Source organism: Typha latifolia, chromosome 11 (assembly GCF_019914945.1).
Source record: "Typha latifolia isolate L0001 chromosome 11, TyphaL0001v2, whole genome shotgun sequence".
Taxonomy (NCBI): Eukaryota; Viridiplantae; Streptophyta; class Magnoliopsida; order Poales; family Typhaceae; genus Typha; species Typha latifolia.
Window position 1 is genome coordinate 1,227,462 of NC_133096.1, and position 72,089 is coordinate 1,299,550.

The window sequence follows — 72,089 nt, forward strand, 5'->3', positions numbered from 1 at the left end:
GGTCGCCGGTCAGCGAATTTCCCCGGTGAAAGCGGACGAAAATAAAATCCTAATTACGCATGATTACTAGGCTATTTTAAATTGAACTAAAGAGCGGATGAAGGCTAACTTGAGGATCGAGGTGAGGGGGTTTTGGTTGATTGCCGGTGCTCCGATGACTTGTTGCCCGCGACGAGGACTTCGGCGGTTCAGGAGAGAAAAGAGAGAAGAGAAGAGCGAAGAAGAGGAAGTTGCGAAAAGAAAAGAAACTCGAGGGGAAGGAGTGGGGATTAAATAGAGAAAAGGTGGAGAGGGCAACGGAGTGGAGTTAACTCCACTCCAGCGCACTCCTCTCCCACCTCTCGCAACTGACTGCGAGAGGTGGGGGGAGGGGGAAGAAGGAGTCAGCGCACGCGCCAAGCACGTGCTCTGCGGTTAGGGTGCACGCGCATGGCGCGTGCGCTAACTTTTTTTTTTTTTTTTGTTAACGGGTGTTACAGACAAAGATTATTATTATTATCTTGATGTGCACATCAGTTTGGACGATTGATAAAGTGTGTAGGGTAATATCATGGAATTACTATAATAATATAAGAAAGTGGAATAGTTAATACATTATACTAATTTCTGCATGCGTGTCATAAATATAAACTACAGATTATATATTATATGTTGGGTTTGGCATTCTAAGCCTTTGATCGGTAACCGATCTCCATAGTTTGAACCTTCCGAACTCCTTCAATAGCAATCCTGCTCCTCTGCTTTATTTCTTCTTAATCCTGGCATTGAGTCTAGTCCACTTGAGAACCATAAATACATATATTCTGTCACAGATGCCGTCAACGAAGAGAAAATATGTTATTCTCCATGCCCTCTTAAACAACAAGGTACCAAAAACCATCCAAAACCCCATTGCAAATCCTAGACCCATGCTGAGATAAAAAGATGACATATCATATCCATCTTCATGTTCTGGAAGATCACTCATAGTAGTTTGATTTCCTGAGCAATTCTTGGAAGTAGGAGGCCCACAAAGATTGTTGTTGCCAATGTAGATAGTTGGATCATCAAATGTTTCAAGTTGACCATCTACTGGAATTCTTCCTGAGAGATTATTATAGGACAAGTTCAAGTGACTCAAAAAAGTTAAAGTTGAGAGAGTTGAAGGAATTTCACCATAGAGCTCGTTATTCGATAGGTCAAGAGATTCCAATGACTGTAGACCATCTATCATCTCTGGAATATTTCCCGTCAATAGATTTGCTGACAAGTTCAAGTTTTTTAATCCAGCAAGGACACCTATCATTTCAGGGATCTCTCCAGTTAATCTATTTCCTGATAAATCAAGGCTCAACATGAAAAAGATATTGTCTTTTTGATATTGCAAATTTTGCCCCTTTGTGATCACAAATAAGCTAAAGGGATCATTGTAATCATCAAGATTGCTGATTATATCTGCTGCAATTGTATTGAGATCACTTGTATATGGGGAGATAAGAGTCATTGCTTTAAAGTTCACGAGGGACGGATCTATTGTTCCCGATAGATTGTTGTGAGCAAGGTCCAAAACTTGAAGATGGTCAAGTTTTGAAAGCTTAATAGGAATATGGCCAGAAAACATGTTAGACTTCAATAGCAGGAAGGCTAAATTTGGTAGTCTTGTTCCTATCCATGCTGGTAAGTTTCCAGTGAAGTTATTATAAGAGAGATCAAGAAATGAAAGCTGTTGGCAACTTCGAAAAAATAAAGGGAATTTACCAGAGAGACTGTTGTTGTAGAAATTTACCATGATGAGATTCGGACCTACATCTCTCCAATCACTTTTGGCTCTAAAAGAGTTACCACTAGTCCAGCATTCAGGAAGCTGTCCTGAGAGGTGGTTGTTTGATAGATCTAGAACTTCTAAGGACTGCAATTGGTTGCACAAAGATGATGAGATGGTTTCACTGATAAGGTTGTTTGAAAGAAACAAGTAATTCAACTCTACAGTTCCAAGGTTTAGTGGAAGTGGACCTGATATATAATTTTTTGAGATATCTAAGTACCAAAGACCCATCGGTAACTTTGGTAACCGACCTTTGAGCTGGTTTGAATGCATGAATATATATATTGCTGTCGATAGGAATTCGAGAGTCATTGGTAACACTCCGCTGATCTGGTTAAGGGAGAGGTCAAGATATTGGATTTGAGAAATTACATTCCAAAACCAATTTGGCAACCTATCAGTGATTCTTGCACTAGACATACCTAGAAAAGTAATGTTAGTCTGTGATTGAATCCATGCAGGAAAATGGGGTCCCAGCTTGCAATAGCTCAAGTCGACTTGCTTCAATCTGAATGGAGGGATCCAATTTGGGCCTACTACCATGGTCAGGGAGTTGTTGTTAAGGTATAGCTCCAATAATCTCGTCAGGCTTGTAAAATGGTCTTCTAATATCATGCCGACCAACTGGTTGGAACCCAAGTTCAAGGAACTGAGATTAGTGAGCTTTCCTATCTCGGAAGGTATGGAACCGGTGAGACTGTTGTAACCGAGATCAAGAGTGCTTAGACTGGTCATATTCTCGATCCAATTTGGCAAGCTTCCATTCAAATTATTTTCCCACAAAGATAATGATTGTATCTTGTCCGGTAGCCTCTCCATCAATTCTGCTATGTCTCCACTGATATGATTCTGGCTGAGATCGAGCACTTTCAATTTGTGTAGATTCTTCATAGTCTTTGGTATCATGCCGACGAGATCATTGCTTTCGAGCCAAAGTACTTCGAGGGAGGTCATATTTCCCAGCAACCAATCAGGAATAGGACCATGAAAGTAGTTACCATATAGATGAAGTGTCACAAGTGATGTGAGATTAGAAGAGTAAAGAGGGAGAGAAGCAAGTGTGGCGTTGAGATTACAATTGGATAGATCAAGGATTCTTAGAGAAGCTGGAAGCATGCTTAAGTCCTGCACCCAATCCATAGCAGCACTGAGGTTCACCTCACTCATATCGAGGTGGTTCAAAGAGGAGAGACGTGGTAACCAAGCTGCCAGATCAATCGGTTGCAAATTGTAATTACCAGCAAGATTGAGATGGCGCAGCATAGTGAGATTACCAAGCTGAGGAGGTACGCTACCACCGAAGTTTGCATTAGAGAGGTCGAGATACTTCAAGTTCTTGAAGGAGCCCATGAATTTCGGTATCTGCCGACCTCCGAAGTCGTTGAAGCTTAGGTCGAGGTAGTTGAGATGCTCTAGAGCGAGAATAGAAGGGCTAATGTCGCTGCTCATCAAAAACGGTAGAAACAAGTCGAGGTCAACTCGGAGATCGAGCTTGACAACGTGCCCCGTCTTGTTGCTGCATAGGACACCCCTCCATCTGCAGCAATCTTGGCCTTCCCAAGAAGATAATAACCTCCTATGTAGATCATTGATGCCTTCCTTGAAGGCAAGAAGTGCATCTCTCTCACTCGCAACGCAACTTCCTCGTAGTTTGGTGGTCTCTAGAGATAGAGCGGGAGAGAAGATGTGGAGGAGTAGAAGGCAGAGACGTAGAAGTAAAACTCCATGGGTGGTGGAGGACGTAAGCTTAGCCATGGTTTTATTATTCCCACTCCACACCAACATATATATTGGACGAAGTATGTTATACAATCACTCAAAGATATTAAGAGATTGCATTGTTATTATGATGTTCTTGTTTGTTCAGCTACTACGTGACAAGATATGAAGTCCACTAAGTCAAGCAATAGTGACAAATTGAATTTCCAAGCAAAAAAAAGATAGAATAGTAGTTGAAGTCGCGCTAAGAAACAATTAATCAGTTCCATGGTGTGATATGACATTGGAAGATAAACTATAAATCATGCATGCATTTTTCCTCACTAAATAATCCAAAGTCATGGGACTCAAGATTCGTGTAATGCATGGCTCTCAGAGTCGAGCATTTCCACCATGATCGACTTAGTCCAAGTCAAAGTCTACCCCCATCAACGTAGTAAACTATTCTACGAGAGAATAAAAAATTGCATATATTAGTAAACGTTATTTCCATTATTTTCAACAAAAGAAAAAGAAAATAGTAAAATTCTCAAGTAACTACGGTTTGTCTGTCAAACAAAACAATTATTTTTTAAATGCTAAAGTTTGAAAATTTTATTGATGGTTATAAAATTCCAATATCACTTCATCCGAGATAAAAATGAAGACTTGCAATCTAACCTGACATTAAAATTGATTGACTATGAGAATTTTGATGAATGTAAAATTTGAAAGAAGGAAACAAGAGGAGTATACAATTTAGAATAGTATTAAGATGCTAAAAATTTTAGGATTTAATTACTTTAGGAATAAGATCAATTCTAGAATATGTATTTTTCTTTATTATTTTTAAAATAAAATTTTATTTTAGAAATAGGTATTCTTTATTCACTTGTATTTTGGAATAATAGTATAATAATTATCTTCAATTTGATATTAAATAAAACAAAAGATAAAAAAAATAGATTTTAAGGGTAAATTAGTAAGTAGATTAGTTTATGGTATAAAATCTAATTTTAATAAATAGTGTTTGTATTTTGGACTGTCGTTATTATGATGTTTAGTTGTTATTTTAGAATTAAGAGTTATATTCTGAAAAAAAAAAGAATTACTTTTGAAGTGAAAACAACGTTTGAGTGACAATTAATTACCATTTTTCTATCAAACAAAGAAATTGTTTTCTTTAAACTAGAATTCGAAAATTCTAGCATTGGCCGTGGAATTCCAACATCAGTTTGTCCTAGGTAAAGATGAAGACTTGCAATATTATGATGTGACATTAAAATTGACGTGACTATGAAAATTTTCATGGATGTAGAATCCAAATGAACAAGAAAAGAAGAATTTGCAATCTATAACGTTGGTAACACGTTAAAATTTTTATAGAATTTTATTAGTAAGCATGTATAAACACTAGATTAGATATTTATATAAAAAATAAACAAGTCTTTTGTATCAATATTTTAATGATAATCTAGATTAAATGATATACCTATTATGACTTGAATATTATTTTTCTACATGTATCTGTATGTGTATAGACTATACAGATACATAAAAAAAATTTGGATATCAAGACGGATAAACATTTTCAACTCATATTCGACAACACTTTGATACCGAGTTAGATCGCGGCCAACTCCCGCACTCTTAGCAAATTAGGTTTCATGAGTAGAGAAAATCTTAGGTACTGAAATTCCGCGACGATTTATAGAATTTCCGTATTCTAATTTCTAACTTCTTGTTTTATGAACTGATTGCTCCCTAATTTCACCAAATCTCTGTCCTGCCAGATTGTAGATTGATTGCTATCCTTTAATAACTCCAAATCTACGTTACACCATATTGCAAAGTGATTGCTTTTATTTAATATGACCGGTATATTTGATACATATTACTTTTATTTGTAGTAATGTGTAGATCAAACGTTGGATGTTGATATCATAATTTAGCAACAGGCATTGACGAATCTGTAAGAATTTTTAGTTGGCAATGGAATGAATACCGAGTAAAGAGCATGATATGGAGATTTAATATTGAAAGATAAAATATTACAAGTGGGCATTCGAATGACAGATAAGGCATTCGAACGAACGAGGCATAGAAGCTTCGAGTAAAAACAATAAGTCTAAGCCTCTTGTTAAAAACGAAAGGTCTAGTTCTCCTATTTAAACTATAAACTTAAAAGCAAAAAGGCAATAAAGCTAGCGTGATATATGATTATCGGGCGAGCCGAAGCTCTTCAGGTCAACTGAACTTAAATATTTGTTCACGGTCTGACTCACCAATCATTCGGGTTAAAATATTCTAACCCGTTATCATCCACTAACCCATTAAATATTGGGCTTGGATTGGGTATAATTAGTCTAACATAATGGGTTAAATATAAAAAATATTATATCTTATTGGGCTGAGTTTAATGGGCTTATATCAAGATACTTTAGTTATCTTTCATGATAACATACTTATATATTGATATATAATTTAAATATCTAATGTGAAACTAAAAAAAATTAAAGGAATATGTATGCATTATGGGTTGGGCCATAGATGAGAGTAGTGGATCAGACTTTAGGCCAGGTCGACCGGGCAAAGGCTTAGCCCATGCCACCCACTTCCATCTTGGGCTCGAGTCGGGCCAGGCCTAAATCGGGCTCAGGCCGAGCTTAGCCCGATTAAATCGAGTGAGTTTGGGCCGAATTTGTGTGAGTCGAGCCTAATAATCATGTCTAGGGATATCCAATGCTTGAATGTCAAGGTTCCAATCATATTGCACAAGAATATCTAATGTTTTTTAAAAGAAAATGAAAAGCAATGAAAGTCACTTGGGATGATTCAGATGAGTCGAATTACAGTGATTTTAAATTGAAACAAAAAAGTTCATAGTAGTTACTACATCTATTTTATCATCTAACAATTCTTATGGAAATTTGAACAAAAATGAGTAGGAAGACAATGACGAAGAGATGATCAAAGCATACGATGAACTATACTAGGAGTCATTTAAATTGAAGAACTTTATCAAACTTTAATGAAATTAAAGCTCTCAGAATTAAAAATAAAAAAAATAAAAGAATAAAAAGATAAATTACATATTCAATTAAATGAAGCCATAGAAGAATTGAAAAGGTTTCAATGGTTATAAGAAGGCGGTTAAAGATCTTTTTAAGAAGTCTAAATTAGAATCAGAAAGACTTCTTAAAAAAATTACTTTGTTAAAAGAAAAGAATAAATTGGATGAGATTTTAAATGCGCAAATCATTAGAAAAGACATGTGTGATCTCGATTATGTAGGAAATATGTGTAATACTAAAACAATTTTTATTTATGTAGGCACTTAGGAGTGTACAGCTAAAAATTATATACATAATAAAAAACTAAACCTACATCTCAACTAAACAAGAATAAGATATATTCAAGTTTTAGAAACAACACTCAAGCTTTTTAAAAAAAAAACAACACTAAAGTGAGAAAATCAAAATTTATACATATTTGTCACTATTGTGGTATTTTAGGCCATATAAGACCAAATTGTTATGCTTTAAAGAATATAAAAATTGATAAATTGGTTTGAAAACAGGACGGGTGTGGATAAGAAAAAAATGATCTTAAGTGTTATGTTATGCATATTGTCATTAATTTGAATTCTAACATGTAATACTTAGCTAACGGACATATGTCTAGTGATAAAAATTTATTTTAGGATGATAGTGTGACCTTTGGTGATGTAGCACCACTAGAGTTGTAGGAAGAAGTGTTGTGATCACTCTTAGCTTATCGAGATTAGAAAATGTTTCTATATGTTAAGGGTTTAAAGGCAAATATGAGTATTAGTCAAAATGTGTGACGATCATCATGAAGTACGTTTTTCATAAAATCAGTGTGATTGTAGATCAGAAAAGCAATATTGTGGTACATGGTGTTTAAACTATGGATAATTGTTACGGTATTTACTTGAATGTTGTCTTAAAATATAATTCTACATCCTTGAATGATTTTAAATTATGACATCAAAAGTTAGGCGATGTGAACTTTAATGATTTATCATAGCTATCAAATATTGAATCATTCAAAGGTATACCAAATTTGAATATAAAAAATGTGTACGTGGGTCTTGTCAAATAGAAAAACATATTAAGTGGTATAGTTGAGAAAAAAAATGCAAGAGATTGCTTTGGTTATGCATGCAAAGAATGTTCCTCAAAGATTATGGACTGAGGCTGTGTATACTATTGTGCATGTGATTAATTGAGTTTATTTTAGATCTGGAAGAAAATAAATAGCTTATGAAATCTAGAATTGAAAGAAGCCTAATATGAAATGTTTTATAGTCTTTAGCAACAAGTGTTATATTTTGTGAGATCTTGAGCACTTAACCAAATTTGATTCTAGAAGCAGTGAGGAAATATTTTTAGGTCACTTAAAAAATAGTAGAGTTTATAGGATATTCGATTTAGATACATCTACTGATATGGAGTCCTCAAATGTTACTATAGATTATTCAAATTTGGACTTGTCTAATTCTTCTTCTGATTTTGCATGTACTGATTCTATTGTAGAGGATCTAAGAGAAGTGCATGCACCTGCAAAGGATAATAGGAAAAAAAAAAGTTCGAGACCCCTAATGTCTAAGTGACTCAAGACCAAATATGATTCGAGCCCGCCTGCTCGAGTAAAACTCAATCATCCACTTACGCAAGTAATTAGGGTAAGGAGATGTAAGATGTTCATGTTAGTCTTTAAAAAGAGGAAGACTAAATTAGGTAGTCTTGTTCCTATCCATGCCAGTAAGTTTCCAGAGAAGTTATTATAAGAGAGATCAAGAAATTAAAGTTGTTGGCAACTTCAGAAAAATAAAGGGAATTTACCAGAGAGACTATTATAGAAATTTACCATCACGATATTCGAATCTACATCTCTCAATTCACTTTTGGCTCTAAAAGAGTTACCAATTGTCCAGCATTGAGGAATTTGTCTTAAGAGTTTGATCAATGCAGGACATGTAAGGACCCAAGTTGGTTACACATAGATGATGCGATGGTTCCACTGATATGGTTGTTTGAAAGAAGCAAGTAACTCAACTCTACAGCTCCAAAGTTTAATGGCAGTGGCTCCAATATATAATTTCTTGAAAGATCTAAGAACTGATGACCTCTTGGTAATTTGTGGTACTTGGCCTTGGAACTGATTTGAACTCAGGATTATAGTTTCTGTTGCAGATAGGAGCTTCAGAGTCATTGATAACACTCCGCTGATCTAGTTAATGGAGAGATCAAGAAATTCGACACGAGAAACTACATTCCAAAACCAATCTGGCAACCTGTTGGCAATTCCTGCACTAGACATTCCTAAAACAGTAATATCAGTCCGTGATAGCATCTATGCAGAAAAATGGGTTCCTTGCTTGCAGAAGCTCATGTCTGACTTCTTTCAATTTGAATAGAGGGATCCAATTTGGATGTGCTGCCATGGTCAGGGAGTTATTGTATAGGTATAATGTCTCCAATCTCGTTAGGCTTGTAAAATGATCTTCTAATATCATGCCAACTAAATAGTTGAAACTCAAGTCCAAGTAGCTCAGATTAGTGAGCTTTCTTGTCCCGGAAGGTATGAGACCGGTGAGATTGTTGTCACTGAGATCAGGAGTACTTAGACCAGTCATGTGCTTAATCCAATTTGGCAGACTTCCATTCAAATTATTTCCCTCCAAATACAATGATTGTATCTTGTGCGGCCACCTCTCAATCAATTCTACTATACTCCCATTGATCAGATTTGAGCTGAGATCGAGCACTTTCAATTTGTGTAGATTCTTCATAATCTCTAGTATCATACCGATGAGATCATTGATTCTAAGATAAAGTTCTTAGAGGGAGGTCATGTTCTTCGGTAGCACAATATAAATAGGACCATGAAAGTCGTCATCCTCAAAATCAAGGGTCACAAGTGCTATGAGATTAGAAGAGTAAAAAGGGAGAGCAGTGTGGCATTGAGATTACAATCTGATCAACCCCGTGAATTTTGGAATATACCAACCTCCGAAGTCGTTGAAGCTTAGGTCGAGTTTGTTAAGATGCTCTAGAGTGAGAAGAGAAGGGCTAATGTTGTTGCTCATGGAAACCCATGGTAACTCCTCGGGGTTGCCTCGGAGGTCAAGCTTGACAACATGCCCCGTCTTGTTGCTGCACATGACACCCCATCTGCAACAATTTTGGCCTTCCCAAGAAGATAATATCCTCCCAGGTAGATCATTGATGCCCTCCTTGAAGGTGAGAAGTGCATCTCTCTCACTCGCAAGACAACTTCCTCTTAGTTTGGGCTCTAGAGATTGAATGGGAAAGATGAAGTGGAGGAGTAGAAGGCAGAGGTGTAGAAGTAGAACTTGATGGGTGGAGAAGTACGTAAGCTTAGCTATAGTTTTATTATTCCCACTCCAAAGTCCAGTCCAATATATATATTGTGGACGAAGTACATTATCTAAACGCTGAAAAATGAGAGATATCATGTTGCATTATATGTTCTTCATCACCTACTACGAGACAAGATATGAAGTCAACAAAGTCATGCAAATTAGATTAACAATCAATTCCATGTGTGATATGACATTAGAAGATATATAACTATACATCATGCATGTTAATTTCCTCACTTAATAATCAAAAGTGGGAATCAAGATTCATGTAATGCATGCCGATCAGAGTCGATTATGTTCTTTTAATTTCACTACACGTCAAATTCTACCAACAAACATAGTAAACTATATTTCATAAGAGAATATTGCATATTTTAAGAAGGTGAAGTGCTCTTTTCCGAGAGGAAATGTACAAAATGTTGTTTTGAAAAAGTTTTTTTCTGTAATTTATAAAAGTGTCTTTGCTTTATTTTTGGGTGGAGAGAAATAGACTTGTTTTCCCTTAACTGATAGTTTTTTTTATAACAAAAACCAATACATTTTTCTCAGAACTGAGGAATAGAAGCCTCGTGGAGCTATCTTCTAGTTCTTCCAGATCTGCTTCATTTTGATGTTTTACCTGCTATAAACAGGTGAAATGCTTTCTAGCTTAATATTCGTGAGTGATGTAATTATAGAAGACTCAATCAATTTCCTAATGCGTTAATAATACCGATCGGAGTTCTTAAGCGCTAAACAAATATCTACTTTTTTTATAATTATTATCTTTTAATGGATATGTAGTCCCTAATAAAATCTAATTTGGAGATATTTATAGAAGATAAAATTTAAGAGGATTGAATATTCTATCCGATGCATCTAAAATAATATTAATCAAATTCATACAATAAAAATAGAACCAAGACATTCGGACATATATACATTTTTAAATATAGTAAGCCACTATTATGAAAAATATATGTATGTTTAATAATATACTTAAGTAAATATTTGAGTACCAAGTTAAATTATAATGTAACCTTATATGTATGATCTATTTTTTTTTTCAAAATATTTGAGTCTCTATGTGATGTAACATCAATTTCCAAATTGATTACTTACTTTATTCGAATAACCATAATATTAACATAATGTGGGAGGGATGCCCACACCATTTTGTTAGGCCATTGGATCTGTCAGTAGACTCAGTAATTAATTTGGGCTAGTTTGTTCTCTCATCTTATTTGAACAATCATAATATTTTGTTTTCTCATCTTATTCCATATAATTTTTAAAAACTAATTTATTAATAACTTAAAATTACTATTTTATCCTTTTAAGATGACAATATTATTCACTCTCTCCCCTCTCCCTATTCTACGACCTTCAATTTTGTACTGTCCAGCAAATCGATTGGCACTGACGGGTACAACCTCAACGCCACCGTGATTGCTACGTGGGGGTAGGAGGCCACCGACCGGCTCGCCTCCGTTTTCAACGATGACTCCTTGCATTCTATTAAGGGCAAGATGCGCCACCAGCTTTGCCTCAACCTTAGCGATCTGCTCATAGGGTATGCCACAAAGGTCGCTACCCTCAAGATTCGTGTAATGCATGCCGGTCTGAGTCGAGCATTTGCGTATGTTATTTTCCACTGGGATCGACCAAGTCCAAATCAAGGTCTACCGATCAACGTAGTAAACAAGTTAGTAAACATTGTTGCCATTATTTCCAATAAAAAAGGTTGTTTGAAGCTACAACGACAAGCAACTACCATTAACTTTTAACTGCTAGAGTATAGAAATTATATGAATGATTATATGAAACTTTTTACATTAAGATTCTCTCTAAATGTCACGGTATGAATTATCAAGTTGGTCCTATTTAGGAATGATGACTTGTGATGTTGAAACTGATATGGACTATGAAAATTTTGGTGGATGTGAAAATGCAAGGAAGAAAATAAGCTGAGTATACAATTCAGAAAGATTGTAAGCCATTGAAAATTTGTACTATTTGTCGAATTTTATTGATAAGTATATACGAAAACTAGAATAGACATTTATATAAAGAAAAATCTTTTATATCACTATTTTTATAATATTTCAAATTAAATGATAGATAATGATTCGAATAATAATTTATATATTATTTTCTACCATTCAAGTTTCAACTCAAGATGGATTCAAGCTTGGTTTTAATTTTTTTTTTGGTTGAGAAAAGACGGCAAACAAGATATTATGGTTTCATTCAGAGTTCGAGTTACATGAAGATCCAACGGTGGATCAGTCCATTTGTTAAACATACAATCTTGGAGAGCAAAACTAGCCAGATTATGAGTTGAGGTGACTCTACTTGTGAAGGAAAACCTAATATTATAGAACACAACCATCCATCTAACACATCCTGGAACTACGGATGAGTGTTTGAGCAGAATTATTAACTACTTTTATCACCAGAGCGGTCACTAAACAACAAGCATGGTTCAAACTTGATTTGAACATCTTTGCTTTACTCTTTGATATTTATTCCGTAAATTTACATAAGTAAAGAGTTGAAATCATTGCCTAGAGTTTAAATATATACGCATGTCTAGATTTTTTCACATATAAGACCAAATTGTTATGTTTTGAAGAATATAAAAATTGATGGTGAGAGGGTGAGAATGAAATGGTCAGAGTGTGAGACATGAGATGGGGTAGGGTAGGTTAGAAATTTTATCTATATATATTAATGGGTTGCGAGTTGGCGGGTTGACCCGACCCAACCCATCCCGTTACTTAAACATGTCAAATGGGTTAAAACAGGTCACTGGTATAATCTGAACACAACTCGATTATTAATCAGGTTAGGCGGGTTGACTCGTTTACAACCCGAACTCGATTAGACTAAACCCAAACCTGATTAAGAGCCGGGTTATCGGGTCAGGTCAATATTTGCCACCCCTACTCATGTTAGAATCATTACATGACCTGTTTAATTTTAACTCTTATCGTCCTAATCTTGATTGGATTTTATGCCTTATTGTATAATTTTAGCTTATTCTTTTAAAGTTTGCAAGTGAGCATAATTTAAAGGAGACGAGGCTTTATTAATTAATAGAATTCCCCAAAATGATTCTTCTCTATAATTATAGGACTTCAAAATGATCCTACTCTATGTTAGGAACATGTCCGTGATCTTTCATTAAGTTTGGGCTTGCATAATAAATATTATCAGTCTCTCAAACTTGCTACTTTAGTAATTCTACTACATCTTTATTATCAAATATAGGAAAAGATCCTAATATACACGTCTACCTTAGGCCTCGACAATTTATCAAATTTCTATGAAATGATTTTTCTTGATGCGAACTGACTCAAGTCGGATCGCATTATGAGAATATTGGGCTCGAGGGATTGAGTATATTTATCTTCTAATTAATTTATATTTATCTCTTATGTAAACTTTTAAGACAAGTCTAATTAAATCATGTGAACCTCTAAGACAAGTCTATTAAGTCATTAAGTCTCTAAGGTAACTCCAATTAAACCTAAAAGGCAAGTTCTAATTCGAGTCGTGTTAGCCTTCAGGGTTAATCCTAATAGGACTCATTGTATATATAGAGGAGTTGGACTATTTTGTTTAAGCATCAAAGCATTGTTGAATTATTTTAGCTTTGTGTTTATCTTAGGAGTAAAAGTAAGATAATCTAGAAGTAGAAATAAATTAATCACAATTATTTAATTTTATAGGAGTGGATCTAATTGAGAGCTGTAATTTTGCCTCCAAACCCTAGCCATGATTACCACTACAAGCTACCCTACTATATGGCCGTCCACTATCATCCTTGACCATTCGCCACTCTTTGACTGATACCGCAACGTTAGATATTTTCACTTTTATTCTCTGTTTTATTTTTAATTGTTCATCGTAACCTCTAACTTAGGTGAAATAAAAGCCATTCGATCTGTTACTTCCGAGGCTTCCTCTCATAAAAGTATCATAATTTTTTTACGTCCAAATCTGATTCGTACCACTTCTCTGTATAAAAACCGATGTCTGTCAAATTTCATTAAGATTGGACTTGTAGATTAAAACTTACGTCTCTTCTTGAGCAATTCTGACAAAGATTATTATTATTATCTTGATGTGGGCATCAGTTTGGACGATTGATCATTTATGAGATTTTTCGGACCTTTCTATGTCATGAACACAAAGATGAAACCTCATTAAATTTGGACTAATAGGTTTAGGAGTCAGAGAAATTTGTTCCCAAAAAAAATCTCACATCTAAGTGAAGCTTTGACGAGAATTCGTTATTTTATTTCCTACATTACCAGATCAGACATGTTTTTTTCCAATGATCTGCACATTCAAAATCTCGCCCAATTTGCTCTTTTCTTTCAAGAAAGTAATTTCCTTAAAAAGTCTTTCTGATTTCAATTTAGACTTCTTAAAAAGATCTTTAACCGCCTTCTTATAATCATTGAACCTTTTCAATTCTTCTATTGCTTCATTAAATTGAATATGTAATTTGTCCTTTTGTTTTTCTAGTTTTTATTTTATTTTAATTATGAGAGCTTTAACTTGCTGGAAGTTTGATAAAGTTCTTCAATTTAAATGACTCCCGGTATAGTTCATCATATGCTTTCATCATCTCTTAGTCATTGTCTTCCTACTCATTTGTGCTCAAATTTCCACAATAATTGTTAGATGATAAAATAGATGCAGTAACTGCTACGAACTTTTTTGTTTCAATTTAAAATCATTGCAATTCGACTCATCTGAATCATCCCAAGTGACTTTCATTGCTTTTCATTTTCTTTTCAAAAACTTTAGATATTCTTGTGCAATATGATTGGGACCTTGATATTCAAGCATTGGATACCCCTAGACATGACCATTAGGCCCGACTTGCCCAAACTCGGCCCATACTTCCCCGGTATTAATCGGGCTAAGCCCGATTCAAGCTTGATTTAGGCTCGGCCTGACTCGAGCCCGAGATGGTAGTGGGATCTGGCCTAAAGCCTGATCTACTACTCTCATCTATGTCCCAACCTATAATGCATGCATATTCTTATAATTTTTTTAGTTCTACATTGGATATTTAGTAAACTATATATTAATATATAAGTATGTTACCATAAAAGATAACTAAAATATCTTAATATAAGCCCATTAAACTCGACCCAATAAGATATAATATTTTTTTATATTTAACCCATTATGTTAGACTAATTATACTTAATCCAAGCCCAATATTTAATTGGTTAGTGGATGATAACAGGTTAGAATATTTTAACCCGAATGATCGATGAGTCCGATTGATCCGAGCTCCGGCTCGCATCTAGATAACCACGTTAGCTTTATTGCCTTTTTGCTTTAAGTTCATAGTTTAAATTGGAGAACTAGACCTTTCGTTTTTAACAAGAGGCTTATTGTTTTTACTCGAAGCTTCTATGCCTCGTTCGTTCCAATGCCTTATCTGTCATTCGAATGCCCACTTTAATATTCTATCTTTCAATATTAAATCTCCATATCATGCTCTTTACTCGGTATTCACTCCATTGCCAACTAAATATTCTTACACATTCGTCAATGCCTGTTGCTAAATTATGATATCAACATCCAACGTTTGATCTATAAATCGTCTACAGATAAAAGTAGTATGTATCAAATATACTGGTCATATTAAAGAAAAGCAATCACTTTGCAATATGGTGTAACGTAGACTTGGAGTTATTAAAGGATAGCAATCAATCTACAATCTGGCAGGACAGAGATTTGGAGAAATTAGCGAGCAATCAGTTTATAAAACAAAGTGTTGTCGAATATGAGTTGAAAATTTTTATCCGTCTTGATATCCAAATCTTTTTATGTATCTGTATAGTCTATACACATACGGATACATGTACAAGAATAATATTCAAATCATTAATAGGTATATCATTTAATTTAGACTATCATGAAAATACTGGTCTAATCTAATCTAGTGTTCATATATGCTTACTAATAAAATTCTATAAAAATTTTAGCGTGTTAGAACCGTTCTAAATTCTTCTTTTCTTCCTCATTTGGATTCTACATCCATCAAAATTTTCATAGTCACCTCAATTTGAATGTCACATCATATTGCAAGTCTTCGTCTTTACCTAGGACAAACTGATGTTGGAATTCCATGAACATTGCTAGAATTTTCAAATTCTAGTTTAAAGAAAAACAATTTCTTTGTTTGATAGAAAAATGGCAATTAATTGTCATTCAAATCGTTGTTTTCACTTAAAAAATAATTATTTTTTCCAGAATATAACTCTTAATTTTAAAAGAACAACTAAACATCATAATAATGACGGTCTAAAATACAAACACTATTTATCAAAATTAGATTTCATACCATAAACTAATCTACTTACTAATTTACCCTTAAAATCTATTTTTTCCATGTTTTATTTTATTAATATCACATCGAAGATAATTATTATACTATTGTTACAAAATACAAGTGAATAAAGAATACCTATTTCTAAAATAAAAACTTTATTTTAAAAATAATAAAGAAAAATACATATTCTAGAATTGATCTAAAGTAATTAAATTCTAAAATTTTTAGCATCTTAATACTATTCTAAATTGTATACTCCTCTTGTTTCCTTCTTTTAGATTCTACATTCATCAAAATTCTCATAGTCAATCAATTTTAATGTCAGGTCATATTGCAAGTCTTCATTTTTATCTCGGACTAAGTGATGTTAGAATTTTATAACCATCAATAAAATTTTCAAACTTTAGCATTTAAAAAATAATTGTTTTATTTGACAGACAAACCGTAGTTACTTGAGAATTTTACTATTTTCTTTTTCTTTTGTTGAAAATAATGGAAATAACGTTTACTAATATATGCAATATTTTATTCTCTCTTAGAATAGTTTACTACGTTGATGGGGTAGACTTTGACTTGGACTAAGTCGATCCTGGTGGAAATGCTCGACTCTCAGAGCCATGCATTACACGAATCTTGAGTCCCATGACTTTGGATTATTTAGTGAGGAAAAATGCATGCATGATTTATAGTTTATCTTCCAATGTCATATCACACCATGGAACTGATTAATTGTTTCTTACGTCGCTTCAACTACTATTCTATCGGTTTTTTTTTTCTTGGAAATTAAATTTGTCACTATTATTGCTTGACTTAGTGGACTTCATATCTTGTCACGTAGTAGCTATAGAAAGAAGAACATCATAATAACAATGCAATGTGATATCTCTCAACACCTCTTAGTGATTGTATAACGTACTTCGGCCACTATATATGTTTGTGTGGAGTGGGAATAATAAAACAATGGCTAAGCTTACGTCCTCCACCACCCATGGAGTTTTACTTCTACATCTCTGCCTTCTACTCCTCCACATCTTCTCTCCCGCTCTATCTCTAGAGACCACCAAACTACGAGGAAGTTGCCTTGCGAGTGAGAGAGATGCACTTCTCTCCTTCAAAGAGGGCATAAATTATCCAGCTGGAAGGTTGTTATCTTCTTGGGAAGGCCAAGATTGCTGCAGATGGAGGGGTGTCATGTGCAGCAACAGGACGGGGCACGTTGTCAAGCTCGACCTCCGGGTCTACCCTGAGGAGTTTCAATGGACTTCCATGAGCAGCGACATTAGCCCTTCTATTCTTGCTCTAGAGCGTCTTAACTACCTCGACCTAAGCTTCAACGACTTCGGAGGTCAGCAAATACCAAAATTCATGGGCTCCTTCAAGAACTTGAAGTATCTCAACCTCTCTAATGCAAACTTCGGTGGTAGCGTACCTCCTCAGCTTGGTAATCTAACTAAGCTGCTCCATCTCGATGTTGGTGGTAATTACTATTTGCAATCGATTGATCTTGTAGCTTGGTTACCACATCTCTCCTCTTTGAAGCACCTCGATATGAGCTATGTGAACCTCAGTGCTGCTGTGGATTGGGTGCAAGCCTTGAGCATGCTTCCAGCTTCTCTAAGAGTCCTTCATCTATCCAATTGTAATCTCAACGCCACACTCTCTGCTCTCCCTGTTTACTCTTCTAATCTCACATCACTTGTGACCCTTGATCTTGCGAATAACGACTTTCATGGTCCTATTCCTGATGGGCTGTTGGGAAACATGACCTCCCTCGAAGAACTTTGGCTCGGAAGCAATGATCTTGTCGGCATGATACCAGAGACTATGAAGAATCTACACAAAGTGAAAGTGCTCGATCTCAGCCAGAATCAAATCAGTGGAGACATAGCAAAATTGATGGAGAGGCTGCCGCACAAGATACAATCATTATCTTTGTGGGCAAATAATTTGAATGGAAGCCTGCCAAATTGGATCGAGAATATGACCAGTCTAAGCACTCTGGATCTCGGTTACAATAGTCTCATCGGTCCCATACCTTCGGGGATGGGAAAGCTCACTAATCTCAGTTACTTGGACTTGAGGTCCAACCACTTGGTCGGCAAGATATTAGAAGACCAATTTACAAGCCTGACGAGATTAGAGATGCTAGACTTGTCAAATAACTCCCTAACCATGGAAGTACATCCAAATTGGATCCCTCCATTCAGATTGAAGGTAGTCTACTTGAGCTATTGCAAGCTGGGACCCCATTTTCCTGCATGGATTCAATCACAGACTAACATTACTATTCTAAGTATGTCTAGTGCAAGAATCACGGACAAGTTGCCAAATTGGTTTTGGAATGTAATTTCTCAAATCCGATATCTTGACCTCTCCCTTAACGAGATCAGCGGAGTGTTACCAATGACTCTAGAATTCCTATCAACAGCAGAATCTATAATCCTGCATTCAAACCAGCTCAAAGGTCGATTACCAAAGTTACCGATGGGTCTTTTGTACTTAGATCTCTCAAGAAATTATATATCAGGGCCACTTCCACTAAACCTTGGAACTGTAGAGTTGAGTTACTTGCTTCTTTCAAACAACCTTATCAATGGAACCATCCCATCATCTTTGTGCAACCAATTGCAATCCTTAGAAATACTAGATCTATCAAACAACCACCTCTCAGGACAGCTTCCTCAATGCTGGACAAGTGGTAACTCTTTTAGAGCCAAAAGTGATCGGAGAGATGTAGGTTGTTATCTCGTCATAGCACATTTCTACAACAACAGTCTCTCCGGTAAATTCCCTTTATTTTTTCGAGGTTGCCAACAGCTTTCATTTCTTGCTCTCTCCTACAATAATTTCTTTGGAAACTTACCAGCATGGATAGGAACAAGACTACCAAATTTAGTCTTCCTCCTATTGAAGTATAACATGTTTTTTGGCTATATTCCTATTAAGCTTTCAAAACTTGACCACCTTCAAGTTTTGGACCTTGCTCACAACAATCTATCAGGAACCATAGATCCGTCCCTCGTGAACTTCAAGGCAATGACACTTACCTCCCTATATACAAGTGATCTCCATACATATGCAGCAGGTATAGTTGAGAATATTGATGGTTACAGCGATCCCTTTAGCTTATTTGTGATCACAAAAGGGCAAATTTTAGAATACCAAAGTGACAAGATATTTTTCATATTAAGCCTTGATTTATCAGGAAATAGTTTAACTGGAGAGATTCCTGAACAGATAGGTGCCCTTACTGGATTAAAAAACTTGAACTTGTCAGCAAATCGATTGACGGGAAATATTCCAGAAACGATCAATGGTCTATTGTCATTGGAATCGCTTGACCTGTCAAATAACGAGCTCTTTGGTGAAATTCCTCCAACTTTGTCAGTTTTAACCTTTTTGAGCCACTTGAACCTGTCCTACAATAATCTTTCAGGAAGAATTCCATCAGAAGGTCAGCTTGAAACATTCCTCGATCCAACTATCTACATCGGCAACAGCAATCTTTGTGGGCCTCCTACTTCCAAAAATTGCTCAGGAGATCAAACTACTATGAGTGATCTTCCAGAACATGAAGATGGATATGATATGTCATCTTTTTATCTCAGCATGGGTCTAGGATTTGCAATGGGGTTTTGGATGGTTTTTGGTACCTTGTCGTTTAAGAGGACATGGAGAATAACATATTTTCTCTTCGTTGACGACATCTGTGATAGAATATATGTATTTATGGTTCTCAAGTGGGCTAGACTCAATGCCAGGATTAAGAAGAAATAAGGAGGGGAGCAGGGTTGCTATTGAAGGAGTTTGGAAGGTTCAAACTATGGAGATCGGTCACTAATCAAAGGCTTAGAATGCCAAACCCAACATATAATATATAATCTTCTGTTTATATTTATAACACACATGCAGAAATTAGTATAATGTATTTACTATTCCACTTCCTTATATTATTATAGTCTTTTCTGTAATTCCATGATATTACCCTACACACTTTACCTAATTTAGATGCTTGTTTTTTAAATTTTCGTTGCCTTTGCTACAAATTTAATGTGCTTGCCACCATGATTTGAGATGAATTATGCCAACAAAGAAATCATGTCGATATATATGTTTAGCTGGAGATGCTTCATAAATAGATGCCATTGACCATGCGAGATAAATGGATTGGTATTTACTTGTCATCATAGTTTCAAATAGTGGTAAAATAATCGACCTGGATGTAGATTTTACTGCAGCTCCAGTTGCATAAATTATTGTGGGAATTTTTCAAATAACACTCTACATTTATTATTTTTGAATTAACACTCTGACTATAAAGATTTTGTAATATAAATTATTTTCTTTCTTTATAATTTTCATATCGCCCTTTGAGTCAATTAAATTAATTGTTCTCAAAATAAAAAGGTAATAAATAAAAAATACTAAAGATAATTCCTAAAATACCTAAATCTTTCTCTTGTTGAATAAGATTAGATGGGGATATAACTTCAAGAAGGGTTGGTCAATATTAGACATTTTTCACGAGTATTTATTAATTTTTATATAAATCATATACTAAGATTAATGATATAGGGAGGTAAGTGTCATTGCCTTGAAGTTCACGAGGGACGGATCTATGGTTCCTGATAGATTGTTGTGAGCAAGGTCCAACACTTGAAGTTGGTCAAGTTTTGAAAGCTTAATAGGAATATAGCCGGAAAACATGTTAGACTTCAATAGGAGGAAGGCTAAATTTGGTAGTCTTGTTCCTATCCATGCTGGCAAGTTTCCAAAGAAATTATTATAGGAGAGATCAAGAAATGAAAGATATTGGCAACCTCGGAAAAATAAAGGAAATTTACCAGAAAGACGGTTGTTCCGGAAACTTATAATGGCAAGATTCGAACCTACATCTCTCCAATCACTTTTGGCTCTAAAAGAGTTACCACTAGTCCAGCATTCAGGAAGCTGTCCTGAGAGGTGGTTGTTTGATAGATCTAGAGCTTCTAAGGACTGCAATTGGTCGCACAAAGATGATGGGATGGTTTCACTGATAAGGTTGTTTGAAAGAAGCAAGTAATACAACTCTACAGCTCCAAGGTTTAGTGAAAGTGGACCTGATATATAATTTCTTGAGAGATCTAAGTACCAAAGACCCATCGGTAACTTTGGCAACCGACCTTTGAACTGGTTTGAATGCAGGATTATATATTCTGCTGTTGATAGGAACTCTAGAGTCATTGGTAACACTCCGCTGATCTGGTTAAGGGAGAGGTCAAGATATTGGATTTGAGAAATTACATTCCAAAACCAATTTGGCAACCTGTCCGTGATTCCTGCACTAGACATATATAGAAAAGTAATGTTAGTCTGTGATTGAATCCATGCAGGAAAATGGGGTCCCAGCTTGCAATAGCTCAAGTCGACTTCCTTCAATCTGAATGGAGGGATCCAATTTGGATGTACTCCCATGGTCAGGGAGTTATTTGACAAGTCTAGCATCTCTAATCTTGTCAGGTTTGTAAAATGGTCTTCTAATATCATGCCGACCAATTGGTTATAACTCAAATCCAAGTAGCTTAGATTATTGAGCTTTCCCATCCCTGAAGGTATGGAGCCGGTGAGACTGTTGTAATCGAGATCAAGAGTGCTTAGACTGGTCATGTTCTCGATCCAATTTGGCAGGCTTCCATTCAAAAAATTTCCCCCCAAAAACAATGACTGTATCTTGTGCGGCAGCCTCTCCATCAATTCTGCTATGTCCCCACTGATCAGATTCCATCTTAGATCGAGCACTTTCAATTTGTGTAGATTCTTCATAGTTTTCGGTATCATTCCGACGAGATCATTGGTTTTGACCAAAAGTTCTTCGAGGGAGGTCATGTTTTCCAACAACCCATCAGGAATAGGACCATGAAAGTAGTTATCCTCAAGATCAAGGGTCACAAGTGCTGTGAGATTAGAAGAGTAAAGAGGGAGAGAAGCGAGTGTGGCGTTGAGACTACAACCAGATAGATGAAGGACTCTTAAAGAAGTTGGAAGCATGCTCAAGGCTTGCACCCAATCCACAGCAGCACTGAGGTTCACATAGCTCATATCGAGGTGCTTCAAAGAGGAGAGACGTGGTAACCAAGCTACAAGATCAACCGATTGCAAATAGTAATTACCACCAACATCAAGATGGAGCAGCTTAGTTAGATTACCAAGCTGAGGAGGTACGCTACCACCGAAGTTTGCATTAGAGAGGTTGAGATACTTCAAGTTCTTGAAGGAGCCCATGAATTTTGGTATTTGATGACCTCCGAAGTTGTTGAAGCTTAGGTCGAGATAGTTAAGACGCTCTAGAGCGAGAAGAGAAGGGCTAATGTCGCTGCTCATGGAAGCCCATGAAAACTCGTCGGGGTCGACTTGGAGGTCGAGCTTGACAACGTGCCCCGTCTTGTTGCTGCACATGACACCCCTCCATCTGCAGCAATCTTGGCCTTCCCAAGAAGATAACAACCTCCCAGGTAGAGTATTGATGCCCTCCTTGAAGGTGAGAAGTGCATCTCTCTCACTCGCAACGCAACTTCCTCGTAGTTTGGTGGTCTCTAGAGATAGAGCCGGAGAGAAGATGTGGAGGAGTAGCAGGCAAAGATGTAGGAGTGGAACTCCATGGGTGGTGGTGGATGTAAGCTTAGCCATGGTTTTATTATTCCCACTCCACACCAACATATATAGTGGACCAAGTACGTTATACAATCACTCAGAGGTATTGAGAGATATCACATTGCATTGTTATTATGATGTTCTTCTTTCTTCAGCTATTACATGACAAGATATGAAGTCCACTAAGTCAAGCAATAATAGTGACAAATTGAATTTTCATAAAAGAAAAACAAAATAGAATAGTAGTTGAAGCGGCATAAGAAATAATTAATCAATTCCATGGTGTGATATGACATTGGAAGATAAACTACAAATCATGCATGCATTTTTCCTCACTAAATAATCCAAAGTCATGAGACTTAAGATTCTTGTAATGCATGGCTCTCTCAGAGTCGAGCATTTCCACTAGGATCGACTTAGTCCAAGTCAAAGTCTACCCCCATCAACGTAGTAAACTATTCTACGAGAGAATAAAATATTGCATATATTAGTAAACGTTGTTTTCATTATTTTCAACAAAAGAAAAAAAAATATAGTAAAATTAACAAAACAATTATTTTTTGAATGCTAAAGTTTGAAAATTTTATTGATGGTTATAAAATTCTAACATCACTTCAAAATGAAGACTTGCAATATGACCTGACATTAAAATTGATTGAGTATGAGAATTTTGATGAATGTAAAATCTAAAAGAACACAAAAGTAGTATACAATTTAGAATAGTATTAAGATGCTAAAAATTTTAGGTTTTAATTACTTTAGGAATAAGTTAAATTCAAGAATATATATTTTTCTTTATTATTTTTAAAATAAAGTTTTTATTTTAGAAATAGGTATTTTTTATTCACTTGTATAATTTTTGAACAATAGTATAATAATTATCTTCGATGTGATATTAAATAAAATAAAAGATGGAAAAAATAGATTTTAAGGGTAAATTAGTAAGTAGATTAGTTTATGGTATGAAATCTAATTTTGATAAATAATGTTTGTATTTTAGACTATCATTATTTTATGATGTTTAGTTGTTCTTTTAAAATTAAGAGTTATATTCTGGAAAAAAGAATTATTTTTGAAGTGAAAACAACGATTTGAATGACAATTAATTACCATTTTTCTATCAAACAAAGAAATTGTTTTCTTTAAACTAGAATTTGAAAATTCTAGCAATGGGTCATGGAATTCCAACATCAGTTTGTCCTAGGTAAAGAAGAAGACTTGCAATATGATGTGACATTTAAAATTGAGGTGACTATGAAAATTTTGATGGATGTAGATATTTATATAAAAAATAAACTAGCCTTTTGTATCAGTATTTTCATGATAGTCTAAAGTAAATGATATACCTATAATGATTTGAATATTATTCTTCTATATATATCCGTATGTGTATAGACTATATAGATACATAAAAAAATTTGGATATCAAGACGGATAAAAATTTTCTAACTCATATTCGACAACACATTGATACCAAGTTAGATCGCAGCCAACTCCCGCTCTCTTAGCAAATTAAGTTTCATGAGTAGAAAAAATCTTAGATACTAAAATTTGCGACGATTTATAGCATTTTTGTATTCTAATTTCTAACTTCTTGTTTTATAAACTGATTGCTCAGCTAATTTCTCCAAATCTCTGTCCTGCCAGATTGTAGATTGATTGCTATCCTTTAATAACTCCGAGTCTACGTTACACCATATTGCAAAGTGATTGCTTTTCTTTAATATGACCAGTATATTTTTTAGTTGGCAATGGAGTGAATACCGAGTAAAGAGCATGATATGGAGATTTAATATTGAAAGATAGAATATTACAAGTGGGCATTCGAATGACTGATAAGGCATTCGAACGAACGAAGCATAGAAGCTTCGAGTAAAAACAATAAGTCTAAGCGTCCTGTTAAAGACGAAAGGTCTAGTTCTCCTATTTAAACTATGAACTTAAAAGCATAAAGCTAATGCGGGTACCTAGATGTGATCATCGCCGGGCTCTTCGAGTCAATCGGATTTAAATATTTGTTCACGATCTGACCCATCAATCACTTGGGTTAGGTTAGATCCGAGTTGAGCTAGAATATTCTAGCACGTTATCGCCTACTAACCCATTAAATATTAGGCTCGGATAGGATATAATTGGTTTAACATAATAGGTTAAATATAAAAAAAAATATTATATCTTATTGGGCCAAGTTTAATTGGCTTATATTAAGATAGTTTAGTTATGTTTCATTCATAGTAACATACTTATATATTGATATATAGTTTACTAAATATTTAATGTGAAACTAAAAAAATTATAAGAATATGCATGCATTATAGGTTGAGCTATAGATGAGAGTAGTAGGTCAGGTTTTGAGCTAGGCCAAGCGGGCAAAGGCTTATCTCATATCACCCACTATCATTTCGGGCTCGAGTCGGGCTTAGCCCGGTTAAAATCGAGTAGGTTTGGGCCAGATTTAGGCAAGTTGGGCCTAATGATCATATCTAGGGATATCCAATGCTTGAATGTCAAGGTTCCAATCATATTGCATAAGAATATCTAAAGTTTTTGAAAAGAAAATAAAAAGGAATGAAAGTCACTTGAGATGATTTAGATGAGTCGAATTACAGTGATTTTAAGTTGAAACAAAAAAGTTCGTAGTAGTTACTGCATCTATTTTATCGTCTAAAAATTCTTGTGGGAATTTGAGCACAAATAAGTAGTAAGACGACGACGAAGAGATGATCAAAGTATATGATGAACTATACCGGGAGTCATTTAAATTGAAGAACTTTATCAAACTTCCAGCAAGTTAAATGATATGACTCAGTTCATATTGGCTCTACTCGAGACATTGAATTCATTGGGATAAGCGTATTTATCTAGTTGATTTTGCTTGAAGAAATAAAAGAATTTTTTGTCGCGTTCGAACGGGTTATGCGAATATATGCATGCGTTTACAAAAACAGAGAACGCAAATTGTTCTTTCGAACGGAATCGGGCCGTTTGAACACTTGAACACGTTTGCAACAATAGAGAACTGTAATTCCACGTCCGAATGCAATCGGGTGAGTTCAAACACATCGCGATAAAAATTGTTAGTTTGTTAGTACTTTTTAACTTAGTTGATAGGTCCATAAGGTTAACCTCTATAAATATGTGGAGAAAATGTTATCAAGCTAAGATTTATCTAACCTTCGGCCACTCTTCGGTCGATATCTCAAGATCTAACCATCCAAACCCTGTGATCTTGGATTCATTTCAAGGGCGACAACATATTCATATTTTAGGAAGATCCAACGACTAAAGCATCCGCAGCTTTCTTCGAAAGTTATGTCCCCAATATAGTCCAGAATCGTTTCGGATCAAGTCAAGCCAGTTCATAATATTTAAGCTCTCAGAATTTAAAAAAAAAAGGACAAATTACATATTCAATTAAATGAAGCCATAGAAGAATTGAAAAAGTTTCAACGATTAGAAGAAAGTGGTTAAAGATTTTTTTTAAGAAGTCTAAATTAGAATCGGAAAGACTTTTTAAAGAAATTACAAAGACATTGAAGACATCACTTAATACTAGAAAATAGAATTCAACTTAAATTTGATTCTCTACCTCTGTATGTTATTAACTTTTAGTTTAAATCAATCTTAAATTAATGAGAGATAAATATAAGTAACTAATAAATAATCTACCATATAAGTATTATTCTCTCACACCCAACACACATTTTCTTGTTCAACTCACCCTGCCAAACTCTTCCTCTCTTCTATCCTCCAAAAATCACATATCTCCTCTCTAATCCTATTTTGACCATAGGATTGGAGATGGTGATATTGATTTGGTTATCTGAAAGTAGCAAATAATTCAACTCTACAATTTCGAGGTTTGGTTGCAGTCACTCGGATATATAATTTCTTTTTTGAGATATCTCAGTACAAAAGATCTACCAGTGTATGCAAGTTCATGAAAGATATTATTGACAGGAACTCCAGAGTCATTGGCAACACTATACTGATCTAGTTAAAGGCGAGATCAAGATATTCAACTTGAGAAATTACATTCCAAATCCAATCAGTCTATTACTAGACATGCTTAAACTAGTTATGTGCTGCTCATCAAAGTAAGAGGAAACTCCTCAGGGCCCGGAGTCTGCAGCAGTCTTGACCTTCTTTCGAAAGAAGATAACAATCTTCCAACCAAATCATTTAGGCCTGCCTCCTTGCTTTAATATCTTTTGGCACTCAAAACACTTGCTTGAGAAGTACTTGCTATGAGGCTAAGGAGTTTCTATGAATTCTTTTTTTCTTTCTTTTTTAAACAGAAATAGACTATCCCTCAAGGTTAATGTCAAGAAAGGTCTATTTCACTATAGTTCTACTAAAATGTCAAACTATTAAGTATTTTAACTATAAGATACAAACGCTAACAGGCTAAGAGTTTCTATAAGATAAAAATGCTAGCCTGGTAGGCATTTTACATATTCCCATTTGAACTTAAGCAAATTAATCACTAAATTAAATTGTTAAACTAAATTTCACGGGTAATAACTTTTTAATCAATAATCCATTTTGGACGTGTGATGTCTTTATGAAAGTGATAAAAATGAATGTAATGATTATAATCAAAGCTTAATTGGACCTATAGATGAAAATATAAAGAAAAATTTATAGAAAAAAATTTGCAGCATCATGACTTTATGCTCGATTATCCGTTTTAGTCATAACATATGTTGTTATAAAGTTATGAAAGAGATCTGTGAGTTGAAATCACATAGCAATTCCTCCTAGTCGAAGTTAGAATCCTAAAAAATTAGGATAGCTCCTCCGAGCTTTAGTTTAAAAAAAATTTCACTTTTTTCTGATAATATGTTGAACTACTTTAACATTCTCTTCCTAAGACGTCGAATAGTTTAGGGTATTATAAAATAGATATTTTGGTATATTTATCTAAAAATAAAGCTTTGAACTTATTAATATTTTACTTAGAGCTATAGTAAAACATACACATTTTGCTATTAAATTTAGGGTGTGGAATATTTGGCTAAATAAATTTTAAAAATTTAAAATTAAAAGAGTGGAGGAAGGTATGAACTAGATAGATCGGTAATTATTCGAAGTTACGGTAGTCATTGAAGGATGGGGGACAACTAAAGGTGGTGATGGACAACCGTAAGATAGAGTGGCTCATGGAGGTGATGGCGGTAAGAGTTTGGAGATAGAATTAGAGTTTTGAATTAGATATACTCCTAGAAAAATAAATTGCTATGATTAATTTATTTCTACTCCTAACTTATCTTACTCTTCGTCTTGAGATAAACTCAAGGCTAAAATAATTTCTCAATGCTTGAATGCTTGGATGATTAAACAAAGAAGCCCTACCCTTATATATATAGAGATTGGATACAATGAGTCTTACTTAGACTAACACTAAAAGTATATACAATTTGAGCTAGGACTTGTCTTAGAGGTTTAAATGACTTAAATTAAATTTATCTTAAAAGCTTATATTATTTTATTGAACTTATCTCAGTAGCTTATCTGGCATAATTAGACTTACCTTAAGGATTTACATAAAAGAGAAGCATGAATTAATTAAAAGATAAATAGACCTAATCCATTATGCCCAATATCTTTATGTTACGATTCAATCTAACTGAGTTTGTGTTAAATTTCCCTTATTATATGCTTATTCCACATGAATTACTATACAATACAGAGAATTGTGCTGTAAATTTGCAAAAAAAATATATATAAGAGCATATATGCCCACTAATTATATAGATTTTTATTTTATTTTATGTCATTTGGCACTCAAATATTTATCTAAAACTCAAATTTACACTTATTATTATGACCCAAATCTACTATTTTTTGGAGCAGCCAAGTCACTGGAAATTTTTTATGGTTGTGGAGGAAAACAGGATAAAGGACGAGATGATTTGCCCTCCTGTCTCCTTGCTCCTTCATTTTAATAATAGGGAAATTTTTAAATAACACCTTACAATTTTTTTAATACTTTATATTTATACTTAGGCCCCTTATTTTTCTTTATAATTTTCATATAATATTATAATATTAGTTTGACTAACTATCATTAATCTTAGTATATGATTTATATAACGATATTAATTAAATTAGTAAATATCCTCGAAAAATTTTAAACGTTTGACCCACGCTTCTTAAACTATATCCCCATTCCACGAGAGAATAATTTACATATTCTAGAAATTATCTTTAGTATAATTAACATAATATTTTTTATTTGCTACCTTTCCATTTGAAAATATTTGAGTTTAATTAACTCGGAATGCAATATAAAAATTTTAGAAAAAAAAAGAGTACTCCCGCTACAAATTTCTTGAAAATAGAGTGTAAATTTAAAAACAATAGTGTAGGGTGTTATTTTAAAAAATTCTCTCAATAATTTATGCAGTTGGAGTTGAGTCAATCCAGGTTGAGTATTGATTCCTTATAATCAAGTTCATAACCATTGTTTGGAACTACGACTATAAGTAAATACCAATTAAATGACATATAGTTATGAAGCACATCTAGATAAACATATATATTATCATAATCTCAAAGGATGGTGGTATGTACATTGAATTTGTAACAAAAGCAATGGTAATTAATAAAATAAGCATATAAATTGGGTAATGTCATGCTACTATAGAAAAGACCACAAATAATATAAGAAAGTAAAATACTTAATTCATTATATAAGAAAGTGAAATAATATAATCTGTGATCGATCTCTATAATTCGATCCTTACAAACTCCTTCCGTAGCGGTCCTGCTCTCTTACTTTATTTTTTCTTGATGCTAACATTGAATCTAGCCCACTTGAGAACTATAAACACATAAATCCTATCACATATGTCGTCAATGAAGAGAAAATATATCGTTCTCCATGTCCTCTTAAACAACAAGGTACCAAAAATCACCCAGAATCCCACTGCGAATCCTAGACCCATGCTGAAATAAAGAGATGACATATCATATCCATCCTCATGTTCTAGAAGATCACTCATAGTAGTTTGATTTCCAGAGCAATTCTTGGATGTAGGAGGCCCACAAAGATTGCTGTTGCCAATGTAAATAGTTGGATCGTCGAATGTTTCAAGTTGACCCTCTGTTGGAATTCTTCCTGAGAGATTATTATAGGACAAGTTCAAGTGACTCAAAAAAGTTAAAGCTGAGAGAGTTGAAGGAATTTCACCAAAGAGCTCATTATTCGATAGGTCAAGAGATTCCAATGACTGTAGACCACCAATCATCTCTGGAATATTTCCCGTCAATCGATTTGCTGACAAGTTCAAGTTTTTTAATCCAGCAAGGACACCTATCATTTCAGGGATCTCTCCAGTTAATCTATTTCCTGATAAATCAAGGCTCAACATGAAAAAGATATGGTCTTCTCGATATTGCAAATTTTGCCCCTTTGTGATCACAAATAAGCTAACGGGATCATTGTAATAATCAAGATTGCTGATTATAACTCGTGCAATTGTATTGAGATCACTTGTATATGGGGAGATAAGAGTCATTGCTTTAAAGTTCACGAGGGACGGATCTATTGTTCCCGATAGATTGTTGTGAGCAAGGTCCAAAACTTGAAGGTGGTCAAGTCTTGAAAGCTTAATAGGAATATAGCCCGAAAACATATTAGACTTCAATAGGAAGAAGGCTAAATTTGGTAGTCTTGTTCCTATCCATGCTGGTAAGTTTCCAGTGAAGTTATTATAAGAGAGATCAAGAAATGAAAGTAATTGGCAACCTCGAAAAAATAAAGGAAATTTACCAGAAAGACGGTTGTTGCGGAAACTTATAATGGCAAGATTCGAACCTACATCTCTCCAATCACTTTTGGCTCTAAAAGAGTTACCATTTGTCCGGCATTGAGGAAGCTGTCCTGAGATGTGGTTGTTTGATAGATCTAGAACTTGTAAGGACTGCAATTGGTTGCATAAAGATGATGGGATGGTTCCACTGATATAATTGTTTGAAAGAAGCAAGAATTTCAACTCTACAGCTCCAAGGTTTAGTGGAAGTGGACCTGATATATAATTTCTTGCGAGATCTAAGCACGAAAGACCCATCGATAACTTTGGCAACCGACCTTTGAACTGGTTTGAATGCAGGATTATATATTTTGCTGTTGATAGGAACTCTAGAGTCATTGGTAACACTCCGCTGATCTGGTTAAGGGAGAGATCAAGATATTGGATTTGAGAAATTACATTCCAAAACCAATTTGGCAACATGTCCGTGATTCCTGCACTAGACATATATAGAAGAGTAATGTTAGTCTGTGATTGAATCCATGCAGGAAAATGGGGTCCCAGCTTGCAATAGCTCAAGTCGATTTCCTTCAATCTGAATGGAGGGATCCAATTTGGATGTACTTCCATGGTCAAGGAGTTATTTGACAAGTCTAGCATCTCTAATCTTGTCAGGTTTGTAAAATGGTCTTCTAATATCATGCCGACCAATTGGTTATAACTCAAATCCAAGTAGCTTAGATTATTGAGCTTTCCCATCCCTGAAGGTATGGAGCCGGTGAGACTGTTTTCACCGAGATCAAGAGTGCTTAGACTGGTCATATTCTCGATCCAATTTGGCAGGCTTCCATTCAAATTATTTCCCCCCAAAAATAATGATTGTATCTTGTGCGGTAGCCTATCCATCAATTCTGCTATGTCCCCACTGATCTGATTCCATCTTAGATCGAGCACTTTCAATTTGTGTAGATTCTTCATAGTCTTCGGTATCATGCCGACAAGATTATTTTCTTCGAGTCGAAGTTCTTTGAGGGAGGTCATGTTTCCCAACAGCCCATCAGGAATAGGACCATGAAAGAAGTTTCCCTCAAGATCAAGGGTCACAAGTGCTGTGAGATTAGAAGAGTAAAGAGGGAGAGCAGAGAGCGTGGTGTTGAGATTACAACCAGATAGATGAAGGACTCTTAAAGAAGTTGGAAGCATGCTCAAGGCCGGCACCCAATTTACAACAGCACTGAGGTTCATAGAGCTCATATCGAGGTGCTTCAACGAAGAGAGACGCGGTAACCAAGCTACTAGATCAACCGACTGCAAAGAGTTATCACCAAGATCGAGATGGAGCAGCTTAGTTAGATTACCAAGCTGAGGAGGTACGCTACCACCAAAGTTTGCATGAAAGAGGTTGAGATACTTCAAGTTCTTGAAGGAGCCCATGAATTTCAATATCTGCTGACCTCCGAAGTTGTTGAAGCTTAGGTCGAGGTAGTTAAGACGCTCTAGAGCGAGAAGAGAAGGAGGTATGCTACCACCGAAGCCTGCATTAGAGAGGTTGAGATACTTCAAGTTCTTGAAGGAGCCCATGAATTTCGGTATCTGCTGACCTCCGAAGTAGTTGAAGCTTAGGTCGAGGTAGTTAAGATGCTCCAGAGCGAGAAGAGAAGAGCTAATGTTGCTGCTCATGGAAGCCCATTGAAACTCCTCAGGGTCGACCCGGAGATCGAGCTTGACAACGTGCCCCGTCTTGTTGCTGCATAGGACACCTCTCCATCTGCAGCAATCGTGGCCTTCCCAAGAAGATAATAAACTCCCATGTAGAGTATTGATGCCCTCCTTAAAGATGAGAAGTGCATCTCTCTCACTTGCAACACAACTTCCTCGTAGTTTGGTGGTCTCTAGAGATAGAGCGGGAGAGAAGATTTGGAGGAGTAGAAGGCAGAGACTTAGAACTAAAACTCCATGAGTGGTGGAGGACGTAAGCTTAGCCATTGTTTTATTATTCCCACCCCACACAAACATATATAGTGGCCGAAGTACGTTATACAATCACCCAGAGGTATTGAGAGATATCACATTGCATTGTTATTATGAAGTTCTTCTTTCTTCAGCTACTACGTGACAAGATATGAAGTCCACTAAGTCAAGCAATAATAGTGACAAATTGAATTTCCAAGAAAGAAAAACACAATAGAATAGTAGTTGAAGCGGCGTAAGAAATAATTAATCAATTCCATGGTGTGATATGACATTGGAAGATAAACTATAAATCATGCATGCATTTTTCCTCACTAAATAATCCAAATCAAAAGTTGGAGTCAAGATTGTTTCCACCTACGGTGTGGTATCTCGTATGACATTGGAGCTGAGATCTAATATCCCAATATTTCAATGCCCAATATTTCATTGACAGTAATAAATATCCTTCATAATCACAATCATAATAATGATGTTTTTGTGAACACCTCCTGCCGAAGTTGGTTTAGAAAATCATCCCTCAAAATCATTAAATGTAGAATAAATTTGGGACTGATTCCTATAAAACCTCACAATAATCCATGGAAAGATGCTTTACATAGTAAGTTTGGATTAAATGTGTAATAAACGTATTCACCTATATGAACACAAATGTGATGAATTATATATCAGGTTGAGGATTGATTGGATAAGGTGGAATACTTTATATTTGGTTCTATGGATTAATACCATGCAACTTCCCTTATTATGTGCTTAATCCTCACGTAGTACTATACAATCCCAGGAAATATCATTTGCATATGTTCTTTACCACTACGATCGACCAACTCCAAGTCAAGGTCTACCTACAAGGAATAATCAATGTCTCTATGTTCCCACTATTTTTTTAAAAGAAAAGGAAAGAAAGAAAAAGGAACAATTAGTAAACATTTAGTTGATGAAAACTCTATCAATGGTTATAGAATTCCAGCATCAAGATTCTCTCTAGTCGTCGAGGTCTTGCAACGATATTGATGGTCAAAATGAAATATCGAGTTAATCCTAGCTAGAAACATAGACTTGGTGTATGATATGACATTGAACAAAATTTGGACTATAAATTTTTTGATAGATGTGAAAATTCTAACAAATGTCGAAACGGACAGATTACCAAGCTGTGTAATGCATGGCTCTCAGAGTCGAGCATTTTCACTAAACTACGAGGAAGTTGCATGTAATGCATGGCTCTCAGAGTCGAGCATTTCCACTAGGATCGACTTAGTCCAAGTCAAAGTCTACCCCTATCAATATAGTAAACTATTCTACGAGAGAATAAAATATTGCATATATTAGTAAACGTTGTTTCCATTATTTTCAACAAAAGAAAAAAATATATAGTAAAATTAACAAAACAATTATTTTTTGAATGCTAAAGTTTGAAAATTTTATTGATGGTTATAAAATTATAACATCACTTCAAAATGAAGACTTGCAATATGACGTGACATTAAAATTGATTGACTATAGAAATTTTGATGAATGTAGAATCTAAAAGAAAACAAGAGGAGTATATAATTTAGAATAGTATTAAGATGCTAAAAATTTTAGCATTTAATTACTTTAGGAATAAGATTAATTTTAGAATATGTATTTTTTAAAATAAAGTTTTTATTTTAGAAATAGGTATTTTTTATTCACTTGTATAATTTTTGAACAATAGTATAATAATTATCTTCGATGTGATATTAAATAAAATAAAAGATGGGAAAAAATAGATTTTAAGGGTAAATTAGTAAGTAGATTAGTCTATGGTATGAAATCTAATTTTGATAAATAATGTTTGTATTTTAGACTATCATTATTACGATGTTTAGTTGTTCTTTTAAAATTAAGAGTTATATTCTGGAAAAAAGAATTATTTTTGTAGTGAAAACAACGATTTGAATGACAATTAATTACCATTTTTCTATCAAACAAAGAAATTGTTTTCTTTAAACTAGAATTTGAAAATTCTAGCAATGGTCATGGAATTCCAACATCAGTTTGTCCTAGGTAAAGATGAAGACTTGCATGATGTGACATTAAAATTTAAGTGACTGAAAATTTTGATGGATGTAGATATTTATATAAAAAATAAACTAGCCTTTTGTATCAGTATTTTCGTGATAGTCTAAATTAAATGACATATGATTTGAATATTATACTTCTACATGTATCCGTATGTGTATAGACTATACAGATACATAAAAAAATTTGGATATCAAGATGGATAAAAAATTTCAACTCATATTCGACAACACATTGATACCGAGTTAGATCGCGGCCATCTCCCCCTCTCTTAGCAAATTATGTTTCATGAGTAGAGAAAATCTTAGATACTGAAATTTGGGGGCGATTTATAGAATTTTCATATTCTAATTTCTAACTTCTTGTTTTATAAACTGATTGCTCCCTAATTTCTCCAAATCTCTGCCCTGCCAGATTGTAGATTGATTGCTATCCTTTAATAACTCCAAGTCTACGTTACACCATATTGCAAAGTGATTGCTTTTCTTTAATATGACCAGTATATTTGATACATACTACTTTTATCTGTAGACGATTTAATATGACCAGTATATATGTGATGTAACATCAATTTCCAAATTGATTACTTACTTTATTCGAATAACCATAATATTAACATAATGTGGGAGGGATGCCCACACCATTTTGTTAGGCCATTGGATCTGTCAGTAGACTCAGTAATTAATTTGGGCTAGTTTGTTCTCTCATCTTATTTGAACAATCATAATATTTTGTTTTCTCATCTTATTCCATATAATTTTTAAAAACTAATTTATTAATAACTTAAAATTACTATTTTATCCTTTTAAGATGACAATACTATTCACTCTCTCCCCTCTCCCTATTCTACGACCTTCAATTTTGTACTGTCCAGCAAATCGATTGGCACTGACGGGTACAACCTCAACGCCACCGTGATCGCTACGTGGGGGTAGGAGGCCACCGACCGGCTCGCCTCCGTTTTCAACGATGACTCCTTGCATTCTATTAAGGGCAAGATGCGCCACCAGCTTTGCCTCAACCTTAGCGATCTGCTCATAGGGTATGCCACAAAGGTCGCTACCCTCAAGGTCGCTCCTCCAAGCCCTCCATCAATCCATTATCGGCCGTGACGTCTCCGCCATCGCCAAGACCACCTGCGACGAGATAATCGGCTTCCCCTCCTCCGCCGTCTACAAGAAGGTTGACTACGTCTCCTTATGGTGGGGCAACATCTCGCCCTTGCCCCCGACTGCTCAGATGTCGTTGGCACGTCTGCCTTCAGCATCGTCGCCCTCTTCTTTCAAGAATTCGATGGTCCGATTGGATCTGGGCTATTAGGATTTCCATCGGAGGCGACGAAGAGGGGAATGCTAATTGGATGGCGACGATGATCGCCACGAGCAAAGCCAGAGCTGGGATGTTGGTTTATCCCTCAGATGTCAGTCATAGATGGAGGAGGAGAAGAGGAAGAAGAATGAAGGGGGAAGGAATGATAAATCTGGGCATCAATAAACAGCCGAGTGCGGGGTAATACCCTACACACTCTTATTACACTAGTGAACATAGTCTTATCTTTTTTTATATATAACATCTCATGTACTCTTCATTCTATTGTATTTCTTTTCACAATCCTTATGAGTTTAAGAGAAGGAAGAAGAATAATAAATAAGAATACTAATTCCTTGATTTAAAAACTTATCATTTTCTTTAAAAATAATATTGTTTATTTTTAGAAAATGACAAACATATTAAATTATAAGCCAAACTTTCCTAGAAAATAGTAAAATTAAATAACTTTATAATAAAATTATAAAATGAAATTTTTTTTATATTAATTTATAATGAAAAATGCTAATAATACCTCGCTGTCTTACCACCAATGGAGGCGTCGGGGCATCATAGGTTGCTTAATATGCTCTTTTCCACTGTGTCTTGAATATTATTACTTTATAATTTTCTTTTTTAGAGAAATAGGAAACTTTTTACATAACACCATATAATTTTAATCACTTTTTAATTAATAATTCGTTATTATGGATTTGTAGTTGGATCCCTCATTTTTCTCTATAATTTTATATAACACTGTAATAATAGTTTAACTAATTATCATTAATCTTATTTTATAGTTTGTATTACTTTACTAGTTACATTACTAAATATGCTTGGAAAATTTCTAACAATGACCCAAACTTCTTAAGCTATATCCCCATCCTAAACCTATTCTACGCCCCTACATGTGGGTAATGACTTTGCTGCTGTGCTGCGCTAGTTGTTCTTTCTATTCACAAAGTAATTATAGTCATTTCACTTTATTTTTTTAAAAAGGAAATAAAAAAAAAGAAAGAAAAGATCCAAAAGAAGTCTACAACATTGTGAAAGGTGATTATATTTTCCAAGCCGATCTGATAGTTCTTTCTTTCTTTCTTTCCAAGTTGATACAACACTTGAAAAACTAACACAAAAACTATTCTAAAATTGTGCTGAAATGCCGGGTTTGAAATGCCATTGCAAAACTGGTACCAATTTTCATTTTCTTATTGTGCATATAAAGAGGCAGCTAGCACAATATCAATAACCGAACAAGGCCATCCATTGACCTACCCATTCATTGTAAAATTAGTTTAGGTTCTACAGTTTTATTTTCATCCTAATTTCTAACCAACTTAAAATGATAACTTTTCTTGTCGCCTTATTTATGAATTATGACTCTTTTAAAAATATTTTATAATAAAAAACTTACTTACATATATTTTGGTCCGACATTGTATAAAGTAAGCCACGCGATTTTATTATCTATAAAATGTGTGATAAAGTTATGTACATTTTCTAAGCAAAATTTTTAATACAATTAATATATTTATTTATAGTTATTAATCAACTATAAATTATTATATAAATTTATTCAAGATAATTATTATGTTTTATAACCAAACAACAAAATGTGAATAAAATTATAATTATGACTAATTTATATTTATGATGTGTGCATAAAATTATTTTAAAAAAAATTCTCGTGTGTTTTTAGCGTATCAAGTGAAAGAGAATGAATGTGGAAAATTTTAGTCTTAAATTTGATTATTAAGAAATTCAAAATAGGCTCGAGTCTAATAAGAACTCAAAATATATTTGCATTGAAATTAATCAATTCATGCTTAATTCTTTGGCTTAGGCTCGAAATTATTTCAAGCCAAGCTTGAACCGAGCTCAGTTTGATCAAGCTCGACTTGATTATGATTTACGCCCCTACATGTGAATAACAATTCTGCCGCTGTGCTGCAATGGTAGTTTCTTTTTATTCATATATTAATTATGATCATTTTAGTTTTTTTCAGAAAAAAGAAAGAAAAGATCCAGAAGTATAGAACCATTGTGAAAGGAGATTATGTTGTGCAAGCTGATCTGATATTTCTTGTTTTCTTTTTCAAGTTCATACATCACTTGAAAAACTAACACAAAAGTTATTCTGAAATTGTGCTGAAATGCTGGGTTTGAAATGCCATTGCAAAACTGGTACCAATTTTCATCTCCTAATTGTGCATATAAAGTGGCAGAGATAACTTACTCATTTCACATATGTTAAACTCAGAATGTTGTCGATGATTAAAAAAAAATTATGTATCAAGTGATGAGCGATAAAACTGTTTGTAAAATGGTCGGAATTATTTGACAAGTCTAGCATCTATAATCTCGTCATGCTTGTAAAATAGTCTTCTAATATCATGCCAACCAACTGGTTGGAACTCAAGTCCAAATAAATGAGATTAGTGAGCTTTCCCATCCCGGAAGGTATGGAACCGGTGAGACTGTTGTAACCGAGATCAAGAGTGCTTAGATCGGTCATATTCTCGATCCAATTTGGCAGGCTTCCATTCAGATTATTTGCCCCCAAATACAATGATTGTATCTTTTGCGACAGCCTCTCCATCAATTCTGCTATGTCTCCACTGATCTGATTCTCGTTGAGATCGAGCACTTTCAATTTGTGTAGATTCTTCATAGTTTCTGGTATCATGCGGACGAGATCATTTCTTTTGAGATAGAGTTCTTCGAGGGAGGTCATGTTTCCTAGCAGCCCATCAGGAATAGGACTATGAAAGTAGTTATCCTCAAGATCAAGGGTCGCAAGTGCTGTGAGATTAGAAGAGTAAACAGGGAGAGTAGAGAGTGTGGCGTTGAGATTACAAACGGATAGATGAAGGACTCTTAAAGAAGCTGGAAGCATGCTCAAGGCTTGCACCCAATCCACCGCAGCACTGAGGTTCACATAGCTCATATCGAGTTGCTTCAAAGATGAGAGATGTAGTAACCAAGCTACCAGATTAACCGATTGCGAAGAGTTACCGCTAAGATCGAGATGGTGCAGCTTAGTGAGATTACCTAGCTGAGGAGGTACGCTACCACCGAAGTTTGCATTAGAGAGGCCGAGATACTTCAAGTTCTTGAAGGACCCATGAATTTCGGTATCAGCCGACCTCCGAAATTGTTAGAGCTTAGGTCGAGGTAGTTAAGATGCTCTAGAGCGAGAAGAGAAGGGCTAATGTTACTACTCTTGGAGGTCAATGAAAACTCCTCAAGGTCGTTGTGGAGGTCGAGCTTGACAACATGCCCCGTCTAGTTGCTGCACATGACACTCCTCCATCTGCAGCAATCTTGGCCTTCCCAAGAAGATAATAACGTCCCATGTAGAGTATTGATGCCCTCCTTAAAGGTGAGAAGTGCATCTCTCTCACTCGCAACGCAACTTCCTCGTAGTTTGGTGGTCTCTAGAGATAGAGCGGGAGAGAAGATGTGGAGGAGTAGAAGGCAGAGACGTAGAAGTAAAACTCCATGGGAGGTGGACGACGTAAGCTTAGCCATGATTTTATTATTGAGCTGATTTTAACTAGAAATAAAGACTTGCCATGCGACTTGTTATTAAAAATGATGTGGATTATAGAAATTTTGATGGATGTAAAATTTTAGGGAAGGAGACTAAAATAGTATACAATTCATATAGCTGTAAGATACTGAAAATTATAATGATTTATGAAAGCCAAGAGAAGAGAAAGGATGAGGAAGCTTAGTGGCCTGTATGAAAGTAATGTGACTATTGTTTTCTTCTTTAATATATTTTTGCATTCAAACACTTGCTTAGAAGTAAAGTTCCTTAGATTTGAATGTATGCAACAACAAGTAACTTTACTTACTATTCAATATTTATTTATTACGAGTACATATTCCAACCAATATGGTATTTTTTTATTTTATTTTATGTTATTTGACATTCAAATATTTATCTAAAAACTCAAATTTACACTTATTATTACGACCCAATTAAGTACTTGTTTAGACCTTTATCTTTGGATGGGAAAGAGATATGTTTTCCGTTTAGTGCTAATTTGTTCTTTTCTTTTTCTCCAAATTTAAAAAAACTAGTACATTTCTTTAGAATATATATATATATATATATATATCAGAAGGAAATTTTTAAATAATTTATTAATTTTTAATTAACACTTCATATTTGTACCTAAACTCTTTTTCTCTATAATTTTCATATAATACCATAATATTAGTTTGACTAACTATCATTAATCTTAGTATATAGTTTATATAATTCTACTGATTAAATTACTAAACACCAAGAAAATTTCTAACCTTGACCCATCCTTCTTAAGCTATATCCCTATTCTAACCTTGGGCTCTCAAAATGCTTTTCTTTTGTTATGTTTACATTTGAAAATGATAGGATTTAATTAACTCAGAATGCGAAAATTATAGAGAAAGAAGAGGATTTGTGTTACAAAAATCCTCAAAAGCATAGTGTTAATTCAAAAACAATAGGGTAGGGTGTTATTTGAAAATTTCCCTGAATAAATGTAGTTGGAGTTGCAGTCCATCCAAGTGAAGTATTGATTCCTTATAATCAAGTCGATAACCATTGTTTGAAACTACCATGGCAAGTAAATACAAATGAATTAGTATCTGACATGGTCAACGACATATATTAATGAAGCACATCAAGATAAACATATATATATAATCATGTCATTGTTGGCATAATTAATCTCAAATGATGGTGGTATGTACATTAAATTTGAAGCAAAAGCAATGGTAATTAAAAAAGCAATCATCTAAATTAGGTAAAGTGTGTAGGATAATAGCATGCTACTACAAAAAAGACTGAAAATAATATAAGTAAGTGGAATACTTAATACATTATACTTATTTCTGCATGTGTACAATAAGTATGTGGAGGAACAGAAGATTATATATTATATGTCGGGTTTGGCCTTCCAAGCCTCTGATCATTGACCAATCTCCATAATTCGAACCTTGCAAACTCCTTCAGTAGTAGCCTTGCTCTTCTGCTTCATTTCTTCCTGATGCTGGCTTTGAATCTACCCCACTTGAGAACCACAAACATATAAATCCTATCACACATGTTGTCAATGAAGAGAAAATAGGTTGTTCTCCATGTTCTATTAAACAACAAGGTACCAAAAATCACCCAAAATCCCACTGCGTATCCTAGACCCATGCTGAGATAAAAGGATGACATATCATATCCATCTTCATATTCTAGAAGATCGCTCGTAGTAGTTTGACTTTCTAAGCAATTTTTGGAACTAGGAGGCCCACAAAGATTTTTGTTGCCAATGTAGATTGTTGGATCTTCGAATGTTTCGAGTTGACCCTCTAATGGAATTCTTCCCGAGAGATTATTGTAGGACAAGTTCAAATAACTCAAAAAAGTTAAAGCTGATAGAGTTGAAGGAATTTCACCAGAGAGCTCATTATTCGACAAGTCAAGAGATTCCAATGATTGTAGACCACCAATCAATTCTTGAATATTTCCAGTCAATCGATTTGCAGACAAGTTCAAGTTCGTCAATCCAACAAGGGCACCTATCTCTTTAGGAATTTCTCCTGTTAAATTATTCCCTGACAAATCAAGGCTCAATGTGAAAAAGATCTCGTCATTGAGGTATTCCAAAATTTGCCCCTTTGTGTCCACTAAAAAGCTAATGGAATCATCATAATCCTCAAGCTCCTCAAATATATATGCTAGACTTGTATGGAGATTGAAGCTAAGAATCATTGCTTTGAAGTTCATACAGGGAGCTATGGTTCCTGATAGATTGTTGTGAGCAAGGTCCAAAACTTGAAGTTGGTCAAGTTTTGAAAGCTTAATAGGAATATAGCAGGAAAACATGTTAGACTTCAATAGGAGGAAGGCTAAATTTGGTAGTCTTGTTCCTATCCATGATGGTAAGTTTCCAAAGAAATTATTATAGGAGAGATCAAGAAATGAAAGATATTGGCAACCTCGAAAAAATAAAGGGAATTTACCGGAGAGACGATTGTTGCGGAAACTTATAAAGCCGAGATTCGAACCTACATCTCTCCATTCACTTTCAGCTCTAAATGAGTTACCACTTGAGTTACCACTTGTCCAGCATTGAGGAAGCTGTCCTGAGAGGTGGTTGTTTGATAGATCTAGGATTTCTAAGGATTGCAATTGGTTGCACAAAGATGATGGGATGGTTCCCCTGATAAGGTTGTTTGAAAGAAGCAAGTAATTCAACTCTATAGATCCAAGGTTTAGTGGAAGTGGACCTGATATATAATTTCTTGAGAGATCTAAGTACCAAAGACCCATCGGTAACTTTAATAACCGACCTTTGAGCTGGTTTGAATGCAGGATTATAGAGTCTGCTGTTGATAGGAATTCTAGCGTCATTGGTAACACTCCGCTAATCTGATTAAGGGAGAGATCAAGATATTGGACTCGAGAAATTACATTCCAAAACCAATTTGGCAACTTGTCCGTGATTCCTGCACTCGACATACTTAGAGAAGTAATGTTAGTCTGAGATTGAATCCATGCAGGAAGATGAGGTCCTAGCTTGCAATAGCTCAAGTCGACTTCCTTCAATCTGAATGGAGGGATCCAATTTGGATGTACTCCCATGGTCAGGGAGTTATTTGACAAGTCTAGCATCTCTAATCTCGTTAGACTTGTAAAATGGTCTTCTAATATCATGCCGACCAACTGGTTATAACTCAAGTCCAAGTTACTGAGATTAGAGAGCTTTCCCATCCCGGAAGGTATGGAGCCGATGAGACTGTTGTAACCGAGATCAAGAGTGCTTAGACTGGTCATGTTCTCGATCCAATTTGGCAGGCTTCCATTCAAATAATTTCCCCGCAAATACAATGATTGCATCTTGTGCGGCAGCCTCTCCATCAATTCTGCTATGTCCCCACTGATCTGATTCTCGTTAAGATTGAGCACTTTCAATTTGTGTAGATTCTTCATAGTATCCGGTATCATGCGGACAAGATAATTGTCTCTGAGATAAAGTTCTTCGAGGGAGGTCATGTTTCCCAGCAGCCCATCAGGAATAGGACCATGAAAGTAGTTATCCTCAAGATCAAGGGTCACAAGTGCTGTGAGATTAGAAGAGTAAAGAGGGAGAGCAGAGAGCGTGGCGTTGAGATTACAATCAAATAGATGAAGGACTCTTAAAGAAGTTGGAAGCATGCTCAAGGCCTGCACCCAATCCACAGCAGCACTGAGGTTCACATGGCTCATATCGAGGTGCTTCAAAGAGGAGAGACGTGGTAACCAAGCTACAAGATCAACCGACTGCAAAAAGTTACCACCAACATCGAGATGGAGCAGCTTAGTGAGATTACCAAGCTGAGGAGGTACGCTACCACCGAAGTTTGCATTAGAGAGGTTGAGATACTTCAAGTTCTTGAAGGAGCCCATGAATTTTGGTATTTGATGACCTCCGAAGTTGTTGAAGCTTAGGTCGAGGTAGTTAAGACGCTCTAGAGCGAGAAGAGAAGGGCTAATGTCGCTGCTCATGGAAGTCCATGAAAACTCGTCGGGGTCGACTTGGAGGTCGAGCTTGACTACGTGCCCTGTCTTGTTGCTGCACATGACACCCCTCCATCTGCAGCAATCTTGGCCTTCCCAAGAAGATAACAACCTCCCATGTAGAGTATTGATGCCCTCCTTGAAGGTGAGAAGTGCATCTCTCTCACTCGCAACGCAACTTCCTCGTAGTTTGGTGGTCTCTAGAGATAGAGCCGGAGAGAAGATGTGGAGGAGTAGAAGGCAGAGACGTAGGAGTAGAACTCCATGGGTGGTGGAGGACGTAAGCTTAGCCATGGTTTTATTATTCCCACTCCACACAAACATATATAGTGGCTGAAGTACGTTATACAATCACTCAGAGGTATTGAGAGATATCACATTGCATTGTTATTATGATGTTCTTCTTTCTTCCGCTACTACATGACAAGATATGAAGTCCACTAAGTCAAGGAATAGTGACAAATTGAATTTCCAAGAAAAAAAACCGATAGAATAGTAGTTGAAGCGACGTAAGAAACAATTAATCAGTTCCATGGTGTGATATGACATTGGAAGATAAACTATAAATCATTCATTCATTTTTCCTCACTAAATAATCCAAAGTCACGAGACTCAAGATTCGTGTAATGCATGGCTCTCAAAGTCGAGCATTTCCACTAGGATCGACTTAGTCCAAGTCAAAGTCTACCCCTATCAACATAGTAAACTATTCTACGAGAGAATAAAATATTGCATATATTAGTAAACGTTGTTTCCATTATTTTCAACAAAAGAAAAAAATATCGTAAAATTAACAAAACAATTATTTTTTGAATGCTAAAGTTTGAAAATTTTATTGATGGTTATAAAATTCTAACATCACTTCAAAATGAAGACTTGCAATATGAGGTGACATTAAAATTGATTGACTATGAGAATTTTGATGAATGTAGAATCTAAAAGAAAACAAGAGGAGTATATAATTTAGAATAGTATTAAGATGCTAAAAATTTTAGCATTTAATTACTTTAGGAATAAGATTAATTTTAGAATATGTATTTTTTTAAATAAAGTTTTTATTTTAGAAATTGTATAATTTTTGAACAATAGTATAATAATTATCTTCGATGTGATATTAAATAAAATAAAAGATGGAAAAAAATAGATTTTAAGGGTAAATTAGTAAGTAGATTAGTTTATGGTATGAAATCTAATTTTGATAAATAGTGTTTGTATTTTAGACTGTCATTATTATGATGTTTAGTTGTTTTTTTAAAATTAAGAGTTATATTCTCGAAAAAAGAATTATTTTTTAAGTGAAAACAACTATTTGAATGACAATTAATTACCATTTTTCTATCAAACAAAGAAATTGTTTTTCTTTAAACTAGAATTTGAAAATTCTAGCGATGGTCATGGAATTCCAACATCAGTTTGTCCTAGGTAAAGATGAAGACTTGCAATATTATGATGTGACATTAAAATTGACGTGACTATGAAAATTTTGATGGATGTAGAATCCAAACGTCGAAGAAAAGAAGAATTTGCAATCTATAACGGTTGTAACACGTTAAAATTTTTATAGAATTTTTATAAAATTTTTATAGAATTTTATTAGCAAATTAAGTTTCATGAGTAGAGAAAATCTTAGGTACTGAAATTCCGCGACGATTTATAGAATTTTTGTATTCTAATTTCTAACTTCTTGTTTTATAAACTGATTGCTCTCTAATTTCTCCAAATCTCTGTCCTGCCAGATTGTAGATTGATTGCTATCCTTTAATAACTCCAAGTCTACGTTACACCATATTGCAAAGTGATTGCTTTTCTTTAATATGACCAGTATATTAGATACTTTTATTTGTAGTAATGTGTAGATCAAACGTTGGATGTTGATATCATAATTTAGCAACAGGCATTGATGAATGTGTAAGATTTTTTAGTTGGCAATGGATGAATACCGAGTAAGAGCATGATATGGAGATTTAATATTGAAAGATAGAATATTAAAGTGGGCATTCGAATGACAGATAAGGCATTCGAACGAACGAGGCATAGAAGCTTCGAGTAAACACAATAAGCCTCTTGTTAAAAACGAAAGGTCTAGTTCTCCTATTTAAACTATGAACTTAAAGCAAAAAGGCAATAAAGCTAACGTGGTTATCTAGATGTGATTATGGCCAAGCTCTTCGGGTTAATCAAACTTAAATATTTGTTCACGGCCCAACCCATCTTTCACTCAGGTTGGATCGGATTCAAATCTAGTTAGAATATTCTAACCCGTTATCGCCCTCTAGCCCATTAAATATTAAGCTTGGATTAGGTATAATTGGTCTAATATAATGGGTTAAATATAAAAAATATTATATCTTATTGGGCCGAGTTTGATAGGCTTATATGAAGATATTTTAGTTATCTTTAAGATAACATACTTATATATTAATATATAGTTTACTAAATATCTAATGTGAAATTAAAAAAATTATAGGAATATGCATGCATTATGGGTTGGGCCATAAATAAGAGTAGTAGATTAGGCTTCGAGCAAGGACGAGCAGGCAAAGGCTTGGCCCATGCCACCCAATATTTCGGGCTCGAGTCAGGCTTAGCTTGATTAAAATCGAACAAGTTTTGGCCGGGGTGAGTCGAGCCTAATGATCATGTTTAGGGGTATACAATGCTTGAATCTCAAGGTTCCAATCATATTGCATAAGAATATCTAAAGTTTTTGAAAAAAAAAAAAAAAAAAAAATAAAAGTCACTTGAGATGATTCAGATGAGTCGAATTGTAGTGATTTTAAGTTGAAACAAAAAAGTTCGTAGTAGTTATTACATCCATTTTATCGTCTAACAATTCTTGTGGGAATTTGAGCACAAATAAGTAGTAAGATGACGACGAAGAGATGAACAAAGTATATGATGAACTATACAAGGAGTCATTTAAATTAAAGAACTTTATCAAACTTCCAGCAAGTTAAATGATACGTTAGTCCTTATTGGCTCTACTTGCAACATTGGGTTCATTGGGATGAGCCTATTTATCTAATTGATTTTATTTGAAGAAATAAAAGGATTTTTTACCGAGGGTGCATTCGAACACAGGGACCGCATTTGAATGGTTATGGAAATGCCTGCACGCATTCACAAAAAAAGAGAATGCAAATTGTGCGTTCGAACGGAATCGGGCCGTTCGAACGCAATCGTTCGAACGCTTGCACACGTTCGCAACGACAGAGAATTATAATTCCGCAGTCGAACGCGATTAGGCGCGTTTTAACGCACTACAGCGAAAATTGTTAGTTTGTTAGTGTTTTTTAACTTAGTTGATAGGTCCTTAGGGTGAACCTCTATAAATATATGGAGAAAATCGTAATTGGAGTTTATCTGAGAATTGAAAATGATATTGTGCATTTTTCTCCTTCTCTACTTACTCTAGTCATTGGCACCCTCTCCCATCTCCTTTCTTCCACCATCCAAGTCTTTGGTCGACTTACTCTAACTTCTAATCCCCTTCTTCTACAACTTCTCCTCCTTCACACCAAGGAATTAACCTAGCACCTATCTATCTATTGAAAGGCTATCAAGCTATGGTTTATCTGACCTTCAGCTGCTGTTCGATCGATATCTCAAGATCTAACTATCCAAACCCTATGATCTCGGATTCATTAGAAAGCTCTTTTTAAGGGCGACAACATATTAAGAAGATCCAATGGCTAGAGCATCCGTAGCTTTGTTTGGAAGTTACATAACCAATCTAGTTCAGAATCATTTTGGATCGGATCGGATAAAACCAGTTTTTAACATTAAAGCTCTCAGAATTAAAAAAGAAAAGACAAATTACATATTCAATTAAATGAAGCCATGGAAGAATTGAAAAGGTTTTAATTATAAGTAGGCGGTTAAAGATTTTTTTAAGAAGTCTAAATTGGAATCAGAAAGACTTTTTAAAGAAATTGCAAAGACATTGAAGACATCACTTAATACTAGAAGATAAAATTCAACTTAAATTCGATTCTGTACCTCAATATGTTACTAAATTTTAGTTTAAATCAATCTTAAATTAAAGAGAGATAAATATAAGTAACTAAAACATAATCTACCATATAAGTTTTATCTTCTCACACCGAACACATATTTTCTTGTTCAACTCACCCTGCGAAACTCTTCCTCTCTTCTCTTCTCCAAAAATCACATATCTCCTCTCTCTAATCCTATTTTGACCATAGGATAGGAAAAGGAGGAGGAATGGCCCTTACTTGGAAGGTAAGATGGTGATATCGATTTGGTTATTTAAAAGTAGCAAATAATTCAACTCTATAATTCCGAGATTTGGTTGTAGTCCCTCGGATATATAATTTCTTTCTTGAGATATCTCAGTACAAAAGATCTACCAGTGACTGGTAGCAGTCTTTTGAACTCGTATGTATGCAAGTTCATGAAAGATATTATCGACAGGAACTTCAGAGTCATTGGTAACACTTTGCTGATTTAGTTAAGGGCGAGATCAAGATATTCAACTTGAGAAATTACATTCCAAATCCAATTAGGCAATCAGTCGATTACTAGACATGCTTAAACTAGTTATGTGCTGCTCATCAAAGTAAGAGGAAACTCCTCAAGGACCCGGAGTCTGAGCTTGACAACATGCCCAGTCATTTGGTGCAGTAGTCTTGACCTTCCAAAGAAGATAACAATCTTCCAACCAAATCATTTAGGCCTCCTTGCTTCAATATCTTTTGGCACTCAAAACACTTGCTTGAGAAGTACTTGCTACGAGGCTAAGGAGTTTCTATGAATTCTTTTTGTTCTTTTTTAAACAGAAATAGACTATCCCTCAAGGTTAATATCAAGAAGGGTCTATTTCCCTATAGTTCTACCTAAAATGTCGAACTATTAAGTATTTAAACTATAAGAGACAAATGCTAACAGGTTAAGCGTTTCTATAAGATAAAAATGCTGGCCTGGCAGGCATTTTACATATTCCCATTTGAACTTAAGCAAATTAATCACTAAATTAAACTGTGAAACTAAATTTCAGGGGTTATAACTTTCTAATCAATAATCTATTTTGGACATATGATGTCATTATGAAAGTGAAAAAAATGAATGTAATGATTATAATCAAAGCTTAATCAGACCTCAAATAAAAAAGATATAGATGAAAATATAAGGAAAAAAAATACAGCGTCATACATTATGCTCAATTATTCATTTTAGTCATAAAAATATATTGTTATGAAGTTATGAAAAAGATCTATGGGTTGGAATCACAAAGCAATTCCATGTATTCAAATTGCACTTAGAATAGTAAAAATGGATAATAGCACCTCCAATTTTTCGTTTTAAAGTTTTTCACTTTTTTCGGATAACATGTTGAACTACTTAACATTTTCTTCATAAGACGTTAAATAGTTTAGCGTATTATAAAATAAATATTTTGGTATATTCATCTAAAAATAAAGCTTTGAACTTATCAATATTTTACTTAGAGCTATAGTAAAACATACACATTTTGCTATTAAATTTAGGGTGTTGTATATTTGGCTAAATAAGTTTTAAAAGAGGCCTAGGTTGGACAAAAACTCTGAGATTAAGTATTCCCACTAATTATATGCTTTGGTTATATGCATCAATATGATGCAATTTCCCTTATTATATACTTATTCCACATGTATTACTATACAATACAGAGAAGTGTGCTCTAAATTTGTAAAAAAAAATATATAAGAGCATATATGCCGACTAATTAGATATTTTTTTTAATTTTATTTATGTCATTTGGCACTCAAATATTTATCTAAAACTCAAATTTACACTTATTATTATGACCAAATCAACTATTTTTTTGGAGCAGCCAAGTTACTGGAAATTTCTTATGGTTATGGAAGAAAACAGGATAAAGGACGAGATGATTTGTCTCATTGCTCCAACTGTTTAATAATCGGAAATTTTTTAAATAACACCTTATAATTTTATTATTTTTTAATTAACACTTTATATTTTTTATAACTTTCATATAATACCACAACATTACTTTTACAAACTATCATTAATCTTAGTATATAATTTATATAACTCAGCTAATTAAATTAATAAATATCCTCGAAAAATTTCAAACGTTTGACCCACCATTCTTAAACTATATCCCCTTTCCATGAGAGAATAATTTACATATTCTAGAAATTATCTTTAGTATAATAAACATAATATTTCTTATTTGCTATCTTTCCATTTGAAAATATTTGAGTTTAATTAACTCAGATTGCAATATGAAAATTTTAGAAAAAAAAAAAAAGAGGATTCCCGTTACTAAATTCTTGAAAATAGAGTGTTAATTCAAAAACAATAGTGTAGGGTGTTACTTAAAAAATTTCCTTCAATAATTTATGCAGTTGGAGTTGAGTCAATCCAGGTTGAGTATTGATTCCTTATAATCAAGTTCATAACCATTGTTTCGAACTACGACAATAAGTAAATACCAATTAAATGACATATAGTTATGAAGCACATCTAGATAAACATATATATTATCATGATGTCATTGTCGGCATAACTAATCTCAAATGATGGTGGTATGTACATTGAGTTTGTTACAAAATCAATGGTAATTAAGAAAATAAGCATATAAATTGGGTAATATCATGCTACTATAGAAAAGACTGCAAATAATATAAGAAAGTGAAATACTTAATTCATTATATAAGAAAGTGAAATAATATTATATGATGGATTTGGCCTTCTATGCCTTTAATCAGTGAACGATCTCCATAGTTCGAACCTTCCAAACTCCTTCAATAGCAATCCTACTCCTTTGCTTTATTTCTTCTTAATCCTGGCATTGAGTCTAACCCACTTGAGAACCATAAATACATATATTCTATCACAGATGTCATCAAGCAAGAGAAATTATGTTGTTCTCCATGTCCTCTTAAACAACAAGGTACCAAAAATCACCCAGAATCCTACTACGAATCCTAGTCCCATGCTGAAATAAAAAGATGACATATTATATCCATCTTCATGTTCTAGAAGATCACTCATAGTAGTTTGATTTCCAGAGCAATTCTTGGATGTAGGAGGCCCACAAAGATTGTTGTTGCCAATGTAGATAGTTGGATCGTCGAATGTTTCAAGTTGACCCTCTATTGGAATTCTTCCTGAGAAATTATTGTAGGACAAGTTCAAGTGACTCAAAAAAGTTAAAGCTGAGAGAGTTGAAGGAATTTCACCAAAGAGCTCATTATTCGATAGGTCAAGAGATTCCAATGACCGTAGACCATTGATCGTTTCTGAAATATTTCCAATCAATCGATTTGCTGACAAGTTCAAGTTTTTTAATCCAGCAAGGGCACCTATCTGTTTAGGGATTTCTCCAGTTAAACTATTTCCTGATAAATCAAGGCTCAACATAAAATAGATCTTGTCATTTTGGTATTCTAAAATTTGCCCTTTTGTGATCACAAATAAGCTAAAGAAATCATTATAATAATCAATATTGTTAAATATAGATGCTACATCTGCGCCTTTATGGAAATCACTTGCATATGAGGATATAAGAGTCATTGCTTGAAGTTCACGAGGGATGGGGCTATGGTTCCTGATAGATTGTTGTGAGCAAGGTCAAAAATTTGAAGGTGGTCAAGTTTTGAAAGCTTAATAGGAATATGGCCAGAAAACATGTTAGACTTTAACAAGAGGAAGACTAAATTGGGTAGTCTTGTTCCTATCCATACCGGTAAGTTTCCAGTGAAGTTATTATAAGAGAGATCAAGAAATGAAAGATATTGGCAACCTCGGAAAAATAAAGGAAATTTACCAGAAAGACGGTTGTTGCGGAAACTTATAATGGCAAGATTCGAACCTACATCTCTCCAATCACTTTTGGCTCTAAAAGAGTTAGCACTTGTCCAACATTCAGGAAGCTGCCCTGAGAGGTGGTTGTTTGATAGATCTAGGATTTCTAAGGATTGCAATTGGTTGCACAAAGATGATGGGATGGTTCCACTGATAAGGTTGTTTGAAAGAAGCAAGTCATTCAACTCTACAGTTCCAAGGTTTAGTGAAAGTGAACCGGATATATAATTTCTTGAGAGATCTAAGTACTGAAGACCCTTTGGTAACTTTGGTAACTGACCTTTGAGCTGGTTTGAATGCAGGATTATAGAGTTTGCTGTTGATAGGAACTCTAGAGTCATTGGTAACACTTCGCTGATCTAGTTAAAGGAGAGGTCAAGATATTGGATTCGAGAAATTACATTCCAAAACCAATTTGGCAACCTATCTGTGATTCCTGCACCAGACATACCTAGAGAAGTAATGTTAGTAAGTGATTGAATCCATGCAGGAAAATGGGGTCCCAGCTTGCAATAGCTCAAGTCGACTTCCTTCAATCTGAATGGAGGGATCCAATTTGGATGTACTCCCATGGTTAGGGAGTTACTTGACATGTCTACCATCTCTAATCTCGCCAGGCTTGTAAAATGATCTTCTAATATCTTGCCGACCAACTGGTTGGATTTCAAGTCTAAGTTATTGAGATTAGTGAGCTTTCCCATCCCCGAAGGTATGGGACCAGTGAGACTATTGTAACTGAGATCAAGAGTGGTTAGACTGGTCATGTTCTCAATCCAATTTGGCAGGCTTCCATTTAAATTATTTACCCCCAAATACAATGATTGTATCTTGTGCGATAGCCTCTCCATCAATTCTGCTATGTCCCCACTGATCTGATTCCAACTTAGATCGAGCATTTTCAATTTGTGTAGATTCTTCACAGTCTCCGGTATCATGCCGACGAGATCATTGTTTCTGAGCCGAAGTTCTTCGAGGGAGGTCATGTTTCCCAGCAGCCCATCAAAAATAGAAACATGAAAGTAGTTATCCTCAAGATCAAGGGTCACAAGTGATGTGAGATTAGAAGAGTAAAGAGGGAGAGAAGCGAGTGTGGCGTTGAGATTACAATCAGATAGATTAAGGACTCTTAAAGAAGCTCGAAGCATGCTCAAGGCTGGCATATATATATAGTGGTTGAAGTGGCATAAGTAACGATTAATTGGATGGTGTGATATGACATTGGAAGATATATATATAACTATACATCATGCATGTTAATTTCCTCACTAAATAATCGAAAGTGGGAATCAAGATTCGTGTAATGCATGCCAATCTAGAGCGGATTATGTTCTTTTAATTCCACTACAAGTCAAGGTCTACCAACAAACGTAGTAAACTATATTTCTAAGAGAATATTGCATATTTTAAGAAGGTGAAGTACTCTTTTTCGAGGAAATCTACGGATTTTCGTTTTGAAAAAGTTGCGTGTAATGCATTTGCATATGTTCTTTTTCCACTACCAAGTCAAGGTCTATCGACATATATTCCTAGTAATGCATCTGCATATGGGATTTTCTATCAGAGGCTGTAGATGTTTGTGTATTATCAAGTCATTTGGTATTCAAATATTTATCTAACCTATTATTATGATCGAGTTAACTTAAATGATAGTTTTTTTTCATAACAAAAATCAATATATATATTTTTCTTGAAATAGATATTTTTTTATTGAGATAGTAATCGGATAACTGACTAGGTACTAAACTGAGGAATTGAAGCTCTAAGCTTCTATATGTATGATCTATTTTTTTTCAACAAAATATTTGAGTCTCTATGTGACATCAACTTCCAATTAGATTACTTGCTTTATTCGAACAACCATAATATTAACCTAATTTTGTTAGGCCATTGGATGTCCAGATCAATTTGGGCTAAGCTGGGTTTAGGCCACTGGTTACCTAAAACATTTGGGAGTCCTCTAGAAAACTCTAGACTTTTTCTCAATTTTGGACTTTCCAAATAACTTCTTTTTAACTTCTCAACCAACTTGCTAAAGTAACTCTTCAACTTTGATCTCTCTAGCCCTTTACGAACCCCATGCAACCCCTAGTGGAGGATCATCTTTCCAAGGTGTCAAACACTTTATATTCTTTATATAAACATATATCATCTACTCGTCATTCTATTCTATTTTCTTTCACGAAGCTTGTGAGTTTTAAGAGAAAGGAGGAGAGTAATAAATAAGAATGTGTACTTGAACCTCTCATTTTACATAACACCGTATAATTTTAATTCATAATTCGTTATTAAGGATGTTTACTTGAACCTCTCATTTTCCTCTATAATTTTATATAACACCGTAGTAATAATTTAACTAATTATCATTAATTTTAGTTTATAATTTATATTACTTTACTCGTTACATTACTAAATATGCTCAAAAAATTTCTACCAATGACCCAAACTTCTTAAGTTATATCCCAGTCCTAAACTTATTCTATAGGAGGATAATTTAGATAATTTAAAAATTATCTTTAGTATTTTTAACATGATATTTCTTATTTATTACCTTTCTATTTGAAATTGGTTGAATTTAATTAACTTGAGATGTGCTACGAAAATTATAGAAAAAAAATAAGAAGAAGAAATTTCGGGTAACAAAATCCTCAAAACACATAGTGTGTTAATTCAAAAATAACAATGTAGGATGTTATTAGAAAATTTTCCTTAATAATTATGTAATTGGAATTATAGCGAAATCTCTATCCAGGTTGAATATTGATTCCTTACGATGACAAATAAATACTAAGCAATTAGTGTCTGAGGTCAAAGACATATATTTATGAAGCACATCTAGATACATTAGTTTGATTCAAATTTGTTACATAAACAAAATGAGGCAAATTTTAATGGAAAAGAAAAGTTTTAAAGTTTTTCTTTTATATAAACTTTACAAGTGATGCATGTCATGGGCTAAGCAAAGAATAAAATGCAACTTAGATTCTCATCCACTTAATTCCTCACTTTTTCATTTAAAAACAAATGTCTAGTTTTAAATGAAAATATGACAACTAAAGAGCTTCTTAAGATGACCCTTTTCATTTAACTCTGTGAAAGATGGCTCAAATAATTATTTCTTTGGTTACAAGGTACAAGTGGGTAGTTCAAATGGTAGACTCATGCAGCCATATATATACAACTCCAATTATTGCTCTTCAAACCAAGGCCAATTTATCTCTAATTAATTCATTATCTGATTCAAAAGGTAGGAACTCTCTTTTGGTAGTCTAATATATATATTTGCAGCAAAAAGAAAAAGAAAAGTAAACATTGTTGCAATTATTTTCAATAAAAAGGGTTGTTTGAAGCTACAATGATAAGCAACTATTGTTAACTTTTAAATGCTAAAGTATGAAAATTCTATCCATAGTTATGAAAATTTTACATTAAGATTCTATGGAATAGTCAAGGTATGAATTATCAAATAGATCCTAGCTTTGGAATCATGACTTGCAATGTGAAGTGATATTGAAATTGATGTGGACTAGAAAAATTTTGGTGGATGTAGAATTGTAAGGAAGGAAAGAAGTGATATTGAAATTGATGTGAACTAGAAAAATTTTGGTGGATGTGGAATTGTAAGGAAGGAAACAAGCTGATATGGAATTGCATGGAAGGAAACCGGCTGAGTATATAATTCAGAACGATTGCAAAATGCTGAAAATTATATTATTTGTTGAGTTTCATTGGTTAGTATATACAAAAACTAGAATAGATATTTATATAAAAAAAAAACTTTTATATAAATATTTGTATGCTAGAATATAAAAATTCTATTATTGGTTATAAAATTCCAACATCAAGATTATCTCTAATAGTTAAGGTACTAGGAATGATGACTTGCAATGTGACCTGACATTGAAATTGATGTAAACTATGAAATTTTTTGCGGATGTGGAATTTGCAAGGAAGGAAATAACTTGAGTATAGAATTCAGAACGATTGTAAGATGCTGAAATTGTATTATTTATCGAATTTCATTGGTATGTATATACAAAAATTACAATAGATATTTATATAAAAAAATTGATATCACTATTTTTATAATGTTTCAAATTAAATGATAGATAATGTTCGAATAATGATTTATTTTATTTTCTACCATTCAAATTTCAACTCAAGATGGATTCAAGGTTGGTTTAAATTTTTCTTTTTTGGTTGAGAAAAGATGGCAAATAAAAGTTTTCATTTATAGTTCAAGTTCCTGGAAGAATCCAATGGTGGATCAGTCCATTCTTTAAACATACAATCTTACAATCTTGGAGAGCAAGACTAGCCAAATCATGAGCTAAGGTGACCCTACTAGTGACCCTACTAGTGAAGAAAAACCTGAAAGTATGGAACACAACCATCCACCTAACACATTTCCAAACTATGAACAAGATATGTCAATCCTCTGTTTGAGCAGAAATTATTAACTATTTTTACCACCAGAACAGTCACTAAATAACCAACATGGTTCAAACTTGATTTGAAATAGGCTTAAATTTAATTATTAAGAAACTCAAAATAGGCTCAGAGTCTGCTAAGAACTCGAGATATATTTGCATTGAAATTAATCAATTCAAGCTTAATTCTTTTGCTTCGGCTCGAAATTATGTTCAAGCCAAGCTTGAACAGAGCTCGACTTGATTATGATTTACGCCCCTACATGTGGATAATGACTCTGCCGTTGTGCTACGCTAGTTGTTCTTTTCGTATTCACATAGTAATTATGGTCATTTTAGTTTCTTTTTCCAATAGAGAAAAGAAAAAAAAAGATCTAGAAGAAGTTTAGAACCATTGTGAAAGGAGATTATGTTGTGCAAGCCGATCTAATATTTCTTGTTTCTTTTCCAAGTTCATACAGCACTTGAAAAACTAACACAAAAGCTATTCTGAAATTGTGCTGAAGTGCTGGGTTTGAAATGCCATTGCAAAACTGGTACCAACTTTCATCTCCTTATTGTGCATATAAAGTTAAGGTATGAATTATCAAGTTGGTTCGAGCTAGGAATGATGACTTACAATGTGACCTGACATTGAAATTGATGTGGACTATGAAAATGTTGGCGAATGTGGAATTGCAAGGAAGGAAACAAGTTGAGTATATAAATTTAGAACGATTGTAAGATGCTGAAAATTATATTATCTGTCGAATTTCATTGGTAAGTATATACAAAAACTAGAATAGATATTTATATAAAGAAAATATTTTATATCACTATTCTTATAATATTTCAAATTAAATGATTCGAATAATGATTTATATATTATTTTTAACTATTCAAATTTTAACTCAAGATGGATTCAAGTTTGGTTTGAATTTTTTCTTTTTTAGTTGAGAAAAGACGGCAAACAAAAGTTTTCATTCGAAGTTCGAGTTACACGAAGAATCCAACAGTGGATAAGTCCATTCTTTAAACATACAATCTTGAAGAGCAAGACTAGCCGGATCATGAGCTGAGGTAACCCTACTAGTGAAGGAAAACCTGATATCATGGAACACAACCATCCACCTAACATATTCCGGAACCATGGATGAGATCTGCAAATCCACTATTTGAGCAGAATTATTAACTACTTTTACCACCAAAGCGGTCACTAAACAACCAGCATGGTTTAAACTTAATTTGAAATAGGCTTAAATTTGATTATTAAGAAACTCAAAATAGGCTCGAGTCTAGTAAGAACTCAGAATATATTTGCATTGAAATTAATCAATTCAAGTTTAATTCTTTGGCTTAGGCTTGAAATTATTTCAAGCCAAGCTTGAACCGAGCTCGGTTCGATCAAGCTCAACTTGATTATGATTTACGCCCCTACATGTGAATAACAACTCTGGCGTTGTGCTGCACTGGTAGTTTCTTTTTATTCATATATTAATTATGGTCATTTTAGAGGCGTAAATCATTCCCTGACATTTCTTGTTTAGAAGTTTAGAACCATTGTGAAAGGAGATTTTGTGAATAATAACATTTCTTGTGTTAGTTTCTTTTTTTTCATATATTAATTATGGTCCTCAAAAGCATAGTGTTAATTCAAAAACAATAGGGTAGGGTGTTATTTGAAAATTTCCCTCAATAAATGTAGTTGGAGTTGCAGTCCATCCAAGTGAAGTATTGATTCCTTATAATCAAGTCCATAACCATTGTTTGAAACTACCATGGCAAGTAAATACAAATGAATTAGTATCTGACATGGTCAACGACATATATTAATGAAGCACATCAAGATAAACATATATATATCTAATCATGTCATTGTTGGCATAATTAATTTCAAATGATGGTGATATGTACATTAAATTTGAAGAAAAAGCAATGGTAATTAAAAAAGCAAGCATCTAAATTAGGTAAAGTGTGTAGGATAATAACATGCTACTACAAAATAGACTGAAAATAATATAAGCAAGTGGAATACTTAATACATTATACTGAATTTCTGCGTGTGTACAATAAGTATGTGGAGGAACAGAAGATTATATATATTATATGTCGGGTTTGGCCTTCCAAGCCTCTGATCATTGACCAATCTCCATAATTCGAACCTTACAAACTCCTTCAGTAGTAGCCTTGCTCTTCTGCTTCATTTCTTCCTGATGCTGGCTTTGAATCTACCCCACTTGAGAACCACAAACACATAAATCCTATCACACATGTTGTCAATGAAGAGAAAATAGGTTGTTCTCCATGTCCTATTAAACAACAAGGTACCAAAGATCACCCAAAATCCCACTGCGTATCCTAGACCCATGCTGAGATAAAAGGATGACATATCATATCCATCTTCATATTCTAGAAGATCGCTCGTAGTTGTTTGATTTTCTAAGCAATTTTTGGAAGTAGGAGGCCCACAAAGATTTTTGTTGCCAATGTAGATTGTTGGATCTTCGAATGTTTCGAGTTGACCCTCTAATGGAATTCTTCCCGAGAGATTATTGTAGGACAAGTTCAAATAACTTAAAAAAGTTAAAGCTGACAGAGTTGAAGGAATTTCACCAAAGAGCTCATTATTCGACAAGTCAAGAGATTCCAATGATTGTAGACCACCAATCGAATCTGGAATATATCCAGTTAATCGATTTGCAGACAAGTTCAAGTTTGTCAATCCAGCAAGGGCACCTATCTCTTTAGGAATTTCTCCTGTTAAATTATTCCCTGACAAATCAAGGCTCAACGTGAAAGCCATCTCGTCATTGTGGTATTCCAAAATTTGCCCTTTTGTGTCCACTAAAAAGCTAACGAAATCATCGTAATCATCAAGATCCTCAACTATACTTGCTAGACTTGTATGGAGATTGAAGCTAAGGGTCATTGCATTGAAGTTCACGGAGGGAGCTATGGTTCCTGATAGATTGTTATGAGCAAGGTCCAAAACTTGAAGACGATCAAGTTTTGAAAGCTTAATAGGAATATAGCCAGAAAACATGTTAGACTTCAATAGGAGGAAGACTAAATTCGGTAGTCTTGTTCCTATCCATGCTGGTAAGTTTCCAGAGAAGTTATTATAAGAGAGATCAAGAAACAAAAGTTGTTGGCAACTTTCGATAAACAAAGGGAATTTACCAGAGAGACTGTTGTTGCGGAAACTTATAAAGTCGAGATTCGAACCTGTAGGCCTCAAATCTCTTGGATCGGCTTTAGACAAATTACTACTTGTCCAACATTCAGGAAGCTGCCCTGAGAGTTGGTTGTTTGATAGATCTAGGATTTTTAAGGATTGCAATTGGTTGCACAAAGATGATGGGATGGTTCCATTGATAAGGTTGGTTGAAAGAAGCAAGTATCTCAAGTCTACAGTTCCAAGGTTTAGTGGAAGTGGACCTGATATATAATTTCTTGAGAGATCTAAGTACCAAAGACCCATCGGTAACTTTGGTAACCGACCTTTGAGCTGGTTTGAATTCAGGATTATAGAGTATGCTGCTGACAAGAACTCTAGAGTCTTCGGTACTGCTCCACTGATCAGGTTAAGGGAGAGATCAAGAGATTCGACCTGTGAAATTACATTCCAAAACCAATCTGGCAACTTGTCCGTGATTCCTGCATTAGACATACCTAGAAGAGTAATATTAGTCTGTGATTGAATCCATGCAGGAAAATGGGGTCCCAGGTTGCAATAGCTCAAGTCGACTCCCTTCAATCTGAATGGAGGGATCCAATTTGGATGTACTTCCATGGTCAGGGAGTTATTTGACAAGTCTAGCATCTCTAATCTTGTCAGGCTTGTAAAATGGTCTTCTAATATCATGCCGACCAACTGGTTGGAACTCAATTCCAAGTAACTGAGATTAGTGAGCTTTCCTATCCCGGAAGGTATGTAACCGGTGAGACTGTTGTAACTGAGATCAAGAGTGCTTAGACTGGTCATATTATCAATCCAATTTGGCAGGCTTCCATTCAAATTATTTCCCCACAAATACAACGATTGTATCTTGTGCGGTAGCCTCTCCATCAATTCTGCTATGTCCCCATTGATCTGATTCCATCCTAGATCGAGCACTTTCAATTTGTGTATATTCTTCATAGTCTCCGGCATCATGCCGACGAGATCATTGCCTCCGAGCCAAAGTTCTTCTAAGGAGGTCATGTTTCCCAGCAGCCAATTAGGAATAGGACCATGAAAGTAGTTATCATATAAATAAAGGGTCACAAGTGATGTGAGATTAGAAGAGTAAAGAGGGAGAGCAGAGAGTGTGGCGTTGAGATTACAATCGGATAGATGAAGGACTCTTAAAGAAGCTGGAAGCATGCTCAAGGCTTGCACCCAATCCACAGCAGCACTGAGGTTCACCTCCCTCATATCGAGGTGCTTCAAAGAGGAGAGACGTGGTAACCAAGCTACCAGATCAACCGATTGCAAATAGTAATTACGACCAAGATCGAGATGGAGCAGCTTAGTTAGATTACCAAGCTGAGGAGGTACGCTACCACGAAAGCCCGCATGAGAGAGGTTGAGATACTTCAAGTTCTTGAAGGAGCCCATAAATTTCGGTATTTGCCGACCTCTAAAGTTGTTGAAGCTTAGGTTGAGGTAGTTAAGATGCTCTAGAGCGAGAATAGAAGGGCTAATGTCGCTGCTCATGGAAGCCCATGAAAACTCGTCGGGGTCGACTCGGAGGTCGAGCTTGACAACGTGCCCCGTCTTGTTGCTGCACAGGACACCCCTCCATCTGCAGCAATCTTGGCCTTCCCAAGAAGATAATAAACTCCCATGTAGAGTATTGATGCCCTCCTTAAAGGTGAGAAGTGCATCTCTCTCACTTGCAAGGCAACTTCCTCGTAGTTTGGTGGTCTCTAGAGATAGAGCGGGAGAGAAGATGTAGAGGAGTAGAAGGCAGAGAGGTAGAACTAAAACTCCATGGGTGGTGGAGGACGTAAGCTTAGCCATTGTTTTATTATTCCCACCCCACACAAACATATATAGTGGCCGAAGTACGTTATACAATCACTAAGAGGTGTTAAGAGATATCACATTGCATTGTTATTATGATGTTCTTCTTTCTTCCGCTACTACGTGACAAGATATGAAGTCCACTAAGTCAAGCAATAATAGTGACAAATTGAATTTCCAAGAAAGAAAAACACAATAGAATAGTAGTTGAAGCGGCATAAGAAATAATTAATCAATTCCATGGTGTGATATGACATTGGAAGATAAACTATAAATCATGCATGCATATTTCCTCACTAAATAATCCAAATCAAAAGTTGGAGTCAAGATTGTTTCCACGTACGGTGTGGTATCTCGTATGACATTGGAGCTGAGATCTAATATTCCAATATTTCAATGCCCAATATTTCATTGACAGTAATAAATATCCTTCATAATCACAATCGTAATAATGATGTTCTTGTGAACTCCTCCTGCCGAAGTTGGTTTAGAAAATCATCCCTCAAAATCATTAAATGTAGAATAAATTTGGGACTGATTCCTATAAAATCTCACAATAATCCATGGAAAGATGCTCTACATAGTAAGTTTGGATTAAATGTGTAATAAACGTATTCACCTATATGAACACAAATGTGATGAATTATATATCAGGTTGAGGATTGATTGGATAAGGTGGAATACTTTATATTTGGTTCTATGGATTAATACCATGCAACTTCCCTTATTATGTGCTTAATCCTCACGTAGTACTATACAATCCCGGGAAATATCATTTGCATATGTTCTTTACCACTAGGATCGACCAACTCCAAGTCAAGGTCTACCTACAAGGAATAATCAATGTCTCTATGTTCCCACTATTTTTTTTTAAAAGAAAAGGAAGAAAGAAAAAGGAACAGTTTGTAAACATTTAGTTGATGAAAACTTTATCAATGGTTATAGAATTCCAGCATCAAGATTCTCTCTAGTCGTCGAGGTCTTGTAACGATATTGATGGTCAAAATGAAATATCGAGTTAGTCCTAGCTAGAAACATAGACTTGGTGTATGATATGACATTGAACAAAATTTGGACTATAAATTTTTTGATAGATGTGAAAATTCTAAGAAATGTCGAAACGGACAGATTACCAAGCTGTCCGTTTTGACATTTTTCCACCATTTCTATTATATCTTTTCATCTCGACCTCGGATTCACGTAAACCTAGAGCCAAAAGATCCCTAACATGAGGCTATAAAATATCATAATTTTTCGACAAATAAATGGTCCAAATCTAATTTGTAAGATTACATAGAAATGAATGGAACAACCAGATAAATTATGACAATTTTGTTAATTAGTGTGGAATTCCAGCATAAAAATTCTCACTAGTCACAAAGATTGTGCCATGACATCGTCCAAAGGAAAATGACAATCTCCTGGGTAATTATCCCATGGTTACTCCAAAAGAAAATAACCTCTAAGATGAAATAAGCTTACTGTGACTTTTGTAAATATGTACTTATTGATGATAAAATAAGAAGATCTACATGTCCTCTTCTAATAGTAACATATTATTATCACACAAACCTCCAATTCATATGCAAATAGTCAAGGTCTTGCAACTACATTAACGGTCACAAGAACTATCAAGTTATAGTCCTACCTAGAAATGAAGACTTACAATAGGGTGACATTGAAACTAATGTCCAACTATGAGAATTTTGATGGATGTAGAATTCCAAAGAAGAAAACAAAAAGAAGAGAAATGAACAAAAAATAAGAGTACAAAAATTCTATTAATTGCTGTGGAAGATTCTCTGTTTGTTAAACTTATTCTATACTCTAAGTCGAATTTGAAAGAAAATGACAGCTTCCTCTTAAATTATCTCATGATGATCAATCTAATTTTAATTCTTCTCACGCATTAAGAAGTTCTTTTCAACAAGAACCTAAACTTGATTAGAATTTTATTCTTTGATGTATATTATTACTTTATTCTTAAGGTATGCACTCTATCTGTAGTAGTCTTTGCCCTTTAAAGGAGAGATAACATCCAATAATCATAATGTGCTCCTTAAAGGAGAGAAGTGTATTCCTCTCACTGGCAGTGCAATTGCTGTCAGGTTTGTGAGAGACTGTTAATGGTAATTCGACCAAAAGCCAAAGTATTAAAAACATCGATCGGATAAAGGATTTGAACATAGTCATTAAACTTCTTTTTATAAAAAAAAATTACAATTAGTGGGGCACAAACTTTGCAAATATAAACTTTTTCTTGATTATTAGATATCACAATACATATATTTTTTAAAAGTACTTGTATGGTTGCTCAAATCTAAGTCGTTAATGTCCCGCAATGACAAAGATAGTCGCAATGACTTATCTAGCTATAGTCCTAGCAAGAAACGAAGACTTACAATGTGACGTTAACTTTGAAAATGATATGGATTATAGAAATTTTGATGGATAGGGAATTCTAGGAAAGGGAACAAGAAGAGTATTGTTAATGGCTGTGGAATCCCAACATTAAAATTATACCAAGTCTCGAGAATCCCAACATTAAAATTATACCAAGTCTCGAAGGTGGATTTAGGGTTCTGAATTACTCTTACGAAGATTAAGTCAATTTAATGGCAATGATAAAAAATAAAGCGAAAGAATAATTTTAGCTAAACTCATATTTCTTCTATTATAATTATCAATAAATTATCACTCCTATTTATAGAAGTAAAAACCCTAGTGCATTGGTCCACATACAAATTATTTAATTTTCTAAAATTTAAATAATAAGATAAATCTAACTTACAAAATCAATTTGACTCGACTAACTGAGCTTATATTCATAACCGACCTGACACGGATAATAGCAAGTCGACCGAGATCTTAAGAGTTGAGGAAGAATGCAGGATAAAGGATGAGATAGTTTTAATTCATGTTTCCTCACTAATCCAAAGTCAAGAGTCAAGATCTTAATAAAAGTCTTGCAACAACATTGATGGTTAAAATAATTCGAATGAGCTAGTCCTAGCTAGAAACAAACATTTGCTATATGATATGATATTGAAAATAATTTAGACTATAAAATTTTAATGAATGTGGAACTCCAAGAAAGAAAATAAGAATAGTCATACGATACTAGAAATTGTATGGTTGCTCAAATCATAAGATAGTCTTGATGATTAGATATCACAATACATATATTTTTTAAAAGTACTTGTATGGTTGCTCAAATCTAAGTCGTCAATGTCCTGCAATGACAAAGATAGTCGCAATGACTTATCTAGCTATAGTACTAGCAAGAAATGAAGACTTACAATGTGACGTTAACTTTGAAAATGATATGGATTATAGAAATTTTGATGGATAGGGAATTCTAGGAAAGGGAACAAGAAGAGTATTGTTAATGGCTGTGGAATCCCAACATTAAAATTATACCAAGTCTCGAAGGTGGATTTAGAGTTCCGAATTATTCTTACGAAGATTAAGTCGATCTAATGGCTATAATAAAAGATAAAGGCGAAAGAATAATTTTGGCTAAATTCATATTCGTTCCACCATAATTATCAACAAATGATCACTCCTATTTATAGAAGTAAAAACCCTAGTGCATTAGATCTACATACAGATTATCTAATTTTTTAAAATTTAAATAATATGATAAATTTAACTTACGAAATCAATTTGACTTGACTAACTTAGCTTACATTCATAACAGACTTGACACAAATAATAGCAAGTCGACGGATATCTGAAGAGTTGAGGAACAAAGCAGGATAAAGGATAGTTTTAAGCCATGTTTCCTCGCTAATCTAAAGTCAAGAGTCAAGATCTTAATAAAAGTCTTGCAACAACATTGATGGTTAAAATAAATTATCTAGCAACCTAGTCCTAGCTAGAAACAAACATTTGCTATATGACATGATTTTTAAAATAATTTAGACTATAAAAATTTTAATGAATGTGGAACTCAAAGAAAGGAATAGAAATTGTATTGATTTGTGAACTTCTATGAAAGGAAGGGAACAAGAAGGTAGATTAGGACAATTCTGTTAATTAATTGTTGTGGAATTTCTGCATCAAGATTCTCTTGTGTCATGACCTCCTGGTTCAAAAGAAAATGATCACAGTGACTCATAATTTTAGTTCTCGCTAGAATGAAGACTTGCAATGTGACATGACATTGAAAATGATCAGACTTATAGAAATTTTGATTGATGTAGAATTTTAGGAGAGGAAACACAAAAAAGAATATAATATTTTCCCCTAATTTTGCATTAACTAGCACATAGCACATAGATCCCATTATATATGTTCTCATTGACTAGAAAATAAGGAGATCTTCATGTCCTCTTAAAAGAGTAACCCATTGTTAATCACACAAAAGCCCCCAATTCTTTTCTTAAACCCATGAAATCTAAAATCCATGGTTTCCTTCTTTCTTTTTCTTCTGGAAGATGATCACTTCTAGACTTCACTTTATCCTCTTAACAATCCTTGGAAATAGTAGGAGGCCCAAAGTATTTTTGTTGCCTATGAGCACTGAATTTATGGATAGAATTGAAGGGAAAGTCTGCATCTGGACAAATAATGGAGATGGAATTCCATGGAAGGCAAGTGAAAAAATCCCTAGACACAAGTATGTATCTAAACACTAGGCAATGATATCGCTCATTCACTTAAGTAAAAATCCGAAGAAATATTAAGAACGAAAGCAGAGATAAACGCCAAGATTTTAACGTGGAAAAATCCAAAACGGGAAAAAACCACGGATCCAAACTCGGATCAAAACCAATCACTATGATAGTAGCAGTTACAAGACTGACTCACAAAACACCCCGTCGATCCGAACGACTTTGTTTCTCTCAATCTTGATCGCTAGAGCCCACGATTCACTACTTCTTGTGATTGAAGTCCAATCTCAGTAGCCCTCGAGATTGATCTTTCGTCTAGATCGCTCTTAAGACGAAAGATTAAATTCTTGTAGTTTTGTGTAAACTTGTTCGTTGAAGATGTGTTGTAGCCTCAAGAAATCTCCTTCAATAATCCTCTTCAACTCCCTAGAGATAGGGTTTCAATATCCTTATATATGATCTTCAAGATAGAGTCAAATCCAAGTCTTATCCGAACTCACGAAAGTCCAAAAATCTTATACTTTGTTGGTGCGTTCGAACGTGGCACAGGTGTGTTCGAACGCAGTGACTTAATCTCAGGTGCGTTCGAACGGGCTCGGGTGCATTCGAACGCGACAACTTGGATCCTTCAGGTTACGTTCGAACGCGTTTGTGAACGCGCCTCTCGGTCTGTGTGAACGCAGTTGCCCGCGTTCGAACGCGTTTGTGAACGCGCCTCTCGGTCTGTGTGAACGCAGTGCCCGCGTTCGAACGCGTTTGTGAACGCGCCTCTCTGTCTGTGTGAACGCAGTGCCCGCGTTCGAACGCGTTTGTGAACGTCCCTCTCTGTCTGTGTGAACGCAGTGCCCACGTTCGAACGCGTTTGTGAACGCGCCTCTCTGTCTGTGTGAACGCAGTGCCCGCGTTCGAACGCGTTTGTGAACGCGGCTCTCTATCTGTGTGAACGCAGATTTCGCGTTCGAACGCGTTTGTGAACGCAGTGTGAACGCAACGGCTTTTCTCTAATGATCTTGTAATTCTTCACACCAAAGATATTCTAGACTTGTGTAAAGCTCATATACATGTAAAAATACACTTAGAACATTTTGTATACAATTGTCAACAACTAAAAACCTAACAGAATATAAAAGTCATGACGGTTGTAAGACGCTAAAAATTATATTAGATTATAAAATTTTACGTAAGAGAAAGAGAAAGGAGCAGGAAGGTAGAGTATAAAAATTTTATCATCTGGTCCTACAGCTTGTGTCGTAATCTAGTCAAGTTTAAAAGAAAATGAGAGCCTCCTTTGAAAACTATACTAATTAATGATTAATTTATTCATCAATATATTATGTCATCTAGCGATAAAATTAGGTCAAATTTAAAGATTATTCTTACGAGATACGACGATCAAGAAGATTGGATAGGCTTTCCAACCTATTTAGAAAAATTTAGATCGAGTTCACATTAAAAATATACATGAAAATATTAAATAGATGTATTTCTTTTATATAGTTCCCATCTTCCAATAAAGTTTCAGACCCGATATATTAAATTTGAAGATATTCATGAGAGATAAAACCGGAGGGAAAGGATTGGATAAAAATTCTAACACATTTAAAAAAGAACCGACTAGAAATAAATATGAATTTTTTAAATATCTAATCCATTGTTATAAATAGAATTCAATATTTTAGTTATATCTTTAGATAAATATTTGAGTATCAAATGGTATCAAATTAAAAAAGTCTAATTGATAGGCATATGAGCTTATATATGGTATGTGAAGATGATATAAAATTTTGTTTAGATAGAATGCTAGTAAAAAAAAAAAAGAGACGAGAAGAAGAATATTTAACTCGAAAATATTGTTTTCTTTTGGAAAAGAACAAATTTGCATTAAATAAAAAGCAGAATTATTTCTCTGAAAATGGGAAAAGTTGCAAGATGAAACTAATATCAGGTTTATCCTGCAAAATCTCCATTTAATTTGAGTCTAAGAATCAAATGCCGATAGTTAGACTCATTTCACGGTCTTATTTTATGTAGATTAAATTAGTCTTACCAAAATGAGTTGTTTGGTTACGACCAGAGCCATAAGACTAATTACTATTTTTATTGTGATATAAAAAATTAAAAAAATATGTTAATTTTAGAGGGAAATTAATGATATGTTTAATTAATCCATCAAAATCTCCTTTAAACTTTGAAGTATATTTGTATTAAAATATTATTATTTAAAAAGAAAAATTCTTGAAAGCCGAATAGAGGTGATTTGGATATGGTCAACAACTCCATTCTTTAGGATGTACCAATCTTTTAGGATGTAACATTCTATACGCTACATTTTCACTATTTATAATTGGAGTCCTCTATTATTAAGTTTTGATAAGAGAAAAAATAAGTTGTATGTTTAGGGCTATAGAAATCATCAAGTCTACTTGTGCTCGGGTCGATAAGACTTAATCCAAGCTTAACTTGATTATGATCGCATGTAGGCTTACTCATACTCAGCTAATAAGGCTCCAAAGATATATATATATATATATATATATTTCGATCGATATGAAATGATTCGTTCATAAAAAATTTACAAATTTATTATAGATAGTAGCCTTCTGAAGTCATGGATTTAATGGTTTCTGAATGAATTGATTCTAAGGTTAGAGTGAAAAGATATTGCTGAAACGTTAAAGAAAGATCAAAATGGAACAGAAAAGAAAATATCAATATTGGGTGGTCGTCGGAGGGTGGAGGTCGGTCATGGGATAGAGTGGCTTGTGAGAAGAGTTGTAGATTAGGTTTAGTAACTTGGTAGGGTTTCTAAGATATGATCTATTTCTAAGAAAGCGAAAATAATTTAACAGCTATGATTAAAAGATAAAGGCAAAATTAATATTCAGTCCATGCTCCTATTAATCATGGGTGGCTCGAGCCAAATCTTAGCCACTAATGGTTTGATCTAGGGTCTTAGTGCATGCGGTTGGTCCAAGGAAGGTGCTGACGGTTGCTTGAATCGAAAGTACCTAGATTACCATCGGTGGAAAGCTAGGATTTTCGGCCCTAACTTTCACCATGGGTAGGGAAGACGATGTTGCTAGGGGATGCTCTAGTGTTGCTATGGCCGAGGGCTCAACTGCGCAGGGATGGAGGGTGCTCACTATTATTGATGCTTGAAGGTGGCGGCGTAGGTTGGACGTGCCGGGCTAGGAGAATGGCTATCAAGCCTTGGATTGCCTTCTCAATCCTCTTGGAGCTCTTCTTCAAGTTCTCCTTCATTTCATCTGAAAGTTCTTTGAATAATGCCTTCCCCTATGCTGGTGGCTCGTCATCGGCGGTTGCTGGTGGTGCCGAGGAAACCTCCGCAAGGATGGAGACGAGTTTTTCATCCTCCATGGCTGCAATCCCCTAGGTTAGCTTTACATCATGTGTTCACCATTGCTTGAGGAACGTCGACTCTGATACCAATGTTACGAATCGGCTTGACTAGATTCGATCAATTTCTAGATAGAAATTTATATAAAAATTTTAAGAGAGTTTTTGGTAGATCTGGTCGTTGGATCGAAATAAAATTTTGATAGATTGTAGCTCTAGAATAGATCTTTTTATTGAATCTAGTTTCTCATAGATCAGATGGCTAGTTTAGAAGATATCTTTAGAAAATTGGATAAAGGTTGGAGGGTCAGCTCTGATACCAAATTTACGAACCAGATTTATAACAATTCGGACATAAGAAAATTATGAAAATTTAGATAGTGATAGCCGCATGAGATAGAGTTCTAATAGCTTTTGTTTCACATCAATAAGATATTTGCATAAAAAGATATAATTAAAATAGTGTAGTAAGGTAAGAACAAGGTAGAACGGTAAATATCCGACGTCGCGGAGGTTGTTTGAGGGTGACGGACGGCCGACCCATAGCCACCATCACCTCCATGAGCTATCCTACCTTACGGCCGTTCATCACCACCCTTGGCCGTCCGCCACCCTCTGACGATCGCCAAAACATCAGATATTTACCGTTTTGCCTCATTCTAACGTTGCTCCACTATTTTAATTATATCTTTTCATGCAAATATTTGATTGACATGAAATGAGAGCTATTAGAACCCTATCTCATGAGGCTACCACTATTTAAATTTTTTAAATTTTTTTACGTCCGATCGGTCCAAATCCGATTCTAACACTGCTAGAAATTTAATCCCAAATATTCTCACATGTAAATGAAGCTTTGACATTGTGGCAAGAATTCAAACACTTGCTTCAAGTACGTGGTATAAGATTAAGTATGCATCAACAAAATTTGGTTGTATGCATAAACTATTTCCTGAGAAATCAAGGCGACCTCAACATGAAAAAGATGGTTCCATCGTGGTATTCTAAATTTTGCCCTATTATGACCACTAAGTCAAGCAATAGGGACAAATTAAATTTCCAAAGGAAAAAAAAGAATAGCCAGTATCAAGTGGACAGAGATCTTAGTAGTTGAGGAATTAAGAAGGCAAGATAAATGACGAGATAACCATACATCATGTTTCCTCCCTAAATAATCTACAAGTTAGATTTAAATTTTTTAAATAATTTTCTTATGTCTAGATCGGTCCTTATATAGTTCGTAACACTTAACCTTAATTACATTTTATCCTTTTATATATAAATTTACTTTATTCTTCCAAGTGTATACTTCCATAGATTAATCATGTGGTCTTTGAAAGAGAGAAGTGTATCCCTCTCAAGAACAATGTAACTACCGTTGTGTTTGAGATAGAGTAGGAGTGGTGAATTTGGTGAACAGAATATGCCAAAGCTAAATGTTTAGGAGCAGCAATCGGATAAAGAATTTGTGCATGGCTATTAAACTTCTTCTTTTTAATTTATAACTATTGGGGCACATACTTTGGAAATATCAAATTTCCCTTATTTATTAGCTATCACAATATATGTTATTCAAGAGCACGTCTATGCTAGCTCATATTTAAGTCTTCACGGTCTCGCAATGATATTGATAGTTACAATAACTTATCGAGCTGATCCTAACTAGAAACGAAGACTTGCTATGCGACTTGTTATTAGAAATGATGCGGATTATGGCAATTCTAATGGATGTGAAAAGGAGACTGAAAGAGTATGCAATTCATCTAGTTGTAAGATACTGAAAATTATAATAGTTTCTAAACATATAGAGAAAAGAAAGGATCACGAAGCTTAGTAGCCTATATATGAAAGTGAATGTCACCATTTTTTTTCTTCACTTCTAAGGAATGCAGTTGGTTGCACATAGATGATGAGATAGTTCCACTGATATGGTTATTTGAAAGAAACAAGTAATTCAACTCTATAGCTCCAAAGTTTAGTGGTAGTAGACTTGATATATAATTTGTTGAGAGATCTAAGAATAAAAGACTGCTCGGTAATTATGGTACCTAGCCTTCGAGCTGATTTGAATGCATGTTTATAGAAAATCCTACTGACAAAAACTCCGGAGTCATTGGTAACACCCCGCTGATCTAGTTCAGGGAGAGATTAATATTTAATATCCCATGTCCAAAATTTTAATGGAAATAATAAATATTCTTCATATTATGATCTAGATTTGACTTCATATTTTATTTAGCAGCATTAATGCACATTATAATTTCTGCAATTTTCGGTTGATCATAACATTTAATCGAGCCCAATTTAACTTCTAAGGAGCCTGAATTAAATTTACGGCTCAACATAAGACCTTATGTAGTAGTGAAAATGGATCAGATATGAATTGTATAGTGTTCAACTAGCATCTGAATTTATATTTTTGGTTCAGATACGGATTTGGATATGAATATAGTAAAATTTAAAATTATATCTTAACTAAACAGATTGAATAATTTTCGAACAAAAAGTCAGATCTAAAATGAATTGGATAACTTTCGAATAACAAAGTTTAAAAATTAATTTGACCCATTTTCAACCCTGGCTATGCGAAACGAATGTGATGATTTTTTCCCCTTCTTTAATATCTCTTGCCATTCAAACACTTGCTTAATAGTACTTGGTTGAAGTACGATTGTATGCGTCAACATGTAATTTTACTTGCTATTCAATCCTTATTTATTACGACCACATATTACAATTAATAAGGTGCTCTTTATTTATATTTTTATGTCATTTGTTACTAAATATCTATTTAAAATATAAATTTGTACTTATTATTATGACCTAAGTAACTATATTTTTAGATTAAAGTGTTCTTACTTTATTTTTGGATGGGGAGAGAGATGTTTTCCCTTTAATGCTAGTTCTTACTTTATTCTTTAATTAACACTTCATATTTGTACCTAAAACCCCTATTTTTCTCTATAATTTTTATATAATATTATAATATTATTTTGACCAACAATAGTATATGATTTATATAAATTACTAAATATTTGTGAAAAATTTCTAACATTGACCCACCCTTCTTAAAGTTATATCCCCATCCTAATCCTATTCCACTAGAGAAAAATTTAGATATTTTAGGAATTATCTATAGTATTTTTAATAGAATATTTTTTTGTTTATTACCTTTTTTATTTGAGAACGATTAGTTTAATTAACTCAAAGTGTTATATAAAAATTATAAAGAAAAAAGAGAATTTATATTATAAAATTTTTAAAGACAGAGTGTTAATTCAAAAATAATAAATGTAGAGTGTTATTTGAAAAGTTCCAACAATAATTTATGCAACTGGAGCTGCAGTAAAATCTACA

The 72,089-nt window shown here is 34.4% G+C and overlaps 6 protein-coding genes and 1 pseudogene across 7 annotated transcripts; 1 reads left to right on the forward strand and 6 right to left on the reverse strand.

The window, feature by feature from the left end:
- Window positions 1-516: 516 nt before the first annotated feature.
- On the reverse strand, window positions 517-3,606 carry LOC140797283 (receptor-like protein EIX2). 2 transcript variants are annotated; one of them, XM_073150615.1, is made up of 3 exons: window positions 2,227-3,606; window positions 1,156-1,278; window positions 517-1,083 (listed from the first exon to the last, which is right to left on the reverse strand). In XM_073150615.1, the coding sequence occupies exons 1-3, from the start codon at window positions 3,587-3,589 to the stop codon at window positions 743-745; spliced, it is 1,827 nt and encodes a 608-aa protein (XP_073006716.1). In that variant the 5' UTR covers window positions 3,590-3,606; the 3' UTR covers window positions 517-742. The 2 variants fall into 2 exon arrangements, with proteins under 2 accessions (XP_073006716.1, XP_073006715.1); XM_073150614.1 differs by having other exon boundaries at window positions 1,156-3,606.
- Window positions 3,607-17,145: 13,539 nt separating this feature from the next.
- On the forward strand, window positions 17,146-20,240 carry LOC140797273 (receptor-like protein EIX1). Its single transcript, XM_073150598.1, has 2 exons — window positions 17,146-17,677; window positions 17,768-20,240. The coding sequence occupies exons 1-2, from the start codon at window positions 17,188-17,190 to the stop codon at window positions 20,032-20,034; spliced, it is 2,757 nt and encodes a 918-aa protein (XP_073006699.1). The 5' UTR covers window positions 17,146-17,187; the 3' UTR covers window positions 20,035-20,240.
- Window positions 20,081-22,951, reverse strand: LOC140797274 (receptor-like protein EIX2). Its single transcript, XM_073150599.1, has one exon. The coding sequence runs from the start codon at window positions 22,921-22,923 to the stop codon at window positions 20,821-20,823; it is 2,103 nt and encodes a 700-aa protein (XP_073006700.1). The 5' UTR covers window positions 22,924-22,951; the 3' UTR covers window positions 20,081-20,820.
- Window positions 22,952-29,459: 6,508 nt separating this feature from the next.
- LOC140797858 (receptor-like protein EIX2) lies at window positions 29,460-32,672 on the reverse strand. Its single transcript, XM_073151541.1, has one exon. It carries the CDS (start codon window positions 32,658-32,660, stop codon window positions 29,670-29,672), a length of 2,991 nt encoding a protein of 996 aa, XP_073007642.1. The 5' UTR covers window positions 32,661-32,672; the 3' UTR covers window positions 29,460-29,669.
- Window positions 32,673-40,734: 8,062 nt separating this feature from the next.
- Window positions 40,735-43,836, reverse strand: LOC140797342 (receptor-like protein EIX2). The gene has a single exon (XM_073150707.1). The coding sequence runs from the start codon at window positions 43,834-43,836 to the stop codon at window positions 40,996-40,998; it is 2,841 nt and encodes a 946-aa protein (XP_073006808.1). The 3' UTR covers window positions 40,735-40,995.
- A 6,386-nt stretch (window positions 43,837-50,222) lies between these two features.
- LOC140798032 (receptor-like protein EIX2) lies at window positions 50,223-52,481 on the reverse strand (annotated as a pseudogene).
- A 5,289-nt stretch (window positions 52,482-57,770) lies between these two features.
- Window positions 57,771-60,826, reverse strand: LOC140797288 (receptor-like protein EIX1). Its single transcript, XM_073150624.1, has one exon. The coding sequence runs from the start codon at window positions 60,784-60,786 to the stop codon at window positions 57,952-57,954; it is 2,835 nt and encodes a 944-aa protein (XP_073006725.1). The 5' UTR covers window positions 60,787-60,826; the 3' UTR covers window positions 57,771-57,951.
- Window positions 60,827-72,089: the final 11,263 nt, after the last annotated feature.

Coding starts and splice junctions, on each gene's coding strand:
- LOC140797283 (XM_073150614.1), bottom strand. CDS start 3,589: ATGTTGGTGTGGAGTGGGAATAATAAAACCATGGCTAAGCTTACGTCC. Junction 1,084..1,155: donor ATCGAATAACGAGCTCTATG/GTGAAATTCCTT, acceptor ATAATCTCTCAG/GAAGAATTCCAGTAGATGGT.
- LOC140797273 (XM_073150598.1), top strand. CDS start 17,188: ATGTTTGTGTGGAGTGGGAATAATAAAACAATGGCTAAGCTTACGTCC. Junction 17,678..17,767: donor CTCTAATGCAAACTTCGGTG/GTAGCGTACCTC, acceptor TTGATCTTGTAG/CTTGGTTACCACATCTCTCC.
- LOC140797274 (XM_073150599.1), bottom strand. CDS start 22,923: ATGGCTAAGCTTACATCCACCACCACCCATGGAGTTCCACTCCTACAT.
- LOC140797858 (XM_073151541.1), bottom strand. CDS start 32,660: ATGTTTGTGTGGGGTGGGAATAATAAAACAATGGCTAAGCTTACGTCC.
- LOC140797342 (XM_073150707.1), bottom strand. CDS start 43,836: ATGTTTGTGTGGAGTGGGAATAATAAAACCATGGCTAAGCTTACGTCC.
- LOC140797288 (XM_073150624.1), bottom strand. CDS start 60,786: ATGTTTGTGTGGGGTGGGAATAATAAAACAATGGCTAAGCTTACGTCC.